Source organism: Equus asinus, chromosome 7 (genome assembly GCF_041296235.1).
Source record: "Equus asinus isolate D_3611 breed Donkey chromosome 7, EquAss-T2T_v2, whole genome shotgun sequence".
Taxonomy (NCBI): Eukaryota; Metazoa; Chordata; class Mammalia; order Perissodactyla; family Equidae; genus Equus; species Equus asinus.
Genome location: NC_091796.1, coordinates 13,275,252 through 13,347,340, shown reverse-complemented (window position 1 = coordinate 13,347,340; position 72,089 = coordinate 13,275,252). Strand labels below are relative to the sequence as shown.

The 72,089-nt window shown below is 37.8% G+C and overlaps 1 pseudogene; it reads left to right on the top strand.

Annotated features, from left to right (window-relative positions):
• The first annotated feature begins 25,961 nt into the window (after positions 1–25,961).
• LOC139045751 (tyrosine--tRNA ligase, mitochondrial pseudogene) lies at positions 25,962–58,081 on the top strand (annotated as a pseudogene).
• Positions 58,082–72,089: the final 14,008 nt, after the last annotated feature.

Genomic DNA, 72,089 nt, shown 5'->3' with positions numbered 1-72,089 from the left:
TTTCTCTCTCATTTATTTCTGCTACTGCCTAGGCTCTCATGAATGCAGGAATCAACATAAAGTTATCCCCAGAGAGGCAGAAATGTGTGTAAATAATACAAAGCCATGAATACCTGCCAGTGAACTCTCAAGAGGCGGATCTCAATTTGGCCATGTTCCAGGGTCTCCCTGGTGACTGTTTCTCTCCATCCTACAGCAGTGGCACGTGATGAGTGAAACAATTTAGACCACTAACTGTCTTAGCAAGTATCAAAATTATCAAATTAAAGCCTGCATCAATATTATTTTTCTTAAAAATTAATACTTATTATTACAACTACAAGGCACTGTAAGTCTATTGGAGTCCAACACTTTATAACACTCATAAAAACACAATCAGAAGTGGATTTTGTCATCTCCAGTGTACAGATGAGGGAACTCAAGCTCAGAGAAGTCAAATCACTTTGCCATCATACATTACTAGTTAGCGTTTTGATACCATTTCAAATCCAGATCTGCCTATTGTCACAACCTATACTCTTCCCACTTTACCCTACTGCCCATCAAACCAAATAAATCAAATCCAGGCATCAGGAGAGGAAGATAATCATTTAGACAGCCATCTAATAATACAAATACCTTTCATTTGCACTTTCCAGTGTCTCTTACGTATAATCTCACTTGATTCACTAATTCTATGAAAGCTAAGGCCAAGACTATAAGGAGGGAAAGTGCAGAAAGATAAAGTGGAAGGAAAGTGCCTGCTTTGCATGGAATCACTAAGGGAAAGAAAGGTCACATTGCCAGCTGGTGCTATGCTGTCTGTCATCAGGTTTTATAATATGGTGTAAACACTAGGGTCTGTGACACCGAACAAGGAGGGAATAGCTTATTACCTCCCAAAATAGCACGAATGCCAAGCAACTTTAACTGGCTAAGCCTCAGGAAATTTCTCCATTCTCCCAGAATATAAGGTCACATTAACTTATTTAGAAATCTAAGGCTTGAGTGTATCAAAAAGCCAAGCCTCTGTGCATTATTTTGAGATGGCTGAGGAAGAACTTGCTGTGTTCTTGAGTTTGATACTTCTAAAGAGTCCTAATATTAAATCAGTTGCTGAATTATGAAAAAATAAACACCACATTCTATTAAGTGAAAAGATGAACTATGTATGTATTAGGGAAAAACCTACTTGGCATCTTCCCCTGACTTTGAAATAAAGAGGCTGTCTTCCAGACAGAGGTTGCCTGTGAAGTGTCATTCCGTGGGGAAGACTTGGAATGAAATTCTAAATCCCCAAACAGAGATTTCATTAGAGTGGAAAACCTGACAGAATCTTAATCACAGAAGCTGGATGCTGCAAAGACGAGAATGAACCTAGCTCTAGAAGATTCTTTAACAATAAGTACAACAGAGGGAAGAAAACATTAATTAAGGATAATTTTATGTTCATTCATAGTGATTTTCTAAAATGATTATATTTTCCTTTTGTAAAATTAATGTTCATAGTTCTCCTTTGTATTTCTGAACAACTCTGAAGAAAGTTTCTGACTTGGGAAAACTTTTCTACTTAAAATAATAGCTGTTTTTCAGAAAAGAAAAAATCCCCCAGAATCAGATTTCACAGATTTTGTGATATTTTCTTCAAAAAAAGGCAGAAGAGGTGTTTATGCAGTATCTACTTCCTCACTTCTATTATCCCTTTGCCTCCTGTCTAAGCTGACTACAACTTATTTGGCAAAGCAATGTTTTTCAAACTCTGGGATCTTATGTTCAAATAAAGGTCTGTGTAGAGACTTGATATATAAAACAAGTGCAAGGTCAGTCGGACAGCTGAAGAGTGGAAGTTGGGAGTAGAGAACACAGCCCACTGCCAGTGGTTTCCTCCTCAGTAGACCTTGGGAGTCTCCAAGAAAACCATTTGAATAACACCCCCAACCATATTGTTCACTGGATTTGATTTATTTTGATTCCATTCCATTTCATTACCTGTAGTTAAATGCCTATTCATACTTCCAAACTCTTGCTACATATTAATCTTCAGCAATAACCATAACAATAAGCAATACATTATTTTTTCTGTTATAGGGTTACCTAGAAGTTGTAAAGGTTTTTTGGTAAAAAATATAATAACAATTTGTGTTATTATTATACACAAATACTGTAGTAAGATGATATATTTCAATACTGGATCAGCCAGAGTTCTCCACAGAAACAAAATCCATACGGGGTGTGTGTGTATGTGTGCGTGTGTATCAAGAGACATATTCTAAGGAATTGGCTCATGATTGTTGGGACTGGAAAGTCTGAAATCTATAGGGCAGGACTGCAGGCTGGAGGAGTTGAGGTTATAGTTTTGAGGCAGAATTTCTTCTTTTTCAGGAAATTTCACTTTTTGTCCTTAAAACATTCAAACAATTGGATGAGGTCCACCCATGTCATGGAGGGCAATTTTCTTTACTTAAAGCCAATTCATTGTAGATTTTAACCACATCTACAAAATACCTTCACAGCAACACCTAGATTAACGTTTGATGAAATAACTGGGTACTATAGCCTATTCAACTTGACACATAAAACTAACTATCACAAATGAAATGTAAAATAATTTCTACATGATATGTAATTTGAGAATAAAAATCATTAAAGAAAATATTAATAAAATAAATGCTGAATAAAGTTATCTAATAATTTAAAGAAAATAAAACATTTAATATTTTTAAGTTATCCCACTTAATTTGAAATTTTAAAACACCAAACAGATTATAATTGCCCCATCTGATAGGTGATCTTTAATGACAAATATTACAGATAAAGAAAATTTCCTTTCATTTAGGATCTTTTTGGTTGAATGTTAAGGTAAGTCCAAAAGCATCTTCTAATTGATGTTAAGGTACATTTGCCTCCGTACAAGCTCATTCCCTTTTTTAACAGTGAAAATATTTGTGTGCTTGTCCTGATTTGATTTTACTATTAAAATCAATATTGCTTTCACTAAGTTAGATTTTATATAAATTTATGCTTTCAGTTCAGAGTATAATACAACATTCACATTTTCTATTTCCTATTCTTCTGTTAAAGTATTTACAAAGAACAGTGGCTTTTAGTGAATAGTCGAATGTTCAAAAACTCCAAGAAACATCATTGGGAAATATTCAAATAAGGTAACATTTGGATCTTTCGGAAAGGTTAAGAACATATGTCAAATTTACAAATTTAAAGACTTTTGCTTCCAAAATGAGTTATTTCTTGAAACGTATGTCATAGGACTTATATGAATCTACACATTCATATTTACTTTATTTGCAAGAATGTCTCACTTTTTATGACAGGGCCACAAACACACACTTATAACACGACAACAGCTACCGACGATACTAATTGACTAGTCTGTGACCACTTCTCTTCTCTGCAGTTCCCAGATACGTCAACCTCAATCTTCAGCTTCTCATGTTGGTACTTCCTTCTCTTACTTTTGACACAAGTGAATGCTTTGAACCAGGAACACGCTGATTGCTAAGCTTTCATTCTCACAAGAAAATGAAAACATCTTTTTCTTTCACTTGATTTTTCAATTTTTTTAATCGTTAACTATATTTTTCTGTGAATTTTTGTTTTGAGGTCTCTTCTTTTTTTTAATTAAATCTTGAGTCAATTTTAAGATTTCCCACTCCTTTCCCTAGGGGATCCTAGAGTCCAAAGATACAAGAGAAGTGTACAGAGCACGAAGGCCATCATTCTTGATGTAATTTGTCTACTCTGATGTCAGTGAGATATCCCTTGTCCTTTCTGGCCCTGGATTGTCAGTTCATTCAGTATTTCTTGGAAGTGTTCTACATCCTGTCCATAAGCTCATGTACACTAAAGTTTAAATGAATGACTTAACAAAATATTTACTCCTAAAATGCTTAAATGTAAATAGGAGATAAACATTTGTCCAAATAAATAGGTAAACGCATTCCTTATAATAACGAAACAGTCCTAATTCCTCCCTCCTGTTCCTTGTATCATTGCTGTCATTCATTTCACTTCTACATAAGTTTATCTACATCGATAAATGTATATTTGTCTATATACACATAAGATATATACATAAGCATACATAATCAAATACATTGTTGCTATTATTATTTTGAACAAACTGTTATCTGTTAGATCAATTAAGAATAAGAAAAATAGAAAAAAATAAAAGAAGGTTGTCAAAAGGCACAAACTTCAAGTTATAAGTAAAATAAGTCCTGAGGATGTAATGTGCAGCATGGTGATTATAAAAAAAAGAATAAGAAGAATAAAAGTTTTTGTTTCACCTTCACTTGTTCCTTCTTTGATGCTCTTCCTTTCATCATGTAGATCCTACTTTCTGACCTACGTTATTTTCCTTCACTCTAAAGAACTTCTGTTAACATTTCATGCAATGCAAGCCTACTGGTAACAAATATTGGCTCCCAAAGGAGGGAATTTCCCAGATGAAATCTTAAACCAGCCCCTGTACACAGAGGGCAAGGAGAGACCCAAGAAAGAGGCAGATGTGTAGGTGGCAGGTGTAATAAGCAAGGGAACTTAGGTATGAGGCTTGTCTCGGGCAGATGCAAGATGAGTAGATCTGCACACCCACTCATCAGAATTTTAAAAATTTATGTAGAGGCCTAACAGGGTTCAGTCACATATACCGTCCAGACAGTCTCAACAACACAATTCTCTCTCAAGGCAGCATCCTTGAAATGGCTCCCACTGTGGGAATGGTGGGTGGAACATACATTCCCAGGACAGGGGAGGGAGTGAAGAGCCTCCAATTGCCCCCTGGGTCTAGCTAGAGGACCAATCAGTAGTCATGTCCTCTTAATAACCTCCGCTAACATTCCGCCCCTCATGACTGGCTTTTATAGTCTTACACACTCCCCTCTTTGGCAATGTGCACTGAGTGGTCAGCAAGGGATTTCACTAGCATGGAGGAGGCTCATCTGGGAGCTATCTGGCTGCGTGAGAGGCAGATATCGCAGCAACAACACAGGCATGTGCAAAAGAAAACACAAATAAAGGTGTGATTCCCAAAATAAGTAGCAATGTTTTCCACTGAGAGCCCCATGATCTGAACTAGTGATTTACTAAGTCCCCTAGGCTGGGGGTTGGATCACTCAAGGCATTCACTTGTGTCCTCATGTGCTCTAATAAAGATGATACATTAACAGTTTCATCAGGTATGAACACACAACACTCTGTTTGGATAACGTCACAGGTGCCTCCTTAGGAGGCAGTAATAATGTCCAAGGCCATTCTAGTCTGGAGGACAGCTTTTCTCATTAGAGGCATTTCAGTGTTCAGCAAAGACAGGATTTGCTGGCTATCACTTCAGGCTTGTTGGGTGAATTTAGTAAGGGCTTCCATGTGTGCAATAAATCCTCCAGGCCGATGGAGGGAACAAAGATGGTGGCCAAATGATTATAGGAGTAGAAAACAGAAAATGCCTGTCAGGCCTTGAGGAGAGGGAGCTTGGCAATTGAGGTTGCTCTGGAGTGGATTCTCCCCTGTGCCCAAGGGAAACTCAGGAAGCAGCAGCCCAACCACCCAGGTGGAAGCCACAGCCAAAGATTTGTGCCAGGTGTACATCACATTGATTTGATATTTATACACCTTATGAAATGATCACCATGATAAGTCTAGTTACCATACAAAGTTATTACAACATTATTGACTATATTCCTTGTGCTATACATTATATCCCCATGACTTATTTATTTTACAACTAGAAGTTTGTACCTCTTACCCTCCTTAACCCCCAACACCTCTCCCTTCTGGCAACCATAAGTTTCTTTTCTGTTCTGTTTCTAGTCACTATCCTTTAGTATGACGGAGTGACTGCACAGTTTCAGTGATATCCATCCCATATTCCTGGTACATTTGGGTTGGTTCTGTTTAGAGTGATTCTTCTGTTCCCAACATAGGGGTGCCTGGGTGCTCAAATGTCAATAACCCAGAGTGAGCCACATGAACTCATCCCAAATATGAGCGTAGCCACCAATGGATCTAATGGTGACATTTTTAGGACCCTTCTGGTCAGCAGTTTGATGGGCTGCCTGTGTAGTTTTATTGACAGGAAAAGAATACTCACGTCCAGTGTTATTGATAGTGTGTGCCATAGGCCAGGTTTCTGGGTCAGTATTGGTAATATAAGATGAACTGAGTACTTGTCCTAGCTTGTTCTTCCATACTGTATTTTTTTAGGGCCTTCCAATCCCCTCCCTGGAGTGGGGATACCCACCATGGAATCCTGAGGAGCTAGAGAGGGGCAGTTGCCCACATACCCAACAGTTGGATTGATTCCTCTGCTGGGCATACAAGTGGGCGGACTGTATAAAGGTATTACCATCAGGTGCCCATCCTGTGACCAGACACTACAGGAACAGGAGAAGTCTAAGGCCAAAAAGACAGATATTTACTATAGTAAATTGTACGGGAAATTCTTCCCCTTCTATAAGGATTATATTTGTAGATGTTAATGTGGCTGCAGCTTTAGGAATTTGAACTGGTTGTGCATACCATACATGTTGGCTGGGGGAGGCAGCACTGTAAGGAGTAAGAAGATGAACTGGGGGTGGGATATGCCATACCAGAAGCCCCATCTTCTCCCCTCTTTCAATGGTGCATGTCCTGTTCCAGGTAAGGTGCTTTTCCACAGGTCCAGCTTGCAACAGGACAAGGGATCCCAGTGGAGAGTGAGTAGGTCCCCCTCACCCAGGGGTGTGAAGTAACTCATTCATCCTGGCGGGATGTCCCGTTACAAATTCCAGGAGATAACACCTCTCCTAGGTGTGATGGGACTCGGTGTTCCCAGCAGCATAGCATGTTGATTCATGGTAAGAGACAAGGAAATGGCTGTCTCCCACGACATCCATACCTTCACATACCTTCATGGTGTTGGGTGTCTTGGCAGGGGTCCCCAGTCTGGCATATGGGACAACAGGCCCTAATGGTTGATCATTCAAATGTATGAAAGCCTGGGACAGTACTTTAGTCCACCTGGCCAAGGTGGTTTTACATATTAGTAATTTAATCTGCTACTTTAACATTCCATTTTTTTTTCTACCAATCCTGCTGCTTGTGAGTTATAGGGGAGATGGAACCTCCATTCAATGTCATGCTCTTTTGCCCAGACTTGCACATCATGATCTTTGAAATGTGACCCCCGATAACTCTTTTTGCCAAGGGTATCTATATATGGTACTCAGCTTCTCTAGTCCCCTAAGGGTGACAGCCTGGTTTGTGCAGTGACAGAGGAAAGCTCGGTTAGGCCAGACGCAGTGTCCACACAAACCAAGGCATATTTAGGATCCTCAATCAGAGGGAGACACCGATATAATCAATTTGCCAGTCTCTCATGGATTTGGAATGGGTGATGGTCATTCAGGTGGATGGCTCCAAACTCCTTTGGCAGCTGCCTTGGGTATTGTTTAGAACATGTAGCACATACTGTTTACTGCATTAACCAAGTCACTGTATTTCAAAGGAAATCAGGCATCCTTGGCAATATGCCATTGTACCCAGGTGCTATGGTGGCTGCTCTTCCTATGCGCCCAACCTGCTGAATCTATTGAAGGGTCAGTAGCTAGGGCTGACCTGGGCTAAAGCATCAGCTTCCTGCTTGCCAGGAGGTTTTTAGCGCCTTACGAGCTGATACATGGAAGGTAGTGAGAATGGCCTCAGACTCTTGCAGGCGAACCCAAATGTCTTTCCACATATCCTGAACCCACAAGGGCTTATTCATTATCATCTGCCCATCTGCTTCCCATTGTCCAAGCTATAGGGTTAACCCCTTTAGAACAACCCAACTGTCAGCTCAAAGGGTTAACGGCCAGGGCTTATGAGTGATCATCAGTCAAACCACTCTGAGTTCAGCCCACTGACTGCTGCAGTTTGTTCCTGTTTCCGTCCAGATGGTGTCAGTGTTGGGTTGAATAGTGACTGCAGTCCATGTAGGCAAGTTGCCCTGACAGACCCATCCGCATACCAGACAACAGCAGGAATTTCCCCTGCTCTCTCTCCACAGGCTGCAGGGGCCACCACAGGAATGAAGGTAGGGGCATTTAAAGGATCTAGTTACTCTGCAGGGCCTAGTAGGGCCCACATTTCTAGAAACAGTGGGCTGGTGGACGGGGTGCTCCTCTGCTGCATAGAGGCATGTCACTTAGTCAAAGTGGGAGTTTGAGACATGGCAGACGTTGTTGATGGAACATATTGTCAACCCACAACTTGACAGGAAGGGAATTCTTACCATGATATATAGATGCTGTTCCCTCATGAGAAGCTCTACCTGGAGGAGCACTGTGTACACTGCTAGGAGCTGTGGCTTTGTGGGGATATATTGGGTTTCTGCCCCCTTCCAGAGCTGGGACCAAAATCCTAGGAGTACTTGTCTCTGCGACCATGCCTGACCCATACCTTCCAGAGTCACAGACACATCTAACTCAAATGGTAGCCCTGTTTGGGAGATGACCAGAGCTTTAATTTGCTTCACTAGTATTTTTGCCTTCCCAAAGGCAGCTTGCTGCTCTGATCTCCAGCGCCACATGAGCCCTTTCTTTTACCAGGTGGGTATAAAGGATGGTGGCACTGTGCCAGGTGGGAAATAACAGTCCTCTAAAACCCAAAAATCCCCTACAAAGGCTTGTATCTCTGTCACGTTCTTAGGGGTTGGAGAGGCTTACACCTTATCAATCACATCTTCTGGAACAACACGTTTTACCCAACCAAACAACTCCCAAATACTTTACAGTGGTACCTGGGTCTTGAATTTTCTGTGGGTTCACCACCCATCCTCTCCCTCACAGATGTTCCAGCAAAGTTGCAGAGTCCTGCAGCAGAGTCAAGTCTTCACATGTCAACATTATATCCTCAGTGTCATGGGGCCATTTTACTGATGTGAAGGAGAACAGGAGCGAGTCTCGGGCTGCTATCCCATGACATGTGGTGGGGCTGTGCAGGTAGCATTGGGGAAGCACTTGAAAGGTGCATTAGTGTCCTTCTCACATGAAGGCAAATTGACCTTGTGACTCAGCTGCCAGGGGTATGCTGCAAAAACCATTTGCTAAGTCCAGTGCAGCGTGGCACACTCCTAGGACAGTGGCCAAGGTATCTAAGATGGTGGCAATGTTGGGCACAGCTGCATGGACGGGGGCATCAACTTGTTCAATTCTCAGTAGTCCATGGTCATCTGCCATGAGCCATCCGGCTTTTTTATTGGTCATACTGGGCTGTTGAAAGCACTATGGGCAGGGAGTACAACACCCACTCAGTGCAGTTCTTGGATAGTTTCTCCTATCTCCTTATGCCCCCTAAACAATTTACATGAATATAATATACTCTATGAGGAGGTGGCAGGCTTACCAGCTTCCAGTTGGCATTTCCTCTCAGCCTAGTTTTACTACTCTAACCTGGGTGCGAAACTCACCAATAGAGGTTTGCAGAGTTTGACCTTGTAGGATATCAATGCCAAACATGTTTTCTTGTATTGAAGAAATAAAAATCTCATATTCTCAGGGGGAGAATGCCCAATTTGCAGTGTCAAAAGGACCTTCCTGACTGTAACCATTTGCCCTCCATAACCATGGATGGCGCTGAAGGGGCAAGGAGACTTCTGAGGGTGACCATGTATAAGAGTACATTGGGCTCCAGTGTCAAGCAGAGCCATCACCTTTTGTTTATTTCTGAGGGACCAGTGGATAGTGAGCTCAATATGGGGCCTCTGATCACCCTCAGTGGCCCTCACCTGGAGGCAGTCTTGGCCTGCATCCTACACCCAGGGCATGGGAGGCACTCACCCCAAATAGGACTGTATCCCTGAGGCCTCAGCTGGAGCAAGTGGGGCATCAGGGATGGTAGTGGCTGGTGGGGCAGCTCTGAAGTGTTGTTTGGGTATTAAGGCCTTCCACAGGCAGACCAACATAGCATTGATTGCTGGTCTATCTTTTCAGGTGGAGTTCCAGCAGCAAGGAGGTCATTTGCTTCTGCTTCTGGGTTACTTTTACTGGACCCTTTACAGACAATTGGGATAACCTTTTTTTTTTTTTTTTATTGAAGTTATAAAAGTTAACATCCTTGTGAAACTACAGTTGTACATTATTATTAGTCATGTTGTAGGTACACCACTTCACCCCTAGTGGCCTCCCCCCAACTCCCTTTGCCCTGGCAACCACCGATCAGTTCTCTTTGTCCATATGTTAACTACCACCTATGAGTGGAGTCATATGGAGTTCGTCTTTCTCTGTCTGGCTTATGTCACTCAACATAATACCCTCAAGGTCTATCCATGTTGTTGTGAATGGGACGACTTTGTCCTTTTTTATGGCTGAGTAATATTCCATTGTATATATATATACCACGACTTCTTTATCCAGTCATCAGTTGCAGGGCACTTAGGTTGGTTCCATGACTTGGCTATTGTGAATAATGCTGTGATGAACATAGTGGTGCATGGAACTTCTGGAATTGCTGATTTCAGGTTCTTAGGATAGGTAGCCAGTAGTGGGATGGCTGGGTCATAAGGTATTTCTATTCTTAACTTTTTGAGGAATCTCCATACTGTTTTCCATAGTGGCTGCACCACAGTGTATGAGGGTTTCCTTTTCTCCACAGCCTCTCCAACATTTGTCACTCTTGGTTTTGGATATTTTTGCCATTCTAACAGGTGTAAGGTGATATCTTAGTGTAGTTTTGATTTGCATTTCCCTGATGATTAGTGATGATGAGCATCTTTTCATGTGTCTATTGGCCATCCGTATATCTTCTTTGGAGAAATGTCTGTTCATGTCCCCTGCCTTTTTTGTAATTGGGTTATTTGATTTTTTATTGTTGAGTTGTGTGAGTTCTTTGTATATTATGGAGATTAACCCTTTGTTGGATAAATAACTTGTGAATATTTTTTCCCACTTAGTGGGCTGTTTTTTTGTTTCGATCCTGTTTTCCCTTGCCTTGAAGAAGCTCTTTAGCCTGGTGAAGTCACATTTGTTTATTCTTTCTATTGTTTCCCTCATGTGAGGGGTTATGGTGTCCGAAAAGATTCTTTTGAAGCTGATGTCAAAGAGTGTGCTGCCGATATTCTCTTCTAGAAAACTTATTGTTTCAGGCCTAATCTTTAGGTCTTTGATCCATTTTGAGTTTATTTTAGTAAAAGGTGAAAAAGAATGGTTGATTTTCATTCTTTTACATGTGGCTGTCCAGTTTTCCCAGCACCATTTGTTGAAGAGACTTTCTTTCCTCCATTGTAGGCCCTCAGCTCCTTTGTCAAAGATTAGCTGTCCATACATGTGTGGTTTTATTTCTGGGCTTTCAATTCTGTTCCATTGATCTGTGCATCTGTTTTTGTACCAGTACCATGCTGTTTTGATTATTGTGGCTTTGTAGTATGTTTTGAAGTCAGGGACTGTGATGCCTCCAGCTTTGTTCTTCTTTCTCAGGATTGCTTTAGCAATTCGGGGTCTTTTGTTGCCCCATATGAATTTTTGGATTCTTTGTTCAATTTCTGTAAAGAATGACATTGGAATTCTGATTGGGATAGCGTTGAATCTGTAGATTGCTTTAGGTAGTATGGACATTTTAACTATGTTTATTCTTCCAATCCATGTGCATGGAATGTCTTTCCATCTCTTTATGTCATCATTGATTTCTTTCAAGAAGGTCTTGTAGTTTTCATTGTATAGATCTTTCACTTCCTTGGTTAAATTTATCCCAAGGTATTTTATTCCTTTTGTTGCGATCGTAAATGGGATTGAGTTCTTGAGATCTTTTTCTGTTAGTTCATTGTTAGCATATAGAAATGCTACTGATTTATGTATGTTGATTTTATACCCTGCAACTTTGCTGTAGTTGTTGATTGTTTCTAATAGTTTTTCTGTGGATTCTTTGGGGTTTTCTATATATAAGATCATGTCGTCTGCAAACAGCGAGAGTTTTACTTCTTCATTGCCTATTTGGATTCCTTTTATTTCTTTTTCCTGCCAAATAGCTCTGGCCAACACCTCCAGTACTATGTTGAGTAAGAGTGGTGAAAGTGGGCACCCTTGTCTTCTTCCTGTTCTGAGAGGGATGGGTTTCAGTTTTTGTCTGTTGAGTATGATGTTGGCTGTGGGTCTGTCATATATGGCCTTTATTATGTTGAGGTACTTTCCTTCTATACCTATTTTATTGAGGGTTTTTATCATAAATGGATGTTGGATCTTGTCAAATGCTTTCTCTGCATCTATTGAGATGATCATGTGGTTTTTGTTTCTCATATTGTTAACATAGTGAATCACGTTGATTGACTTGCAGATGTTGAACCATCCCTGTGTCCCTGGTATAAATCCCACTTGATCATGGTGTATAATCTTTTTGATATATTGTTGTATTCAGTTTGCCAAAATTTTGTTGAGGATTTTTGCATCTGTGTTCATCAGTGATATTGGCCTGTAGTTTTCCTTCTTTGTGTTGTCCTTGTCCGGTTTGGGGATCAGGGTGATGTTGGCTTCATAGAATGTATTAGGGAGTGCTCTATCTTCCTCTATTTTCTGGAACAGTTTGAGAAGGATAGGAATTAAATCTTCTTTGAATGTTTGGTAGAATTCTCCAGAGAAGCCATCTGGTCCTGGACTCTTATCTTTGGGGAGGTTTTTGATTACTGTTTCTATTTCTTTACTTGTGATTGGTCTATTCAGATTCTCTATTTCTTCCTGATTCGGTTTGGGTAGGTTGTATGAGTCTAGGAATTTATCCATTTCTTCTAGGTTGTTCAATTTGTTGGCTTATAGTTTTTCATAGTATTCTCTTATGATCCTTTGTATTTCTTCGGTATCTGTTGTGATTTCTCCTCTCTCATTTCTAATTTTATTTATTTGAGACTTCTCTCTCTTTTTTTTAGTGAGTCTGGCTAAGGGTTGGTCGATTTTGTTAAGTTTTTCGAAGAACCAACTCTTTGTTTCATTGATCCTTTCTACTGTCTTTTTTGTTTCAATACCATTTATTTCTGCTCTAATTCTTATTATTTCCCTCCTTCTACTGACTTTGGGCTTTGTTTGTTCTTCTTTTTCTAATTCCGTTAGGTGTTGTTTGAGGTTGTTTATGTAAGATTTTTCTTGCTTATTGAGGTGAGCCTGTATTGCAATGAATTTCCCTCTTAGGACTGCCTTTGCTGCGTCCCAAATAATTTGGTACGGTGTGTTTTCATTTTCATTTGTCTCCAGATAATATTTGATTTCTTCTTTAATTTCTTCAATAATCCATTGTTTGTTCAGTAGCATGTTGTTTAGTCTCCAAATTTTTGGCCCTTTCCCAGCTTTATTCTTGTAGTTGATTTCTAGTTTCATAGCATTGTGATCAGAAAAGATGCTTGATATTATTTCAACCCTCATGAACTTATTGATGCTTGCTTTGTTTCCCAAGATATGGTCTATCCTTGAGAATGTTCCATGCACGCTTGAGAAGAATGTGGAACCTGCTGTTTTTGGATGAAGTGTCCTATATATATCTCTTAGGTCCATCTGATCTAATTTTTCATTTAATTCTATAATTTCCTTGTTGATTTTCTGTCTGGATGATCTGTCCATTGGTGTTAATGGGGTGTTGAGGTCCCCTACCATTATTGTATTGCTGTTGATGTCTCCTTTTAGTTTTGTTAATAGTTTCTTTACGAATTTTGGTGCTCCTGTGTTAGGTGCATATATATTTATAACTGTTATGTCATCTTGGTGGAGCGTCCCTTTTATCATTATATACTGCCCCTCTTTGTCTTTCTTTATTTGTTTTGCTTTGAAGTCTACTTTGTCTGATATAAGTATGGGAACACCTGCTTTCCTTTGTTCATTATTGGCTTGGAGTATTGTCTTCCATCCCTTCACTCTGAGTCTGTGTTTGTCTTTGGGGCTGAGGTGTGTTTCCTGGAGGCAGCATATTGTTGGATCTTGTTCTTTGATCCATCTTCCCACTGTGTGCCTTTTGATTGGAGAGTTCAATCCATTCACGTTTAGTGTGATTATTGAAACATGGGGGCCTACTGTTGCAATTGTATCACTTGTTTTATGGTTCTTTTGCATTTTGTCCTGATGGAGAGCTGTTACTTTGTATTATTGTCCTTCTGCTTATCTCCTTTGTACCTTTTGGTTTTTTGAGCTTCCTCTCTGTTGCAAGTCTTTCCCGCAGTCTCTACCAGTTCCCTGGATTTGTCCCTTTCACCCAGATCAGCAGTAAATTGCCCAACATCATAAACGTTTTGTTCCAGGGCTGGGTTCAGCATGGATACCAGATTCCCATACCAAGTGCTGAGGGTGGACTGGAGTATCTTCCTTTTATTCCTGAAGTGAATGTGGCCTGATCAGGGCCTTCAAAGACAGGGGCATAGATGGCCTGTGCCACTTCCAACTCCCTAAGACTTTGTTGTACCTCCTGTATAGATTTCCAGAGTCTTATGTACCCAGGCAATCCCCCTCATGGGGTCAAGCATCCCTACAGGCTAGAATAATCCAGCCTACAAAGGAGTGAGTACTTTGGACCCCTTGAGCGCCATGCAAGCGCTGCCACAGTACAAGGTGTGTGGTGATGTTCATTTTCTCTGCCTCCTGCCTGGTCAGAGAAATGCCATGGACCCCACATCCCATAGCTGTGCTAACCCTGCCTGGATACTTTCTCTGCCCTTTTGCTGACTTGGCAGCTATAGCAATAAGTTCAGCAGGAATATATTCTCTCATTACGAATGATTTCCTGAATTGCTAGCCTCCCCACTGGCTGGGGTTTTGTTGCTGGGCTTTTGCTTTCCTTTGTATTAGGGGTCAGATGGTTCTGAGTGTTTCATTTGTTTCACTGTCAATCACCACAATACCCTCCTCTTCATTCTCCTCACTTTCCCAGGGGTTCCACGTCTTAACGTCTCAATCAGGCTTTGTCACAAGTGCTTGGACCTTAATTGGAGGCAGCTTGTGTTTTCCTAGCTTTACAAAACAGCACAATAAGGTCTCCAACTGATTATCCTGCTCTCTCACCTTGTCTGCCAGCCCCGAAGCCAGCAGAGTAGTGGACCAACCACACGTCCTGCTCTAACCTCAGCTCTTCTTCCAGCTTCCTAACCCAGCTTCAGTCTCTCCAATCTTGGGGCAGCAGTTTGCCCTGTGTCCTCCCCTCTCTGATGGATTTGAGAAGAGTTGTTGATTTCTCAGTCTATTCCTGTTTTACTTGTTGTCAGGACACAGTGGCAACTTCCAAGTGCCTTTTTTGTTAACTTTTTTCTCAACTCTTTTTTGTTAGAGTACTAGTTATCCATTGCTGTGTGACAAGGTGCCCCAAAACAACAAATAATTTTTCAGTTTTTGTGGGTGAGGAATTTGGGAGCAGCTTAACTGGCTGGTTATGTCTCAAGGTCTCTCACAAGGGCTGTGGCTAAAATGTGAGTCATGGCTGAAGCCATCTGAGTCTTGATTGGAGAAAAATCTACTTCCAAGCTTGCTCACCTGATTGCTCTAAGTCATGTTATAACCAGAGAAGATGGGAGCAGGATGCCATGACAGGTAATGATTCTGGGGAAAGGTGAATTCCAGGTGGACCAGGTTGGATAAGTAGCTGTATGCCTTGCTAGAAGGCTTGGTCATTGTCTTCTGGTGGAGAACACTTGGAGGTTTTTAAGCAGTGAAGTGACTTGATGCACTTAGTAAGAATTGTTCATATAGGGGCAATGTTAGTAGCTTAGTAGTGTGAGATCATAAAGTGTTCAATGGCACATGTGGCCAAAAGACCCCTTTATCAAGGGTTGTGTCAAGAGATACAGAAGGCTTAACAGAACTCACCTGTCCATCTGTCTGCAACCTTCAGGGAGCTCTGAGCCTCGGCAAGTTTTGTGACATCCTTTGGTCTGAATTAGCCTCTGAGCTAGCTTCAGAAACTAGAGAATGTGTCCCAGGGCTGGGCAATGTTATATACCACATGTCCAAGCACACCTGCCATTGCACTTGGTGGTTTGGGAAGTTTTGTGTAGCTCAGGCAGTAAGAGCAGCTAACACGCATCAGACACTTGCTAGTGCCTTGCCTGCTTTGAGTGCTTTACATGCATTAAGTTCTTAAGTCCTCATAGCAGCCCTTTGAATAAGTTACCATTATTACTCAGTTTTACAGAAACGATAACCGAGGCACAGAGTAGTTAAATGGGCCACGATAGCATAGACAAGAAATAGTAGAGCTGAGATTCAAGCCTGCCTAAGTAGTTGCGCTGGAGGCCTGATCTTAACCCTCGCATTATGCCACTTCCAGAGAAATTGCATAGATACCCAAGCTTGGAACTGTGCTTAGACAAAGTAAATCTCTCCTGTAGACTGTTCATGGGAAGTAAGCATAAACAATCTCATCCAGAAGTGTAGTTAAGCTACAACATGATGTATATTTTAATGTTTCTAAAGAGCATTTTTCCTTGAATTATATTGTTGCCAATAGGATGAGAAATGGATGATCAAAGTTGCATTTAAAGGCAGAACATCACTGGGTAAACATCTCTGTATTCTTTTCAACATGTTATGTAGCCTGTCTTGTTCTTTCCACTTTCAGAATCGCTGACCCCTCGAACGTCTTTAATTTCTGATTTTCGGTAAGATTATATGCCTCTTTCTCCTCAAATTAAAACCATATGATACCCATGGGATTACTCCATTACTCCTTGAGACATAATCTGTGTGTCATATTAAATCAATTATACTGCTACATGGCTTTAGCTTAAAAGAAGAATTGACCAATATAAGTGATAGACTGATGCTGACAATAAGGGGTTTTTTCCTGTTTTACATATATTCTAGACCAAGTGGCTATTAAATATTAATCTAAATGTGTTTTATTTTATTCTTCTCAAAATGGGAAATTGCGTGACTCACTTTACATACATATCGTCAACTCATTAATTTCTAAATTTACAGTTTTTATTGTGCTATTTCTGATCTATATCTTTTTCTATGTCACAGGCGCCTTAGGTGTTAATTTTGATAATTCTCAGCTTGTTGTATGAAGAACAAACTTTGACTTTAGCCTCATATAGCCTTTGCATCATAAAAATGAAAAACTAAATCTTTTTTACTTTTATTAAATTAGGTGTAAGAACCTTTTCAAGTATATTATCTTGTATTTATACTAGCTTTAATAAGTTTGGAAGACTAAGGGTATTACTTCTTGAGCAAAGTTGGAAAGAAGCGATTCTTTTCTAGAATATGTTATAAAGAGTGTTCTCCATAGCTGCCAGGTATGTCACAAACTACATTCTTGCACACTTTTTATTTTTAAATAAGAGAATGATATGAGTTGCCAATCCACTGTAATGCTATTACATTGCATTTTAAGCAAACTCTGCAAAATATAATTTGGAAAAACCCCTGAAGATCATCTAGGCACATATAATGAGCAGCCATGTGTTACTATTCCAGCATGCACCCCCCACGGAACTGTCTAAGTAAATGACACCTCTTGTGACACTAATAGACCTTACCATTAATGGTGAGTCCCGTAGCTGTAAGGCAAGGGTCCTGGGAGCACGTTACATAATATAGGAACTCCTCCTGCAACATCCCTGACCAGAACTCAGCCAAGATTTCTTCCCCACTCAGGGCCTCTGCTCTTGTGTTTCCCTCTGCTTAGAATAATTGTGACCTTAGACCTTTGCATGCCTGGAGTCTTACCTATCTTTAGGACTTTGCTCAGATATTACCTCCTCAGAGACCTTCCCTGATAAGTGAAAGAAGGAAAGAAACTTCAAGCAGCTCCAGTGACAATGGCATGCCATGCTGTGGCTTAGGCATTCCTTTGTTAGGCAGCTCTAATTGTTGAAACACCTACTATAGAGAAGGCCACTTGTGTTAATTTGCTAGGGCTGCCATAGTTAAATACCACAGACTGGGTGGCCTAAACAAAAGAAATTTATTTTCTCACAGTTCTGGAGGCTAGAAGCCTGAGATCAAGGTGTTGGCAGGTTTGGTTTCTCCTGAGGCCTCTCTGCCTGGCTTGCAGATGGCCGCCTTCTCGCTGTGTCCTCACACGGTTTTTCCTCTGTGCACACGCATCCCTGGTGTCTCTCTGTTGAGTCCAGATTTCCTCTCCTTATAAGGATGCCAGTGAGATTGGATAAGGGCTCACCCTAAAGACCTCATTTTTCACATAATCACCCCTTTAAAGGCCCTATCTCCAAATATAGTCACATTCTGAGGTAATGTGGGTTAAGGCTTCAACATATGAATTTTGAGGGGGCACAATTCAACTCATAACACCATTCTTTGCCCAAAGGATTCTTTTCTACTTTCTGGATTCCCACAGGTCAACACTTTCTTCTATCTCAACATTGTGTTTGCAGCATTATCTTGTGCCCCTCACTACATAATATTTAACTGAACTTGCTTGAAAATGCACGCAAATTTTTCTGTATCAGATGAGACAATGTGCCTCTCAGATGTCCTACTGTAGTAAGCAGGATGGACTGATAGCTTAGCTGTGGTACTCTGAATCCTGGGCTGCCTCTGCACCAAGGTGACACTTGCCTTGGCTGCTCCCAGCCAATGGGTGAGTACAGCAAGGATACTAAGGCAGGCTCTTTCCTGTGACGTACAGTCCACCTCTGGCTTTGGCTTGAGGACCCCATCAATCTCATCAGACTGTCTTCGAACTGCACTGCAATCTAAGACCTTCCTCTCTCTCCCTCTCCTTCGCAGGGTGAGAGCTGCACTTAGGCTAATGGCTTCCCATCCTCCTCTGTCTCTCTCCTCATCTTCCCTCACGGTTATTTTTCCCAATAACCTCTTGCACATCTAATCAGCCTGACATCTTCTTCTTGGAGGACTTGGACAAATTACTTCCAGGTGTGTGAATGATAGAGGTCTTCTCTCTTCTGAGAGAAAGACTTAAACTGAAAGGATGAATCTAAGAGTGGAATTCTAGCAGACAAGGGGGAATATGTATTATAGAGAAGCTAAATACCACTGAAATGATGTAAGCCATAACAAGTACAACACGAATTTAGTAGAAATGTATTTTAGATTTCTGAATAAACTACTAAGTATTTTAAAATAGAATTTATTTTCCAAAAAATTTTATTCTGAACACAAGGATATTTTACTCCTCTTTAAACTAAATATATTTTTTTCTACCAAAATTATCATCAACAACAACAAATTGACAGGTGTCCAGAGAGATAAGGCCACACATTCAGGATAAGACCTTCTCTTTCAGACCTCTGTCACTCTCTCAGAGGCACAAAGTGGGATCTATTCCCAACAGCTGCAGCCAAGCTTCCACTGTCTACTTTGAGACCAGCCAGAACTAATCTCATTAAGCTCATTACCTGTTTATGTCAGTCACCACAAGAAGTCCCTGGCTTCTAGGTTTTCCCTCTCTGCACACATTTTGATCAGTTTACCTCTCTGCATATCTTTTATTATGTCTCTTTCTGCCATCTTCTCTAACTCCTAAAACCTCTCCTGTGAGCCCTCTGGAATTTATGGTCCATCATAAATAAAACTCCCATGCTCGCTTCTCTAAAAATTACCTCCAATTCACTCTAAACGAAACTTAAATCTCCCTTAAGCCTGCTGCTGTCTCTGCAGGCACTCAGGAGGAAGGTATTTTCTCTCCTTCAGCCCTCATCCCTTTGGGCCTGAATTTGGGTAAATGTTCTCTTTGTTCCTCACAGCCAATTTCAGACTGTAATCTCTCTACGGTCCTAAAACTATAACATTGATTATAAGGCCAATTCCACTTTGGCCACATATCTCCCGTCACTCACTAAATCTGCTCCAACAACAATGGTCTCCTTAACTTTCCTCAAACTCACTGGAAAACTCTATTCTCAGGGTCACTTTTTATTCCCTCCCCCTTAACTTGCTCTCAAGTATTTGCCTAATTTGCCATGGTCTCTCATTCTATTTAAATTTTTTAAACAAAATTTTAAAGAAACCAATCCTGTCTACAATATTTAAAATTGCAACTACTGCCCCCTCCCCCACTACATTTCTTATAACCCATTGCTTAGTTTTTCTCTGTGGCACCTGTTTTTATCTGTATCCTTGAACAAGAATTTAAACTTCAAAGATACAGATTACATTCTTCACTGTTGTATAAGTAGAGTCTGCTATAGACTAGGTACTCAATAGACATTTATAATAAATACAATAATTTATTTTATTTATTGAATTTATTGAAATTATAACTTTTCTCCCCTCCAAAGAAGGAAAATTTAAAATTCTTTTAGAGAAAATAACATTGCTTTCTGCCTTATTCAACATCTTTTTATTGTTTTTTTCCTGTTATGTGCCTGATGCTTTGCTAATAATACTCATATGAATTAAGCCTGATTCCTTACCTTGAAGACTTCCCTTTCTAGCCATACAGACAGAACTATATACAGATTATCATAGTCATAGGGTTTAAATATTTATGCATAGTTAGGTTTTAATTTCCTCCAGCAACTGTGTGGAGGATAGAATTGAGAGGGACAAAATCAGAGACAAGGAAACCAGTTAGAAATGTAAATAATTAGCCAAGTCAGAGATGATGGTACCCTGTGTTAAACTTATTAGTAACGACAGAAAGGAGCGGACAGACAGAAAATACTTAAGAGGCAAATTGGGAAAAAATAATTTTGATTATATTTAAAAAGTGAGAAAAAACAAAAGATGTGATACAGAAAGAAATATTAGGAAAGAAGTTAACTGAGAGGGAAAGATGAGAAATTAACATTTTATCTGATTAATTTTGATGACTACGCAAGACGCTTTAGAAGAATATATCCAGAGATACTGGTCTAGGAGGGAAAAATAAATTTGGGAGTTCTCCACTCTACATGTCTGTGGTAGTTTAAACCACATTTATTCTCGTAGGAATAAATGAGCTGGCTCAAGATAAGAGATAAAGTCAGAATAATAGTCAAACAAAGAATAATACTATGAGAACAAGAGCTTGGAACACTAATGGAAAGGGGAATCATCTAATAGAGAGAATAAAATTTCAGAGAGCTCACTCCCAAAAGGACAGCACAGCACATAGTGTAATATAGTGTAAACCAAGAGATTAAGGAGTGTCAAGGATGACAAAGTAAGCAGGATTCTCAAAGGTAGCAGAGAAGCTCAGTAAACTCAGAAATGAAAATTGCCTTTGGATTTGAAATTAGGAGACTACCAATGACTTCCAAAGCAGTTTCAGAACCATGGAAAGAGGAGAAGCCAGCGTGAGGGCACTGGGGCACTGAGTGTAAAGTGAAGCTGTGAAGGATGTGGCAACAAAGAGTCTTCATAATTGCAGATGAAATTAGCAGCAATAAATGGAGCATTAGCCAGTGGGGAGTTGGGGTAGGAGAGATTTGAGTACATTTAGAGGCTAAAAGGAAGAAGTAGAAAGGAAAATTTTGAAGATGCAGTAGAAGGGGTAATTGACAGAGGGTGAAGTGCCCTGGAAGCAATGATGGGAGATGAGGTAAAGTGCTGAACTGAAAGAGCTAAGGAGACCAGAGGAGGAGTGGTGATCTTAGGTGTGAATGTAGATTGGCTTATAGGAAGGTCACTGGATACTTGATGTAAATTAACACTGACAGTCTCATTTTTTTCATTTAATAAGGCAGGTAAGTTTTCTGCCAACAATTGTAGGCAGAGAGTTTGTGTATTCAGTAAGCCTAAGACATCCCTGAAAGGTTGGAATATTCAGAGAAGGGAATGGAAGGGAATGATAGCCTAGAACAAGTCATCAGAACGAAACCACCAATTTCTTGGGAAACCAACCTGCGTGGTTGTGTAATATCCTTCAATAATCCTCCACCATCCACACCTACAAATGATAAGGAAGGCACTGGCATTGATTCCGAGTTCATTTTACTAGGAAAGTGCAGTAAGACGAAAATTACAAGGTAATTGACAGACCCGAGAGAAAAGTAGAATTGATGATTCCAGGTGTTCCATGTGCTCTAGGTGGGACTGGGAAGGAAGAGAGGCCAGCAGGAGTGGATAGACTAGGAAAGAGTGAAGGGATTGAGAATCTTTAGGCTTCTTGAAACTAAAGAGTAGAAACAGAGTACATTAGATCAGGGGAGAATTGGAAGGATGAGGCTATAAGTTCAGGCAGAGGGTTCTTGGAGTAGAATTTCTCAGGTAGATTTGCTCCAGATTATTTCACGTTCAAGGAATTGTCTGATAAGAAAAGCGGTAAACTTTGTGAGACTTAAGGATGTCCATGAATTTGAGGACAGGTAGGATTTGGGGATGAAAAGAGAATGTAGAAATATCCTGGTTTAATTTCTAGATAAGGAATCTGAGAGAGAAATAACCCGTTTGAGGTCAAACGGTTACTTAGGGGAAGAATCTCCATCAGAGCAAGATTCTTCTGAAAACTAGCATAGATTTTTTTATCTGATTGTTTTAATATTGTTTCTCGTTACCTAATATTGGGGGAGTATGTTGAGATCTTCTAACTTTTTCTTGCCAGGAATTTGAAATCACGTGGTAAGTGGTGGGATCTTTGTGAACAGAATGCTTACTTAGGAAAAGTAAGCAATGGTAAGAAATGAAAATTTGTTTCCTTTTGCTCATGAATTTATTCTATATTTCTCATTAATAAAAATTCTCTTTCTCTCTCTCTGTTTGTATACACACCTGATAGACAAGGGAAGTTGTAAGGCTGGTTAGAGATTTGAACGGAATTTGCAATTGTCTTTTATTACTTTCAAATACTAGTCAAAGAAGAAATCTGATAAGTGTATTATAAAAAAGGAAAACATCTTAAATTAGCATATTGAGTTGTATGAATTTTTGTAGTGTTGCTGCAAATATTTCCTCCACATCTCCTATGTTGTCTCAAAGATATTCTAGAATTCCAGAGCTGCTGTGCTGATGTGCTGATTATTTATCTCTTGTAAAAAGAAAAGTCTACTTTAGAGGCAGTGTTAACAAGCAATGCTGTGCACAAATTCGCACGCCTTATGAGCACTCTCACAACAGGTGCCTTGCCTCTGCTGCGAACACAGAAAAGGTGCCACAACTCACTGAGCTGACTCTCACAATGGGTTTTTGGTTAGCTTTAAAGAGATAAATAAAATTGCCTCCTTACCTCTTAAAGAAGGTAATTCATAAGCACATGACAAATGACTGTGACTAATGCTCTAAAATCAATTGTGGCATGAACTGAGTTCTGCACATTTGGACTCTCGGTAGGAAGAGAAATCTTCTTTTATAGTAATAGTATTAATAATATACTTTACTGAGTCAGGACTAAATTTTGGCTGATATAGTTAAACTCTAATCTGTTTGTTAGAAAACTATTATATATTAATTAGCAAGTAGCTTTATGCTCCGTGTTTGAAAACACAACAGATAATAAGCCTAAATCTTGGAAATAATTGTAATACTATATATTAAAATTTTAAAATCAATATATTTATTTATTAGGTATTTAAGGCCTATGAACTTATAAAAATGCTTGAGGTAGGTGCTGCCCAGCTTGATACGAGACAGAATTTGGGAAATGTATTCCAGGTGGAGGGAACACAGAGGCATGTAAGAGAAATCATGTTCGGGGAATAACAACTAATTTTGAATCAATGGAACACAGAATTGTGTGAATTGGGGACAGAGGCAAAGCTAAGACTAAGCTGGAGAGGTAGTCAGGGCTGGATCCCGAAGCAACAGTTAATTACATATAAAGCCAGAATAGAGCCCACCAAGGAGAATAGAAAACACAAATATCATTATGCACAAAAGTTGAATGAAAAATTATAATTCGTCAATAATATTCTCTTTAAATATCATGGAAACTATGATGGAAGTATTACCTTATATAACATAATTAGGTTATTGTCATTTTCCCACAAATGAAAATGCACATATTTATCTCAAGAGAGACGCTTCTTGAGATGAAATTGTGTGGTTTATTCTCAGTTCTTAAGCTATTTGATTATTTTTCAGTATTTTATACTATTAAACAATATCATCATTGAAGCGCTTTCCTATTTGTGTATATAAAAGCATACTCTCTAATCCGCTCTTCAATGCCTTCTTCAAGCCTGTGCTTCCAGCCGAATCTAATATTACTCCTGACCCTCAGTAAGTCAGTCTATTAACTGCTCCAATGACTTTTCTCTGGGTTACCAGGACTGCCCCTGCCACACACACACACACACACTTATCTTCACAGGGATGACCTTTTCTCTTTCTCTCCACTTGTCAAAACCTACTTAGGAAGAGCCCCAGGCAAATGTTACTCTTTACATGAAGCTCTAATTAACCAGGAAGAAATAGTCTTTCTTTTTGCTCCCACAGAAGTGTGTAACCCTTTATTCCAAGACTAGAATTGTTACCTTCGTTCTGAAATTATATATCCCACCCAAACCTCCTACACAAGACGTTAAGTTATTAAGAGAGGTCAGGCCCTAGCCACTCTTGCATCAGCGAACATCGTCTTCCTTGTTTGGTTGCCAGCTTCTGCATCCCCCTTTCTCAAAATATCTAGTATGGTTAATCTCCACTAGATATGCAATTCAGCCCCAGTGCCCAAGACTATTTCTGAACAAAACAACCCTTAGGCATAATGTAATTAAGGCATTATACCCATCCATACTGGCCACTGATACATTCTGTTTTAAACTAAAATACCATATAACACTGACATGGTTACTCAGTTGATCCTCTATTCCTTTAACCTTGACTATTCTGTTAGTCTTTATGGTCGTGAATATTATCTTCAAGTCCTTTAGTCTCCACCCAGGGCACTGATTGTTCAAGTTAGTAGCCAGTAAGTGTTCAATAAATGTCTGTTGGATGAATGAATGAGTGGAATATGTGCAGAAACCAGTGAATGAATGGCAAAGGCTCAGTAGAGACATGCATTGATTGCCATTGTCCTGAGAAGTACATTCAAAGTATACGTGATTTTTCAGGTATGAAATTTTTCCCACCGTGTGGTTTCCATCTGATCAGAGGGCTATGTTATTGGTAAGGAATGGATTTGCCAGGGTGAACCTGCCTCATCTATGTGATAAAGGAAGGAGGGGAGAGTCCTTCTGTGAAGAAACTATCTAGCATTCAATAATGTTACTAATTACAAGTATAAGCATTGCAATATAAGTTAAATTAAAAGCAGTAAGGGAGCCTCAAGATTATTTACAACTTATCCTTCATACAAAAGAGGCTCCTGAGAATGAAAAATGTCAAGTGACTTGCATAAGTTTCAAAGCAAATTGCAGTAGAATTGAGACAAAAGTCATGGTTTCCTAACTCACTATCCAGTACTCTTTCCATTATGAGCACATCTACTACATGGCATTAGTGATGAAGTAAGCTAATATGACTTAATTTTTAAACTTCCTGAATAGTGATTACATTTTTGGTGTGCTATTGCTGTACCACCAAATTACCAAGAACCTTTACAAAGATGTATTGTTTAAACCGTGATTTTATCAGACATCACTCTTTTCTGGGTACCAACAGCGCTTAATACAACGTTTTTACAATAAACCTTCTGATCTGCCCGACAGCTCTTAAGAAGCAGTAAATGTGAAGTAAAATTTCTCGTAAATATTCTCTCAGTTCCCAAGGCAACAACTTAAAAAAGGAAAACAATAGAAGGCCCAGGAGGAGCCTCTGAGAGGCCCATGTTTTGTGGCCCTGGTGGAACTTTGCACTCTCTGAAATCTCCGGAGGAAGGAAAGCCATTTGTGTTGTGCCGCTGGGGTGAAATGGTCCCCGAGAGTAAGTTAGAGCACTGCTTTGGATGTTGCTCTTTGCTCTTTCCAGCCCCGAGGAGACTTCTTAGCACACTGGAAGCAGTAACAGAGGGAATCAATTCAACTTTTGTGCTTGTGGGACAGATTCGGAGATAAGGACGCGTGTAAAAACATTTCTGTTTCACATCCCTCGAATTTATTATTATACTGAACCCTGATGTATTAGTTTGCTAGGGCTGTCAAAACAAGTACCGTAGACTGGGTGGCTTACATGACATATACTTACTTTTTCAGACAGGGGTACATGAACTGGCCTTGCTGGCAGCAAAAGATCAAGGGAATTTTGGACTTCAGAGTTCTCTGCCTCCTCTATGTCAACCCACAGCTATCCACTCCAAGGCTCAGGGAGGCATCCCTTCCCACCAGTGCCCGCACCTTCTCCAAGGAAGGGAGCCAAGGCAGTGACAAGCGTGCAGACTGCTGGGTAATTAACACACAATAGGCTGGATTTGATGGGTCTGTGGTCTTGGCCAAACGCTGGGCCTAAAAACACATCCCACTAATCCCAGGACTAGAAGAATGACCTTCTCCTCTCCACGAAAGTCACCCATTTTCCTACTTCAGGATGAGTGGCAGTTCTTCTCGAGAAAGAACTTGTTATACTTTGTTATATTCTCTATGCAGGAAAATCCATTTTCCTTCACAGAGTTGACACGATCCTGTGAGAATCCTTTATTGGGGAATAAGATTCAAGCACAGATGGCAGATCTAGGTGACCTGAGTGCTCCTGAACAAAATCATGAGGGAAGGTGACAGCGACCCGTGAAACAATGCTGGGCTGTGTGGGGAGAGTTCACCTCAGGCGCCCAGGTGGAAAAGTGTGTATAAAGGAAAATCCATCTTGTTATGAATTAATTTTTGAGAAGAAAATGTAATAAAATATACAGTGTCCATGCAATGGGACAAAACCATTCTGATTTTCAATCAGAGCTGCCCTAATCTGAACGTATTTCAAACTGCTTGAGTCAACCTGCCCGTGAATCCTGGGAGCACAGGGCAACGACAGGATTTGTGCCTGGATTGTTCTTGCAGTAGATTTGATCAAATGGCATTAATGTGATTTGAACTCTGAAATCCCAGCCAGAGCCTAAAAAGTCTTTTGCTCAATTCCCCTGCTACCTGAAACCACTGAGTTTAAAACGCCTCCAGTTCTAATCCATTAAAGTTAACAACTTTCAGAGCCATTAGCGATAACAACTTCCTCCGTCAGTTTCTCATAGTGACACCCCTGTGAAGAACTCATGCAAAAAGAGGATCAAGGGAAAATAAACAAATTCAAATCTTGTAACACACTGACCCCAGAGAAACGAGAACAAGCCCGGGAATGAGGCTTGCGCGCATGCGCATTGAGCTGAGAGGAGTAGCGCAGTCCCCATTAGAGGCTTGCCCAGCATGTCTTCTTTACTACAGGGTGGAATTCCGTGCCCTAGGGTGGCAAGCCAGGCTCTATAATGTGGACCTTTCTTCTCTCTGGTGCTAACAAACGACTGTAAGATGGACTGAGAACCAGTTGTGGGGGAGGCTACAGTCCTTTCCTGTAAACTCAATTCCTTCAGTGGGGCAATCTCACCTTGACCCCTCTAGTCACAGCCTCTCGTGTACAAGGATGCTCCATGGGGCCAGTGCTCCCACAGCTCCTCTTTCGGATGTTCTTTAGGGTGGGATGGGATGAGGGTGGGGCTGTCTCTTCCTGGAATTGGCTTGTTCCCAGGGCTTAGGTTTATTATTTTTATTTCTTTCCATCCTTCAGTGGGCAGGGGTCCACAGCTCCTGCCTGCAAATTTTTTTTCTCTTGTCATCTGCCACATCCACTGCTTTCCTATCCTTGACCAAATTGTGTGTCTTTCAACGAGAAACCAAAATCCACAGTTTTGTGAAACAGATAATCTTCCTTAGGTGCTCCTCCAAACCTCAAACATTCAACATCTTTTTCTTTATATTGTTTTATGTATCTTAGCAATTCAACGGAAAAATGACAGTCGTTTTTAAGGTAAAGGAGTATATATTTTAATTCTACTTTAGACAAAGTATAAAATTCTGAGCTGTGGAAGCAGAATAGCTCATTGCCTGAAGTCAGGCTGCCTGAGTTCAAATCCTGGAATATCTATGAGTTAATAGCTGTGTGACATTGAACAAATCACTGATGTCTCTGTGCCTCAGTGTCCCTGTCTCTGAAATGAGGATGGGACTAGTACCTATCTCACAGATAACAAGTGTAAAACACTTAGCCTGACAGAAACTAAAAACTTTGCTGCTTTTATTCTGACTTTTTAAGTTTTGGTTAATCCATATACTCTAAGCCAAATTGTATTCACGTTGATGAAGCAAAGGGAATGAAAGAATCCTTGCTCTCTCAGTGGGCTCCTAGACAGGCTGGAGATTTGTTAGTTACAGAAGCAGATCACCTAGTAATTATACTCGTGGCCTATCTGAGCTAGTCTTAGGGTCACTTTGGAACAGCAGAAGCCAGAGAAAAGGGAATAAAAGCAAAAAGAAGAGAGCTGAGCACCTGAGATTTAGGAGGGTCCCTCAGAAAGGAGGCTCTGATGTTTTTGAGTATCTGAACAGGAACAGGAGCAGAAGCAAATAAGGGAACCTGATCTGTAAAGTTTTATCGAATACAAAGCAGGGTACAGATAAGACGTGAGGAGCGGTGTTTCCCTGACAATTTAGATGAGCTTGCCTGCCAAAGCCAGGCCTCCCTGAGTTCTAACACAGCCGCGCTCCGGTACTGGCTCTTGGAACAGCACCTGTTGGGTCACTGGATATGTCAGTCTCAACTTCTTCCCTCCAGATAAGCACAAGGGCTATGTTGTTTTCACACTTCTAGAATACGAGTACTTGCATCAGTAATTTGTGTGTGTCTAGCATTCATTTTAACATTTTATTTTGAGATCATTTAGGCTTACTGGAGAGTTGCAATTTTTATATACCATTTATCCAGTTTCCCCTGGTGCTAGCATCTTACAGGACCACAGTGCAAGTACAGAAACCAGGAAATTAATAATGCACTACTATTAACTCATCTACGGGACTGATTTGAATTTTGCCAGTTTTCCCATGATCAGGATAGCAAACTCCAGAAACTTTCCCATTTGTTTGTTTGGCAGTAGGAACGGGGATAGAGAGTCCTCTGATTTTGTGGTTCTGTTTTGTCTTTCAGGACCCTAACTTTTCTTTTCACTACTCACACTTCTTTTTCTTTTGCTAAAGAAAATTCACCTAAGCTAATATCTGTACCTATCTTTCTCTATTTTGTGTGTGGTTCACCACGACAGCATGGCTGATGAGTGGTGTAGGTCTGCACCCAGGATCTGAACCTGCGAACCCAGGCCTCTGAAGCAGAACTCATGGAACCTTAATGACTCAGCATGGGTGGGCCCCCACTACTCAATTTTTAAAAAGGGACTTCTTCCTTTTTACCTGCCTTGTGTCTCACCCACATCCAAGTGTTCTGAATACAGCCCCTCAAACAATGTGTGCTTTAAATGCCTTCCCTTTGTATTTGATTTTTCTTGGTCACTTGGTTTTGTCTTGTCAGCCTTGGGGTGAACTGAGTATTTCTGGCAGGGTTTTAGATCATCCTGTAACCCTGTCGTGATGTTCCCTCTTCCCTCTTCCACACAGCTTTTCTCCATTTGCCTTTGTTCACAACAAAGCCTGGCAATGAGGTGGGGATGGGGTGTGAACAAGAGAAAGCAGAGGTGGGGTTGGGGTGTGAAAAAGAGAGAGCATGTACTGGGATTAAGGGTTTTCTTTTCCTGTTGAGTTATTTAAAGTCTGGGTATTCTCTGTCTTAAGTTATGCTGAGGGCCTGGTTTTTGTATATATAAATTCTTCCTTTCTTATTGGCGTGTCTTGTTTTCTAGTTACCCTGAAGTGCTCAGTAATTTTTTGAGGGGATCATAAAGACGCAGGTGGTAACTGGAAGATATCCTGAGGGGTCCTGTGGTCTATTCTCCTATCTTTGGGCAGTGTTTGCGCTGTAAGTGCTGTGAGATGTGAACTTAAGAACAGTCCTGGCTTTCCTTAAGTCCCTTTTCCTTCCTAAAAACAAGGCTTACATAGAATGCTACCACATTCTCAAAAATTCCGTACCATGTGGAACCCTATTAAACTGTTTCATCATGTAGATTTCCGTAATTTTAGCACTATATTCAAAAATGTGGGCAAACATAATAATTAATACGTTGTAGTTAAAAGTTAACTGCTAATGAAAACGCAAGGATTAACTTTGTTTTTATTAAATTGTAGGGAAGGAAAAAGAATTTTATTCATGTTCAGAACTGCAAATATGTAATAATTTTAATATATGAAATTTTGCTTTGAATTCTTCATTACTTACTAGCTAAACAAATTTTTATTTGAGTATTTCTTAACATAGAGGATACCTAGCATTATGGACTGAATGTTTTTATCTCCCCAAAATTCATATGTTGAACTCCTAACCACCAATGTGATGGTATTAGGAGAGGGAGCCTTTGGGGGGTGATTAGGCTATGAGGATGGAGCCTTCATGAATGGCATTACTGCCCTTACCAAAGAGACTCCAGAGAGCTCTCTTTCCACTTCTGCGATGGGAGGATACAGGGGAAAGAGGGCAGTGTGCAACCCAGAAGAAGGTCTCACCAGAACCCAAGTATGCTGGCACCGTCATCTCAGACTCCCAGCCTCAAGCAGTGTGAAAAATACATTTCTGTTGCTTATAAGCCACCCAGTCTATGCTAATTTGTTATAGCAGTTATAGCAGCCTGTACTGAACTGACTAAGACACCTAGCTTGTTACAAATAGTGATTGGAGTCAAAAGTCAAAGTCCAAGGTTTTTGTTCATGTACACCACATATCTATGATTTTTGTCAGATTATTTTTAATATTAGCCATAGTGACCAACAGAATTATGACCTCACCTTTTTTGCTGATAGTTCAAGTAATGTGTGACAGGAACACTTTTGTAAGTAGATTGCATACATTCCTTAACTGGGGATGACGTTGATCATTAGCTCAGTTGGTAGTACAGCGGATCTGCAATTTGGCACCATTGATTTTCAAATTGTCTATTGTACCATGAGGATGCTGAAAGCCTCAAGAACTTGGAGCCATACTGTACATGACTTTAGGGCCATAAACATGTCATGTTGATGATGATACAGTCTGTCAAGCATTCTGATGCTAGCAAACATCTTAAAATCGTCATTGCCAGCTATTAAACATGAAATACGATAAAAAGGATTGCAAGGTATTACATTAAGTCCATTATTAAATATCTTGATCTTAACTACTTTATAGGATTCTTTTTTGTTCCTAGCGCTACCAACTTGGTCTTTTCAAATAAAAGCTTCTCCCATGGATGTTATCCATATGACTTTTCTGCTAACTGTTTCCTTTTAAACCACTGGAAAGAGGTTCTCAATGAAACCCTACTCCTCTTTCAATTCATATCAGTGTTTAAAGAAGCGAATTTCTTTTAGCTCCTTAGACTGAAAATGGAATTACATCAATTGGTGGCCTATGAACCATTCCCTTATATATTTAGGGAGTTTTGATGTAAGAAGGAAATGAAGACTCAGAATTTCAAAAGTTCTCCGTGTGATTTAGCTTCTCTCCTCCAGATCCTTGATTTTCAGTGTCTTATACACTCACTTTTTTGGTGGTTTGCTTTAGTTTGCTCATCACTAGGCCCTCTTAGTCTTGCATTCACATTTTCTGTTTTACATTTTTGATCTCATGTCCTATTTCTTCTTTAACTTGTTTCTTGTTACGGGTTTGTCAGAATCCATATTCTTGTTTTGAGATGAAGTTTTAGCCAAGAGTTCTGTATGGTCAGAAAACTGTATCAAATCTGCATTAACTTATTATTTTTTGAGACAACTTCATTAATCAAACATGATGTGACATGCACTCTGATAGAAGCAGAGGATGCAGTCATAACCTTGGCTCTGAAGAAACTCAGTCTAGTGGAGTAAACAGAAATGTTAGAAAACAATATGGAGAGTGATATGATTGAGGTCTGGACTAGGTGATGTGTGGGTGAAGAGAAGGCACAGCAAAAAGAGGACCCTAAGTTAGCCGGGGTGGAGATAGGGGAGCGATCAGAAAGCTTTACAAAGGAAGTGGCTTTCGACCTGAGTCATGAAAAATTAGTAGGAGTTCAATATTAAGGTCCTTTCTGCCTGTCTACTAACTCTTTACTTTCGGCAAAGATTTCTGGTTTTAAAACATCGTTTTTTATCTTCTATGTCTTTCTCCTTCTACCACCCTATTTCACTTTTTCTCATCAGGACTCACCTTCTTGGAAAAATAGTTTATATCTGCTCTTTCTATTTTCTTAGAAACCAATCACTCATCCATCACAGCTCTCCAGATTGTGCTCCCACCACTGCACAAAAACTATCTGTCAATTCTCATAGATGACACCCTAATTGCCAAATTCAATAGCAACATTTCTTTCCTATCTTATTTGACCTTTCTGTATCATTTGGCACTTCCTTCTTGAAACTCTGTCATCTGTTCACTTTCTTGCTCTCACTTTCTATAATTTTCCCCATTTCTGGATGCTCATGTGAAAGTTTCCCTTAGGTAATTTCTGTTCCTCCTCACACTACTTACAGAATGCTACAGACTATAGAGCTTCGGGGTTCCCTTGATTAAACAATTAGATACTTTCCTTTAAAATAGCTAAGTATATGATACAGATGTATGGAGCTTGAGGACTGGACCTGCATTTCTATAGTCTAGACAGCCAGTCAGCAGAGGCTTCATTATTCTCACATCATTTGATACTTGTTTGTAACAGATCTACTCTAGGTAAGATTCTGGGATAAGGGAAATGTGTACATAACTAGTTAACAAATTATATGCCAATAAGAATTTGGGGTTATCTTTGCTTTTCTTCTTTTATCATTAATATACTTGGCTGCCTTATTGGTTTGACAAAAATGATTTTATTTTGGCTTATATTTCTTATTTTATCTTATATTAAGTCCATGGGCTTTATGTTTTTTTCCTATTTGCGTTATTTCCAGCAGCAGCTGTAAACTCAATTCCTATACGATCTTCAATTATGTATTGTTCACTCCTTCTATGTCGTTAAGAATGATGTTGAATTGGAACGGGATGATGATCCATTCTCATTATACCTCATTACACACTCCTCCCCAACTGTATGGCGAGCTGTTTATTCAGTTCCCATGACCAGCATCCTGTTACCTACATTTCATCAATAACCACCTTAACCAGGCTGTCATTATTTCCCAATTTCCCAAATTTCTTTTCTTCGTTTTTCTGTTTAAAAAATAGAGCCATTATATAACACATTATCAATGGCTCATTGATTTTTATGTCCCTCCCTATTTGTTAGCAGGCCTTTATTTTCTCTGCCCTTTTTTATTTCCTCTTTCAACATTTCAAAACTCTACTCACTACCTCCGTCTGTGTGTTTCCCTCTGTAGTCTTCCTCCCTGAAAGTTCCCTTTTTCAGATTTTGTTTTTCACTTTTTTAACAGACTTCGGTTTGTTCATAGATCTTATAAGATCCATGTTAAGACATTAAACTGTTGTAAGGTAAGGAAAATATGTTGTGCATGTTTTTTAAAGTGAGTGCTTTATAAATTATGCCTTCTTGAGGGGATAATGGGTGATAATCATAAACATCTTTCATGAAATTATTCCCGCTTGTTGTTCAGCCTTTGGCAGTTCTCATTTTCAGAAATATTAGCAAACTGCTGTGACATGAAAGGGGTTGGGAGAGCCGAGAATCTTCAGCTGTAAGAGCCACATTTTAAGAGCTTTGCTTTTCATCTTACTGTTGCAACATAGAATGTGGCCATTGACAATCACATAGCTACGTGCTGCAGAAAATGTTCTCCACAAACAAACTCCATCTGCTGAGTTTCGAATCTTATACAACTTTCATTTTGTATATTAAGCATTTTTTAACTACTAGTAACTTTCATTTTTTATGTGCTTAGGAATCTTTAAAGTAAAGGGCACTACTAAAAACACTAAATAAAGCAATGTCTACAAGGATTCCACAGAAGGATGTTGTAGAAATATCTGGATTCTCCAATAAGTAACTGCATGTCTCTTACTCTGTATAGAAAAAAATTAATTAAGCCTTTCTTACAATATGAAGATATGAAGGGAGGAACCAAATCTTACAGCTTTATAAAGATTATACTCAGAAATCTTGACTTTCAATTAGTGATAGCATTCTTACATTTGACTCGAATCTACTAAATCAGAGACACTTTTCAATTTCTCCTTTTTCCTATACTTCCAAGCATTACATAGGCCTCATTTATTGTAGGTACCATCCTTGCTTTTTCTGTATTAAAAAGCTGAAGATAACTGTGGGCAAATGTTATTAACTGCCTTTTTCTTTTCTTTGTGCCTTCTCTTTAGGGTTCTCAGTATGATTCCTTTTATTTTGTTACTCTTCAAGGGCATTTGAGAACTGCCCATCTTGTAGGCAGCCTCATTAAGGAAGGTTTTCCTAAAAAGGAAATGTGAATATATACGTAGAAATTTGGAAAATTAAGTCAAGTCCAGCCTTCATAAACTTACTCCCACACACTTTATCTCCACTACCTCCACTTTTGACTTTCATCTTTTTTTGTTTTTCCATTTGGAGAATACATTTCTTCTGGAACTATCTTTCAACTCCTTTATTCTTATCACTTTCAAAATCTATTGAGAGAGTAACTGATACTGGAATGTCTATCCTACAATTACAACTAGAAAATTGAATGAAATATGTTAAATAATTGTTTTCAGATACCGAACAACAGACAGAACAGAACCGTGACCCTCAGAGGAGGGAAACGAACAAAGTGAGTCCTCTGCCAGCTCTGGCTCTCGGTCTGAATCTACTATCTGGCAGGGAGGGGGAACTCAAGTGGATCACGGGAAAATTGCTGCCTTGAAGAGAAAGAGATCAGACACTGGGCAGGCTGAAGTAGCTGATGACTGTGGGGCACAGTGGCATAGAGAATGGAGCTCTGTATGTAGAGAAAGAGATCAACAAGTACTTATATGTATCATCTGGGGTCTTTGCTGAATACTAAGCTATACAGACACTGGTTCCAGAAGAATCTATTCAACTTGGCTCTATTCTAGAAGCAAACTAGTTCTAAGAAAACTGGCATTCAGCAGTTATCAGTAAACTCTAAGATAAATCATTCCTGGATCTCCAAAGGGCTTAGAGACATTCAAGTGCCAACAAAGCTAAGACAGAGAGAGCTTGTTAAACACTGGCGTTAAGTAGAGAGACCAGTAGGGTCACACTGTAGTGGGAGAGGTAAACAGGCCCTGGAAGAAAGACTACTGTAGACAAACTCTGGCAAAGTCTGAAATGAATAAGCCTATCAACAAATAAACTCAACTGCCTGATAAAAGACAATTCTGTTCTATCTTTGTAAAGTAATAATGCAAAGCTCAGACTCTTGATATTGTAATTATCACAATGTGCAACATTCTCGAAGAATTACTAGATATGTGAAGAAACAGTTAAATCTTGGCATAATTTAGAGGAAAATTATAAACAGAAATAGATTTGGAAATGACAAAGTGATGAAATTAGCAAAGATGAAACTTTAAAACAGCATAAACGATACGTGAACAATAAGTTTCTACTGAAGTAGAAACTATCCAAACTGAACTATCCACTGAGAGAGGCAAAGGCTGAAATATATAAACAGAAGCTCTGAGATGTGTGTGATAATACCAAGGGGGATAGAATTGGAGTCCCAGAATGTAGGGAGTACGGAGACAAAATTGAATAAATAAGGATCAAATTTTTCCAAATTCAGTGAAAAACTTAAACTTATAGATCTAAGATATCCAATAAACCACATGCAGAATGCCAATGTTACATCATATGAAGAGCATGTAGAATGGAATATATATTTGTGCAGCCATTCTTGGAAAATATCGTCTATGAACACAAAGTCAATGTGCTAAAGTCAACTGTATTTCTATATACCAGCAACAAAGATTTGGAAAATGGATGATTAAAAAATATATAACTTATAATAACATAAAAGTAATATGAAATGGTTAGATCTAAGTCAAAACTACATCTGCTAGTCCTAATAATAAAAACTACACAATGTTGTTGAGATAAATAAAACAGAACCTAAGTAATTATGGAAAGATATACTATATTCTTGGATTGAAAGTCTCAATGTTGTTAAGATGTTAGTTTCCTCCAAATAGATCAATTGACTCAAGGCAATTCCATTCAAAGTGCGAGCAAGATTTTGAAATTGTAATTAATTAGTAAACGTACTTTTTATTTACTTTTCCTGGAGGAAGAGAGTTAAAAATGACAAACCCTTTCTAAAATTTATACGGTAATGTAAAATATCTATAACAGTCAAAAATTGGTTACAGAAATAAAAGTCGTTGGCTACAAGAACTAATGGAGGAAAGGTCAGTATTAGTATATTAATATATTTAATTTACATTTCTAGAAGGCTGCAGAAAGAGTGGTAATAAAACTTTCTACATGCCCCTGGATGATTTTTTAGTTTTCTGCTATTGGAGAACATTTTCTAGTTCATAATTCCCTTTGTAATTTTTTTAAGTACAAACATCTGTAAAAAACATTTTATATGCAGACCTATACTATGTAAGTGGGAATATAAACACTTGATATTCTCAAATTCTTCACTTTACGTACTATAGATGGGGCTATATATAAAGCTACTTAGCTTATGCCTAACAGATACGAAATTAATATTTTTATTGTAATAAAAAATCAATTGCATCTAGGCAAATTCTTTTCTTACTTTCTATTAGAACTAAAATCTCACGACCAAATATTATTTACAAAGAATCAAGAGCTAAGCTATCACCACATTACAATTGGCTATTGTTCAAGAAGTATCTTCTGCTGACACTTTTGATTCAGATGAGAGACTAAGATTTGCAGTATTAGATGGTTGAGGGAAACAGAAACTTAAATATTCATCTACAAAAGTAATGAAATAATGCCCAGGAATTTTTCTAAAATGTTTCTTGTAAATAATGGAAACATGATGAAGAATAACACATAGACATTGCTTCACAGCCTCAAAACAAGTAGACTAGAAATATGAATCCCCTGACACCACCTGCCCACCTAAACTTTAACCAAGCAAAATTGTCTGATTTACGTTTGAATTTATGAAACAATTCTGGATTTCTGTGATTCTCTCCTCTATTTGACCTGTATGATTGGTTTTTTCTCCAGTCGCAGTAATTTCCTTTAGATTGGAAATAAAATGAATTAATCATTTGGGATGTACTGCTATAAAAATCTGTATTTATTTCAGGTTATTAAGAATAGAGAAAATATCATAGCTTCAAGTCTATATTTCTTTGAACTGATATCTAATAATTACGTAGTGTCTGACTTAGCTCAGAAATACTTTTTGCTATTATGATGTGCTATATTGTTTAATATGCTTAGACATATTTTAGAGTATTTTAAGCTTTAAAATTGTATTATTTTATTAAATGTTCAAAACTGGCCTTGTTTCTTAGATATTAGCTTTTGACTTTCCAGAGTTGTGGGTTTAATTGTAACTCTAATTGTTCATAATTATACATATTCCCATTGACTTTATTAAGAAATTTTATTAAATGTTTACTTATTACTGAAGAAGTGAAACTTATTTGAAAATTGTATTCTTTTAAGTTAGTGCTTTCAAAAATCATTCATTTGCATACTATAAATGACACTAGCAAATAGAGAGTGCATATAGAAACAATAACTTGTTTTCCCTTGAATATTTTGTGTTGTGATGGAATTGAATAAGAGCTCACCAAATTTCCCCCTATAGGGATCAAATAGTGTCTATTAGATGCTATTCTATATTTTGTGAAATTATTTTGCTAATGTGAAATTTACTAGCATTTTGTTTTAAAGGCTAAGAGAAACTATACTAGCTAGGAAGGAAATGTTATAGGCTGATTTTTAGAAGAAAGGGTACATGGATGATATCGGGGCACTTCCAGACTTTTGTTGGCGACGGGCTATTATGCATCTCCAAAGCATCAACGGCTCTATAAAGAGCTCCAATAGACAAGCACCCTTCACACGAAAACCTTATAAAGTATACATTACTTATTTCTTTGTTTCAGAAGAAATAACTTCAAATAAAGAGAAACAGTTTGTACAGCGTTGCATAAATAGTAAATGTCAGGAACAGGATTTGATCATGGACTTGTTTGACTTGTCAAACTGAGCACAAAACCCTAAGCTGTATTGTTTGGGGATATCAAATTGTACCCTCAGTTTTCCTTTCCCCTAACAGAGCTCAATAAAATTTTACCAGATTCAATTTGACCTAATAACCCTAAGAGGAGACAATACAGGCAATCACCAAATAACATTAACACAAAAAGATGATACATATTACAAATACTTGGTTTTTTTAAAATTCATCTAAAAAATATTTGCTAAAGACCTACTATGTACTAGATATTTAATATGAAAGATAATACATATTTTTAAAAGTATTTATAGTTAACATATGAATCGTACTTTAATTACCTATAATTTTCAAAAAATCAAAATTATGTAAAATATTTTAATGTCTTTTCTCTTCCCCTATCTTTTATAGCCACTCTCCACCCTGGAGGAAACCAGTTGTAAAAATTGGGGGTATATCCTTCCAACCTCTTTCTGTGGTTTTACTATCACATAAACAATATATGCATTCATTTACATTTATACTGGATTTTATATGCGTGGATACATGCATATTTAAATAAAGTTATGTTTTATTTTGTTTAGTTTTCCTAACTGGAAAAAACAAGTTGCCTGTTTTCCTACTTAAAATCTGACCTTGCAATATTTCCATGTGAGTACACAGAGGCTCTCATTATTTTTAACTTATTATTTTTACCATCTCCATTATATCCCCCTATATGTGAGTGTATCAGCATGTTACCATTTTTTCTCCGTTAGGTACAGTACTAAAATGCATGTGCTCATGATCTGGTTACTACAACTCTCACTCCACTGATTCCTGGGGTTCGATCATTGCAATTGGAAGGACACACAAACCCCTCTGGAAAAAGGGTCTCAAAGAAAACTAAAAATATCCCAAAAATAGAGTCTGAGTACTGCAGGTCCACACCAGGACAGCCAAGCTAGTTCTAAAAATGTTCAATGAAATGCAGCTAACAGTGAGTACTGCTTTTTCTGGTTTAAACTGACCCAGGAAACTTGACCTCAACCATGGTCTCAGGTAAGTTATTTTCTCCATCATGATTCCTCTATGTCTTACATGTGGTTTTAATGTTGTGCTTGCCATAGTATTTGCTCTTCTTTTCAGACAGTTCTTTTCTGTTCTTTCCCCTAAATGATTACATTGTTGAGTGTCAGCCCTAGGTCTTGTTTATCTTGGTTTTCCAAACACTTAGAAGAGTGTGAATAATGTGAATAGTAGTACTCAAAATTGGTTGTTGAATGAATATATATTACATACAACATGTCAGTAGTTTGATTTAGTTTTATGAAAGGGAATGTAGTACCACTTCAATGTCATGAAAACCATAATTCAGTTTATTCAAATTTGAGCTGTCTTATCATACATTTAGAAAGGTGGTAACAATCTGAATCTAATTTGTTCCTTTACTTTTTTGCAGGAATAAATATATGGCTATATTTTTGTGAAAGAAATTGTGTCTTGTAAATAGAAAGGATACATTTTGCAGTTTTCTGATATTAGTGGCTTTAGACATTTAGATACCTTTGATTTATTAAGAGCCTGACACCCAGCATTCAAACTTCAGCTCCACTCTTTCTAAGCTATAACGTTAGCTTCTCTGAGACTCAGTTTCTCCTCTTTAAAAGAAATATACGAGTGCTTGCCTAATATGAGCATTGTGTGGATTAAATGAGACATAGCCTGAGCTGTATGTCATGTACCGCAGTCTATGACAATTAGAGTACAACTTTACTACTAATAGTGCTATTAATTAATAACAGTATATAGAGTAATGGATAATAGTGATGTTAGTAAAAATAAGAATAATAACACTTATTGAGCATTTATTACTTGCCAGGAACTATTCTAAGCTCTTTGAATACATTAACTCCTTCTGTCTTCATTATAACACTTTAAGATGGGCACATATGTCCCGATTGTATAGCTGTCAGAACTAGGTCTCAGAGAAGTAAGTAAGTTGCTCAAGATAATGCAGTAAGTAGAGAAACCAGGCTTTAAATTCAGGCACCAGCTCTGGTGATAATGGAGATGATACAGAAATAACGATTGTCATCTCTGTGTGAGTACTTCTGACTGTTGTCCTGTAAGTTTACAGGCTATTCGGTTAGAACAAATCTAGTTTTGACAGACATGCTAAATGTCATAGTGAGTTCATACTTCTCAGAAGTTGTAAAGATACTCATCCTTGATTTGCTTCTGTTATTGCTAAATTTTTATCTTGCTGTGAGATTCAGCTGTCATAATGAAACACACTGATTTACTTGAGAAAACTTTCATAATGTGACATCTATCATGATTGTTATTTTTATGTAAATTAATTTTTTGAATATATAAGACTGTGTTAGTAGCTATAGCCCCATATTGAAGCAGTAAGATTTTCTTCCAACAAATTTCCATTTTTCCCTTGTCTTGGCCTTCATGTTTTTTATCAAGATATTCGTACAAATGAAAGCACTGAATTTCTAATTATAGTGTCATACATTTGGTTAATCATTGCTCACACTATTTAATGTAGTACCAGATTAGCTCCAAATTTTCAAAAATTAGGGAGAAAGAAACATGATTATATAATTAGTATTTTTCCTTTATATTTCTTGATCTGATGAAAAAATTGCCTTTCATAGATGGAGACATTGAGGAATAGTGTAAGAAATACATTCTTGTAGTCAATCTCAAGTTTTAGTTTTTTTAAAAAAAAGGAAATATAACCACTTAATTGTCTCCTTAAAATACTAAAAGTTAGATTAAGCTGATGATTGTATGAGAAAAGCTGGATAAATTGTCTTCCGCCCAGGCCCATAGTGCTGCTGAGAGTGTTTGTAGCCACAAGAATGAACAAAAAGTTGGTATTAATATGTTTATTTCCATTCTCTACTGGGAAATCCACCACTATCCTTGCAGATAGTTTTATGGAGGGATTACAGCATTTAGAGTGTTCTGTTGGGAAGTAAGCAAAGGGAGAGATGAGTGTCACTCTCATGTAATTAAATTCTATTTGGGAAGATAAAGTTTATACCCATGAGTGGCTTGGAAAACATTTAAAGCAACATATAATGCATGGATATATGATTGTAAAAAAAGTAGATTTTATAAGTGTGAGAAAGATTCAAATTAAAGATATGGTTTGAATTGCAGGAGAATATGAGAGGTAGACATTTGGAGACTGAGCTCTTCCAAATCATGCTTTGAAAGATTTGACATTATAATCAGAAGTTCAAAGAAAGATGATTTAAAATCCATTCTCCACAAATGTAAGACTCTACCACTTCTCTTGATATAAATATAAAAAAAATGCATTTACCTACTCCTTTACAGGAAAAAACAAAATTAAAGCCATTAAAGAGATTCCCAGAACTTTCTCTCAAAATACCTGCAAACTTAAGTGCATGCACAACGACTCCCATATTCTCCTTCAAGGAAGGACTTAATACTTAAGTGACTGGATGTGCTGTTGGCAGGCAGCGTCCAGCTGAAAATCCTTTCAGAGTCAGCCTCAGCTGCAGAGAGCCTCCTTGCAAGGTCTCACCTTTGCCAGGGCAGTGAAAATCCAGGGACTGGTCACAGTAGGACTGTTTGTATAGACCCGGGACAATCTGAAGGGTTGTTCTAGCTGCAGAGCTACCTATGGGGTCGGCCAAGGCTGCTATTAAACTTGTGTTACAGCTTTCCTTTTCTTCCTGTTCAGTAATGCTCCCTTCTTGTCTTTCCAAAGCTGTAGACCCTACAAGCACCCCTTAATAAACACCCTGCACACTGAACATTTCACACGGTCAGTCATGCCTTTTGAAACAGACTGTCCCTTGTCTTCAAAGTCAATACTTTGCCCTGATTTCCTTCACAGTCTCATCTTCCTTTATCTAACTCTTAAACCTTGTTCTATCTTAAGATTTTTCCTAGACCCTCATGTATGCGTGGTCTCGCTAGGCAGGAGTGAGTAAATCACATTCATTTTCATGGTTTCAGTTGCTATCCACATGCAAATAAGTCACAAAACTACATCTTCAAGCCAATGTTTTTCTCCTGAAATCAACATCCACAAATGGGACTCTTTACTGGCTTTATAATTGAATACCCCACGGAAATCTCCAACTCTCATGTATGTCCCCAACATTCAGTGGATCAGTAAGTCTTGTTGATTCTGCTTCAAAAACATTGCTGTATTCTAATGTCTTTCTTTTTTTGCAGGGGATGGGTGAGGAGGGATGAGGAGCCTCTTCTCTATTGCTGTAGTTCAGGCTATCATTCTATTATACTTCTGGTATTCTCCATTTTCATTCATCTCCACTCCTTCCCATTTATTTAGACCAAAGGTCAGTAAACTTTTTTCCTGTAAAGGGCCAGATAATAAATATTTCAGGTTTTGTGAGTCATACAGTCACTGTTGCAACTACTCACTTCTGTCATTGTAGCATGAAGGCAGTCATACAAAATGAAAACCAATGATCATGAATGTATCTCAATAAAACTTTATTAAAAAACCAAACAGGGTGTAGACCACATTTCGTCCGTTTGTCAATGCCTGAGCTAAATTACTATTCTTCCCAAACATTTTTCCTGACTTTTACTCTTTCTTCAGGTCTCAACTTAGATATTACTTCCCTCTGGTGATCTCTGTCTCTGTCCCCTCTTCGTATGTGCTCTCAATACCTTATTTTTCCTATCACATTTTATGTATTTAATTGCCTATCGCCCCATTAGCTTATAAACTCCAGAAGAAGAGCAATCAAAACTATCTTAATCATCTTTGTATCCCCAGGATTTGTGCAGTATTTGGTCCAAGGTAGGCACTAATAAGCATACTTGGGTGAATGAAAGCATACTCAGTATAGATTTTGGAATAAGTTAGATGTATTTAGTGGGGAACCAAAATGACTTAGTTAAAGGCAGACTAGGGTATGGGTATGGGTAACAATTTGAGGTGACATGTGATCATACTTTCCTAGAACATATGTAGAATAGGTAAATTATCTTGAAAATATTTGATTTTCCCAAAACTCAGAGACTTCTAAAGTTTGAAACAGCCTTAGGAATTATATACTCCCGCAGTGAACTGGATTCAAATTTTATTTTGTTTCCAGATGATTCAAATGTGCAATGCGCTTCCGTCAGTATAGCATATCTAATGAGTTTTCAGCGTAGGTTGGAGGGGGTTTGGTGAGTGTAAAGGAAATTGGTCCCTGGACCTGCCTGCCTGCCCAATTTAGACTCCATCTAATCATCCTTTCTCATGCATACTTTCTCACAGCCAAACACCTCATTTCAATTACTCTCACAGGCGATTTTTCTTCCTTGCCTCTGAATCTTTTCATCTGCTATTATTTCTGCCTGAAGCAACCCTCCCTCTGTTTTTCATTTGGCTTCTTCCTTCTTAGCCTTCAAGTTTCAAGGGCTTCCTCTGGTTTACTAATTATATATATACGGAACATCCCACTCCTACAAAACTCTTTCACTGCACCAGATTCATTTCTTTTTTAGAACTAATCTTAAGCTATTAACTATATACATATTTATTTACTAATTGAAAGGTAATGTGAGTTATGCTTGGTTTGAATCTCAATTCACCAGCTGCTGGAATTGGCAGTGCCAGAAATTCATGTGCCCCAGATTCTCCGTGAGAAGATAATGATAGTACTTATTATACATGTTTATTTGAGAATTGTATGAATTGAAGTCTTTTGAAATTTATTTTGAAAACTGCTCAATACAGGTTAGCTATGTAAAATAATAATGAATTAATTATTAGTATTAATTATATGATTAATGGTGATTGTACTATGATTAATAATTAATAACTATTAGCTGTTATTATTTATTTATTATAATCTCCCTCGCTAGACTATATCATCCATTAGATAGGGGCCAGATGTGATTTTTTAGTATACTCAGTGCCTATTACAGTGACGGGCAGTGCAGTGATAGCTGAATGAATGAGACAGTCCTGGCAGCCTTCTCTCCCCTGCCGGTGGTGAAATCCTGCAGCTAGCCAGTGTCCGGGGCTAGACCAGGAAGCACAGCCTCACAGAGGGATATGTCTTGCTCAAGTCACCTAGTCAGCAGGTACGAAGTAAGGAATCGAACTTGAGAAACTTAATTAATGCCCTGGGTTTGTTTTATTTCATCAATTGAGAAATATTTACAAGGGTTTGCCACACAAGACTTTCCATTTCTCTACCATTTTCCCTTGGCAAAGCAGCTATGTATAGAAAGTCTTCATTTCACCTATTAGTTCCACTCCAAAGTTTGTTCCCCTGTCCATGTTTATAAGTACAAAGTAGCATTAGCTGAGCTATTGTTAGTGGCCTCTAGCTGAGATTGGTTGTTACTAGTTTCCTCTGTTGTGCATGCTTGTATATCTATAAAATTTTACAGTAGAAAATTGTGTACCTGAAATTAAAAGTGAGGAAGAAACCAGTGACACCCCGCCTTGGAAAGTGGGAACTGCATAGTCCATATAAAACTAATAAAAGCATTTCTAGTACTAGAGAATGAATATTCCAAATTGCATAGCTTACATTTGAATGACAAATATAAGTTAAAAATATTCTACTGATGCTAAAACAGGTACTTAATTCCTGAGAAAACTGTTTTGAAAATATTGCATAGATACTAGAGAAAAAGCAGCTTATCTATTTTGGAAAATAAGGCTGTTACATTTACTTTCAAGTATCCTGATAAACAAACATTCAAGGTTACAACTTACAATGTATTTTTATGGTAACAATATTTCCCATTAAGCACAACAAAATAAATCTTTTTAAGGCTTTTTTGGATGTATTTTTCTCTGAGCTGTATTTAGCCTTGAACAAGGCATCCTGATGAAAAAATTTCCTAGAAACTGAGATTGAAAAACAAGAGCTTCTGAAATCCCATTTTATCTACAAAGAGACAGCAATGAAAAGGGGAGAAAAACTTATTACAACCAATGAAAAATTGTAACTCTTTTGCTAATAAAAATTCCTTTTATTGTATTAACACACTGTCAGAACACACAAACCTATTTCATATAGCAATCAATTCTAAAACAATTACATAGCTTTCGACACAGGCCTGGGAAGGAGCTTTGCGTTCCCCTGGATGAAAAATTCTCTGAAAATAATAAACTATCTTTTTGAAGGGAGGGGCCTGAGAATTGTTTTTCCTAAGGAAAAGTATTAAAAAATAAATATTTGATTTTTTGTTTTTTTAGCAAACTAGAAAGCACTGATACACATAAAATTCAATTCATCTTTAATATTTTGTATCCAGAGGTAATTGCTATGTATATTTGGGTATATTGCTGTTTGTCCTTTCTTTCTGCATGTGTGTTTTTTTAATCCCAAAGGGAATGCTACTAACTCTAATGGGATAGTATTTTGAGAAAGTTTGAGTGTTTTCCTTCCCTCCCTCACCCCAGAGCTAGGAGCCTGTTACCTTATGGAGAAACTCCTTTGTCAATATAGCACCTGAAAAGCAGAGTAGCAACAGCTGAAAGAGATGAGTAAAGCCCCTCATATTTCTCTCACTTCTACACATAATATGGAAGAACGTGTACAGACATTACCACGAGCATCTCTAGAGGAGCACAGAAGTGCCTGAGTTAAGCTTGCATTTCCACGTAACATAGGGACTGGAAATAGAAGCGCATATTCCTTAGGACCAGAGGCCCTGGTAGGAGGCAACAGCAGGGGATGCCAACTAAAACCAGAAGGAAGGAGAAGAAATGAGCTCCCTTTCAGAAGAGGCCGCTAGAGTGGGGGGACAGCACTCAGACCAGATGACCCCCCTAGGGTGACCAGATTCTTACACCCTAGATCAACCCTGGAGAGAAGAGGAGGTGAAGAAACTTGAAGAGACTGAATGTCAATCCCAAAGAGACTGAGATTTGAGTCAGGTAGGACTCAGTTTCCATGAATTGGAAAATTTAACTCTTTGGGCAACAGTGAAGAGAGGCGTTGTGAGATAATTTTAGTGCAATTATGGGTGAATAAACCTCACTGGAAGAATTTTGTGGCTGCATATTTTATCCTGCGACATATACATTCATTACTGTAACTTACTTTTTTCCCAAATAATATATTTTAAATAACTTTCCATAGCACTAAATATATATCTACTGAATAATTTAATACCTATATAATTTTTCATTGTATGAGTTAATTGTGATATAAATTCCTTATTTTTGGATATGTCTTGTCTCTTATTTCTTTATCTTATGTAGGTGTACACAAGTTAAATGTTTAATTCTGTAATTGCTAGATCACATGGTAGGTACATTTTGAGTTTTTTATATGGAAGGTCAAATATTCTTCTAAAAATATTGTACCAATACACATGACTGAGCAATATGTGTAAGGGATCTTTTCACCATATCTGGAGAGCAATGAATAGAAAAACATTGGGAAATTTGGTAAACATTTAATGTTATCTTAGTTATTTAAAGTTACATTCTTTCTTTTTTTCTCTTTTTCTGTGGGGAGGAAGATGGGCCCTGAGCTAATATCTGTTGACAATCTTCCTCTTTTTGCTTGAGGAAGATTGTTGCTGAGCTAACACCTGTGCCAGTCTTCCTCTATTTTGTATGTGGGACACCACCGCAGCATGGCTTGATGCATGGTGTGTAGGTCGGCATCCAGGATCCAAACCTGCGACCCCCAGGCTGCTGAAGCAGGGTGCATGAACTTAACCACCCCGCTATCTGGCTGGCCCCTAAAGTTACTTTCATTACAAGTGGATTTAAATGTTTTCTTCAAGTAATTGGCTATTTTTCATTGGATTATTTTTCAAATGATACATATTTATGTGATTGTTTTTATATAAAATATTATATTAATTCTGCCTATATTAAAATATTTTCAGTTGATTTATTACTTTAATTTTAATGAACCTTTTGGAATAACTTTAGATTCCCATAACATTAACTGAGAGAACACAGTGAACCTGTAAACCCTCTACCTAATTTTCTCTAACTTTAACATCTTACATAACCATGAAGCATTTAAAAAACTCAGAATTGCGCATTGGTACAATACTAACAACTAAACTATAGGCTTTATTAAGACTTCACCATTTTTCCCACTAATGTCCTTGTTCTGTTCCAGAATATAATCCTGGCTACCTCGTTCCATTTGTTATCGTGTCTTTTTAGTCCCCTTCAGTCTGTGATAGTTTGTCTTTTCTTCCTTTTCATAACTGAAACTTTTGAAGACTGCCGGTCAGGTGCTTTGTAGAATAGTCTTCGACTTGGGTTTGCCAGCTGTTTTCTTGTGATTCATTGGGATTATTGCAGATTTGGAGGAAGAGTATAATAAGATGAAGTATACTTCTATGATGGTTAGTTATATGTGGCAACTTGGTGAGGTTATATCACCCACTTTTTAGATCAAACACTAATGTGGGTGTTGCTGTGAAGGTATTTTGTAGATATGATTAACACATACAATCAATTGACCTTAAGTAAAGGAGATTATCCTCAAAAATGTGAGTGAGCATCATGCAATCAGTTGAAAGATTTAACAGCAAAAACTGAGATTTCCTGGAAAAGAAAGAATTCTGCTTTAAGGCTGCAGAATCAAATCCTTCCTGAGTTTCCAGCCTGCTGACCTGCCCTACAGATTTCAGGTTGCCAGTCCCAACAATCACAAGCCAATTCCTTAAAATAAACGTATATATCTCTATCTCTGTCTATCTGTCTGTCTATCTATCTATCTATCTATCTATCTATCTATCTATTTATCATCTATCAACCTACCCAGGTATCTATGATTGTTCCTGTTTCTCTGGGGAATCCTAACTGATAAATCTTCTCATTGCTTGATAGCAGGAGGCACATAATGTTGGTGTGACTTATCACTGGTATGTAAACCTTGATCACTTGGTATAGTTGGCGTCTGTCAGATTCTTCCTCCATAAAGTTCCTATTTTTCCCTTACTACTCCACATTTTGCAAATGAGTTGCTAATTCCAGTGTATACTCAAGCAGAGGGGCATTACGTCCTACCTCCTGGAAGAGGCATTGTCTACATGTATTCCTTGGAATCCTTTGGAAAGGAAGTCTTGTTCCTTCTTCCCCATTTATTTATTCATTGAACCATTTATTTATATTGATAGGGACCCATGTATAATTATTTTATAGTTTATATTGTAATACTGTATTATCATTTATTTTGCTGCTCAAAGTTTTTCAGCTGTGGCCATTGGGAGTTCTTTTAATTGGCTCCTTTTTATGCCACCAACTTTTCTTTTTTCTTTCCTTTTCTCTTCTTTCAACTTCCTTTCTGGCAGTACAAGATATCCCAAATCATCTTGTATTTTTCCAGCCCCAGGCCAGAGTCAGTCATTTTTCTAAAAGACCTTGGTTACACTTACTGAAGAATTGTATTTGGAAGCCAAGAGCTGAGTTCTGGGTGTGCTCATTGCTCCTGAGGTGTCATTGTTTGTAGGCCCTCTCAGAGGACAGAGCTAAGAAATATACGTGTGTACGCAAAACCACACATATGCGCATATCTAAACTCTCTCTGATGCTAATCTAGCACCACAGGGCTTATACTAGACCTCCTGTCCTGATTATTTTTAACTTTTTTATCTGAGAGTGAGAAACCTGGCCACCATTATCTGTAATTTATTTACTTATTTGTTTAATCCTAGAATACATGTAGTTTCCAAAATGCTAACCTATACTCTTGTGAGAATTCAATTTAATAGCTAGAGTACAATGTTTATATACAGTTCTTTTTGTCTGTAGCCTTAACAGTATTCAGTAAATCATTGTTTCCAAAGTTACTTAGGTCAGTTCCTTTTTTCCCCTACTCCCTTCATTGAAGTCATATCATACACTTGTAATACATTTAGATGTATATGTCACCATTGGAGCTGTTGATATTTTAAATTTTGCATCCAGTGAAGTTCCCTCTCTATGGGTTTTGATAAACACATAGATTCATGTACCCAACAATCCAGTTTCGTACCGAACAGTTCCATAACTTAAAAAATTCCTTCTCCACCAACCCATCCAATGACTTAGAAAAAGTTGTTAATTTGCAGTTTCTTCTATTAAGGGTGGAGACAACACTCTGTAATTCTGTACATCTTCACTTTGATTCTGGAAAGCTGGCCAATTGGTTGTTAATAAAGTTTTCAAGGCAACCCACTGGGAAAGTATGTTATCTTCAACAAATTGTGCTGAGTCAACTAGATATCATATATTTTCTTAAAGTAACTATTACTTCACACCATATACAAATATTAACTCGAAATGGGTTATAGATATAAATGTTTAATCAGAAACCATAAAGTGCTTAGAATAAAATCATTAAAAATTTGGAGTAGTTAATGTTTTCTTGGAACACAAATAATACAAACTATAATATATATCTATAGATCTATATAGATAGATAAAAATGCACATCTACATCTATAAATCTGACTTCATGAAAATGGAATCTTTTGCTTTTTGAAAGACATCGTTATGAAAATAAAAAGGTAAGCCGTAGATTTGGAGAAAATATTTATAAGACATATATCAGATAAAGAATGTGCATGCAGAATATATAATATATAAAGATCTCTCACAATTCAATAAGACCACAAATCATGATTTTAAAACATCAACAAAACCTCAGTCACTTCACAAAAGAAGATATGTAAATGACCAATAAACACATGAAAAAATGCACAATATTACTACCTGTGAGAGAAATTGCAAATTAAAATCTTAATGAGATAGCACTACAAACCAATTAGAGTTACTAAAATTAACTTTTAAAACCCCTACGATGCTTTTTGTTGCCAAGGGTGTGGACCAACTTGAACTCTCATGTACTACTGGTGGAATGTAAGTGGTAAGACTATATTGGAAAATACTTGGCAGTTTCTCACAAAGTTAAATATACATATACTATGACTCTTTGGTACTAATCCAAGAGAAACAAAAAAATGTGCACAAAGATGTGAACACCAAAGTTCATGCCACCTTTATTTCCAATTGTCCCAAACTGGAAACAAAGTGTTCATCATCAGATGAATACATAAACAAATTGCGGAATACCCATACTAAACAAGAAAAGGTGGCTGGGGTGAGTAGCCGGGGAGGAGGGGCGGTTGGGGGCAAACTATTGATAAATGCGGATGCAACTGAAAATGGTTAAGCTGATGGAAAAAGCCAGAAAAAAGAAAAAAAGATTATACTACATGATTCCACTTACAGATTATTCCTGAAAATGCAGACTCATCTGTAGGGACTGAAAGCCTATCAGTGTTGCCTGATTGTGTACTAGTGGAAGAAGTGATACAATGGAGTACAAAAAAGCTTTAGAGGGCGATAGAAACGTTTGCTCTGTTGACTGTGGTGATGGTATTATATAGAATATACATATATACTGATAAAACTCTACAAATTGTTTTGTACTTCAAATAGACTTTGTTAAAATTTTAAAAATGTACCAAGTAGGGTGGGAGGCGGCCATTGAGGGGTATGGTCGGGCCTGGAAGATCCCAACATTCCCTTCTTGCGCCATCAAGACAGTGGCACCCATGTTGCAGTGCTTTTCCTGGGCCGATGATTTGGTACCCCCGGTTGCCAGGAGTCTTGACCCAGAGACAGTGAGAGGCCCACTTGGGGCCTCAGGGGTTGCTGGCAGTGCAAAAGGCATGGGCTCTGTTCAAGGAGTTCTTGCCTGAGAGGGGTACAAAGAGAGCTCCCAGAGCTCTTCAACGGTGGCACTGCGGGCAGCGTTCCCAGACTTGCCATGGGGCATCTGCTGGAGCAGCTGGCCGGTTACTGGCACAGAGAGCGTGCGAAGCTACAAGTGCCCTGTGCCCCGGGCTCCAGGACCTAGAGCCTAATCGCCAGCAGCTCCTCACTGATGGGCAGACATGGGGTAGCTTCACCGGGCTGGACAACCCAGCCTGGTACCAGAAGCAGCAGCTGGTGGACTTCCTGGCTGCAGTGGGCAGCCACTTCTGCATTCCAGACATGGCTGAAGACTCCTAGAGACATGAGGGCCAAGTTCTAATATCAGGTGCTCCAGGCTTGTGACTTCCATCATCAGTTCCAGAGTATGGATGGTGGGTCCAGCTGGTGGACCTGATCAGCTGGGCAACATCATGTCCAGATACAAGTCAATCCACAAGTTGACTAGAGAAGACCATTTGGCATCCCTGTTGCTCTAATTACAAGCACAGCTGGAGCAGAACTGGGAAAGTCAGTGGCAGTGCTGTCTGGATAAACAGAGATGAGACATCTCCATTTGAATTGTACCATTTCTTTGTCAGGGAGCAAGATGATTTGGAAGAAAGGTACCCGAAGCTCCTCACTTTTCTGCCGCTTCCAGAGCTTGACCACGTAATGTGGCTGCATGTCAAAGAGCCACAAAAGCAGGGTCCTCGGAAACGACTGGCTGCAGAAGTAACAAAGCTTGTACATGGACAGGAAGGGCTGGCTTCTGCTAAAATGTGTAAACAAGCACTTTGTCATCGTTGTACAGACACACTGGAGGTCATGTCTGATCAAGAGATAAAAGAGTGTTTAAAGAAGCTTCATTTTCTGAATTAGTTCTTGACCCTGGAGCAAGCGGCTGAGATACATGCCACAAAGCAAATGCCATTCCAGATGGTCCCCGAAGGTATCAGGTGATAACACAGGGCAGAGTCAGTATAAGTCACAGACGAGTAACAAATCCTGAGAGTGTTTTAGTGGTTGGACAACATATTCTTAAGAATGGACTTTCAGTAGAGGAAGATGGGCATGGATGTTAGCTCAGGGCCCATCTTCCTCAGCAAAAAGAGGAGGATTGGCAGCAAATGTTAGCTCAGGGCTAATCGTCCTCAAAAAAAAAATAAAATAAAAAAGAGTGGACTTTCATTAATTAAAATAGGAAAAAGGAATTTCTACATTATAAAACGGCTTTACTAAGATAAAAAATTCTTCCGGTAGTTCAAACAAACTTATCTATCATTCATTCTCCATATAAACATACGAAAGATTGGCAGGAGAACTTGTAACTTTGCTTACGCAAATTAGAACAGAGAATGGATGTATTCTAAGCTTTACAGTGTGAGTAATTTCATTATTCATATAGGTTGATTAATAAATGTGTAATGATGGATATTTTATTTCCTGATCTGCAAACATTAAGGACTACCAAAGAAAACCATGATTTCCTGGCTTAATTTCTTTTAAAAGTTATACTTCATGAAAAAACTAAATGTGGTCTTTCCCATCCTAACTTTCTTGCTCTCCTTTTTGGAAATGAGAAGGAATGACAAAAAAGAGATAGGATAAGGAATCGTGGATACTTTTATTTCATGTATATATGTCACTGATCTCTCTATGTTAAAGTGTTGTTCTAAAACCAGCAGTACCTCAAGTGTCCACATTAGAAATGTGACATTTAGTATTGGAAACATAAATTTCTGACTTGTCATTGTTTTGGAAGCAAATATAATTCTCTTTAAAATGAAGAAAAGTATTAGATGAAGCCTTAGTTGGCATTAGAAATTACAGTAGAAATAGTTTCTTTTCAAAGAAAGTAACAAAAACAGTACTTGACTTTTCAGAAAGTTTCTAATTCAGTTTTCCAGTTCCTTGCCTGTATAGTATAGTGAAATTTATTCACGGCTTTACAAAAAAAGCACCAAGTGGAAATTACTGAACTACAAAATCCATCTGATGAAAGTAACAGCAACGTGGATGCAACAGGTTAAAGATCCAAGAACTTGAAGACAAATTGATAAAAGTTATTCAAACTAAAGAATATAAAGAAAACAAAAAAGACACAATCTCAGCTGTGGGACAGGATCAAGCTAACTAATGTATACGTATTGGAGTTTCAAAAGGAGAGGGGAAAAAAGAATTCAGGTATCAGAGGAAAACAACAAAAAAAAGTACCTGTTTCAGTTATTAAGTATTACAAACAGTTAACATTTTAGTGTGATTAGTGTTAGAAGTAATGTGTTGCTTTCCTGGAGTGCTTGACTGCCACATCTAACTCCTGTCTCAATATGCAGCTCTGGAATTTAACTACCCCCAATGGTTTTCTGACCTCCACTTTTCCCATAGACATCAGTAACTAGTCATTCCTTAATTTTCCAGTATTATGCTTTCATCATTGCACCTTTAACAATTTATTGTTTTATGTACCTATTTGTCTCTACCACTGTGAACCTGACTGAGGCAAGGACACTGTCTTATCTAAGTTTATTTATCTAGTATCTACTACTATGACCACACATGGTTACTCTTCAGTGATTACTCATCAAGTGAAAGAAAGAAGATTCAAAAAGATAAAACACAAAGAAGGAAAATACCCAGAACTCATTACTATAAAACCTAACTGGATATGGGAAACTACTCTGTGAGGGAGGAACCGGGCGAATTATTTTGCACATTTTATAAGTAATTCCTGTAGTCGCTTAAAATCGATTTTGGACACCATGGAAAACAATCCACATTTTGAGCTGATAGAGAGCAAGGCTTTGTGAATCAAGACAAATGAGTTGCTTAGCGTTTGTGTCTAAAACATGGTTTTCATTGGAGTTCATCTCCTTTTTCCTGTTTGATAAGAAGTTCAATTGGTTAGCAGGGGTCTTTCATCTATTCTGTTAACTTTAATCTATTTTGGGGTTAAACTGTTTCCTCTTCTCATTTTAAAATAATTTAGAAGCAATTGTCTCTAGAATGCAGTGGGATAGCTCGCTCACACTGCTTCCTTGTTGACCTGCACAGGATGTAGTAGTTCTCATCAGGGGGTCTCCACTGGGAGATGGAAGTCTCATGAATGTGAAATGATCTTCTGAGAGTTTGCTTTTTGGGGAGAGGGAGGGTTTAAATGCCCTTTCTTGTCTTTTAGGTAATTTCCATATCACATGCTTATAAAAGTTTCATTACAATGTGAGACCAGGATTTTCTGGTAAGATCCCATGGCTTTATTTTGAGCGTTGCCTCATGTGTCAGGTGAATCACTACCTCATGTTTCAAACATACATGAGTATCATGCATGACCTATACACTTAAAAAAAGAGGGGGCATACAATGGCCTGTTGGTAAGGATGCTAAATACCAGGTAGAGAGGACTACATGCCATTCATTGTCTTTCCAGTTGTGGGATGGCGTGATGCTCAGGAATCAGCAGGGTCTCAATGAAACAGTGGATAGTGTCATCAAATAATAATACTGGTGGGACAATCATTTTTAGAGAGTACTACTGTCTAACGTAGTGGCTGGAATCTTTAAAATCCTTTTAAATTCTAACAAAACGTATGCTTATAACACTTTTATTTTTCTTGGCATCTTCCTTGTGGCATATATGCTTACTCTCCAGAGTTTCCATGGAGATTTGGCACAATGGCTTATTTTTGCTTTGTTTCTCTACTTACCTTTTTCTTTTCAGTAGTTTTAGTTTTCCCAGTGAACAAATATATTAATGTTCTTCAAAAATATAATCCTGGATTTGGAGAGATTGTCTCCTTTCTTGCCATCATCTATTTGCCCAAATACATTGAATACATCAGTCACCTTACTTATTACATGGGCATTGCAGGGAGAAACATAATTTACTAGATATTAAATATTTTAAGGTATTTATTCACATTATCTTGCTTAGAATTGTAAAAACTAAAAGCAAGAATCATTTGTCTAACCCTCTAATTTTATGTATTGGGGAATTGAGAGGTAGAAATTTGACGTGCCTTGTGCTAGATCTTACATCCGTTTGCGGCAATCCCAGGAGTAGCTAATTCCCCCTTTCGGTCTCTCCTGCCGTCTCAGGGATCTTTGGTTTTTCCCTGTGGCCTTTTGGATTGGAGAAGACACTGTCTCTATTCCCCCCTTCACAGAATTCTTCACATGAGATAGATAGCCTCCTTGGCCATAGGCGAAGTCAGCCTTCTCTGCAGTTGTTGAGGAATTTGCTTTGGCAAACAGAGAATCACTGTGCGGCAGTTGCTGCTCGGAGCACACCTGGCTGCGCGTCTCTGCCCGGCATCTTCTCCCCACTCAGTTCTACTTAGAGCAGCGGTTTTTGATTTTTAGAGGACACTTAATTTTACAGTAACTTATTTTTCTCTTGGAAGGAAGTCCCTTTTTGGACTCCCTGTGCTTTAACAACATGTAGACACCTATTTTTACGTTCTCTTTTGTCAAGTTGTGACCGGAATCTAAAACATTACTTACTCTTTCCTATTGTAAGCCCATCACCGTGGGGAAGACAAATGCAATTGGAAGTTTGTACAAGTGTACACTAGCCAACAGGCAACTGTTTCAACCTTCAGCTGTGAGTTTCCAAACAACCTCACTGTGACATAGGCTATTTTGCTGTTGGACATTGTGCATTGTCATCATCATCACTGACACTGCAAAAGAAAAAGGCATTAAGTATAATGTAGCCCTAATAGAGTGCAAAATTTCTGCCTTGTGGGAGCTTGTATTTTAATGAATGCTATTATTTAACTGAAAACATATTATGTCACAAAGTCTTCCAACTTCGCTGTGAAATAGGTTGATGAAAATGTTATTTTTCATAACAAATTGAGGCAAACAAGCAGAGGGACTGAACAAGTTTCATTAGAATGCACAGTGATCTCATTCAGAGTTTAGTTCAGGGGTTCCTTTCATGTTTCCTTGCGGCAGAGATTAATAAAATGTTATTATTTCTTTAAATGAGATCAACAAATATAAAAATTTCTATTTTTTCATCATTTATTGCTCTAAGCCTGTCCATATTCATCATTACTTTCAACAGCACAGTGGTGTATACTCAGTAAAGCAATTTATATGTACATTTAGAGGAGTTTGAAGCAGGGTTGGGGTTTGAATATGTTGTGATATGTTTGATGACACTTTCTTAAAGAATGAATGGGTTCTCCGGTGCTGTCCTGCCAATCGCCTCTCTTCCAGTGAAAACCTCAAGGGAGCTACATAAAAAGAATAAGAGTGAGTGAGAATCAACATGTCACTTTATTGTCAGCTGGGTAGGTACCAAATTCTAGTGAGCAGCTAAGGCACATGCCTTAGATTGGAGGCCTGCATGGGCCACTATTTCCCTTAAGGTTTGAATCTCAGTTTTGAGAAAGTACAGTCCTCTGGTGGCCTGCATGATCTTGGAAAGTGAAGGACTTGCCAACATACTGGAGTGTTTGAATGGAGAAAAATATAGCCAAAAATATCTTTCTTAGGATAGTACGCTTGGGTCAGTTTCTTTCTCTGTTTCCTATGGACGGTGAGAGGAAAGAGAACGTGACTTCCTAAATGAAGGCATTCGTAAGGGTTTTCTCATCACAGAAAGGTAGACAGTAGGTGAGATCATATCTTGGAAGGAGGCCAGTAAATTCAAATGGCTTCTATACATGAGAATATATACCATCAAATTATATTCTACATTCTGAGAAATTAGATTGTTTCCCCTATTTTGTGAAAATGGAGGAAAGGAGTGGGCAGTGGCAGAAGCAGACGGAGAGATGTTTTTCTCGAGTAGAGAACTGCCCCTTTCCTCCTGCAGAAGCAAACTCTGATGCCAGATTAGAATGATAGTCAAAGGACATACTTTGCTATTCTTTCTTTAGAATCATGGTGGTTTAGTCAAGTCTTGTGTTTTGTACAGTGTACTTTGCTCATTGATGGGAGGTAGCTTCCGGAGATTTTTAAGTTGCATAAAGACTTGAATGTTTGTATTCTTAGTGAATTTTCCAAGAACTTCCAACAGTTTTCTTTTCAAATCTCTCTTTCGCGATTTGCTTTCATTTCTGTTAATTCTCTGTTACTTCCCTACATCACTACCAAACTCAAATATCCAGGAGAAGCCAAAATAGAAGACTTCAAGTCAATAATACTAACCCACATGAACTAGAACTCTCTTCTGCTGTACTAACAGAAGGGCCTCTCAGATATTTACACGTATATTCTTTTATCTCAGTTTACACACAAGACTAACAATCAAGATTATACAAGACCTCAGACTGTAGGCTGTTAGAAAGAACGAATTCAAAAGGAGAGACATGGAGGCTGCTCATTGAGATTAGCAAGGACCAGCTTAACAGCCAGAGGATAAACCTGTAAAAAGCAAATATGAGAATGTTAGAAAGCATAGTATCCAAGCCAGTTCCTATAGGAGTCAACTAACCTGAGGGGCAACTGATCTAGATTATCAGGAAGAGTTTGATACACTCAATATTCGAAAAATGTCTATAAAATATGAAATACAAATAAGTAATCATTTCATATTATCCTTGTTTTGCTACAAATAAGTAATCATATAATTTTATTTCTGTCATATAAATCATGCTTATATAGAACCATGTGCAACTATTAAAAATAAAAGTTATTAACATGTGTTTATTTCATGATGTAAGGTTTAGTTATTTGGAAGAAGTATGGGTAACTCTTTGTTCATCATCCTAAATATGTGAGAAGTTGTACATGAAGATAGAAAAGGGGACTTCAGAAGAAGAATCATAAAAATAAGGGCCTAAATTCTAACAAGCCTGTGTTCCAATCCTGACTTTGAAGCTTACCTCTAATGCATTTCAGTTTCTTCACCTAATATCATCATCGCAGGGATTTGATGCTTATTCCCATCATTTAGAGTTATTTTGATCATTAAATGATAATTAATAGAGGCTATTTAGACTACCCACTGAGTAATCTAGAATAGAGGAATAATAAAACATGAATGTAGCTTTTTCAAATTATATCTAACGCAATAATATTGGCCTTGCAAATTAAGCACTTAGAACAAGTTTCCTAAAAATAAATGTATTTATTAGAGTGTTGTGAATAAATACCAGATGTTGGAAAACTATTTGTTCTTCTAGTGCCCACAGCTCTTGGACCAATACCAGGCAGCATAATCTCTTGACCCCAGCACTGTCCTTGAAGATGGAAGTGGCTCGGGATAGATGCAAATTGGGTGATTCCTCTTGGAAAAATGGCTTAGAAAATACTTATTCCTCAAATTCAGTCATTGATCTCAGGGAAAGGTCAGGTTGAATCACAAAGCATCATCAAAGCAGACAGTGTGTGCATCAGGGCAGCTTCAGATCATGACCGCAATCCAGCTCTCTTCGTGTTTTCCACTTAGCATGTAGGCATAAGTGGGGCCAGCTTCACCCACAGTTGTTTCATCAGAAGTGATGCCTGGGTCATTGGAAACCAAAGGATTTTTCTCCATTCAACTACTTTAGTTTGCTTAATGCAGCAATATTAGAAACACGAGGAGTTAAAACCTTATAGCTATCATTTGCTTCTCACCAGTGAAAAGTTGTCAATGTTCACTTGTTTTGTTTTTTTAACTTGAGTTCTCGTCTTCCGTAAGCATTCTAACACTAGTTCTTGCTGTTTTTCTTGTATATTAAAGTGTGAAAATGACTGAAAATTTTCCAAATTTACCAAAGTTCAAATGCAAATATTAGATAATTTCTGTTTGGATATTTATTGTTTAATATAATCCTGGTTTCTTGCTGCATCACCAGGAAGCGCTGTAGAAATTACAACAGGTACAATTGGACCCATTATGCAATTTTGCTTTCGCCTTAAAGACCTAGTTTTTAAAAATAGAGTCATTGAATTCCGGTCACATATTAATGTATTGTCTTAAAGTCCTGGATATGTTTACAGAACGGTTAACACCCCCAAATAACTGCCAGTGTGTGTGTTTAACTTTCCATCAAACACTGTTGTCAAAGTGACAATTTCTCATCTGCAAAGTTAAGATATTCTATTATTAAACAAACACCTTTATCTCAATAGTGGGAAAACAAGAGCTGATAAATTCAATCATGCAGGATCCTGACTGTTGAATATTGAAGTCAAAAAGCTAATTAAGTCATCTAAGGGTACATGTGTGAAAGCAAGGGGAAAATAGGCTCCAGGATAAACACACTGCAAATTCCAAAAACATTCAGCTTCACAGAAGTGCCAAAGAGCACATTAAGATAAGTGCTGTTAAAATATTAAGTATACGTTTGTACTGGCATTGCACGGGGGATTGGAACCTTGTGCTTCTGAAATCTACAGGGATACCACAGTGAAGAGAATGAGAGAGTCTCAGTGTTATTCCTTTCACTATGAATTTTTGTAATGCATGTCATTCGAGAAAGTTTAGAATTAAAAAAGAAAGAAAGAAAAGACTGTCTCTACACTTCTACAATCCAGGGATATCTCTTGTTAACATTTTGGCAAACAGTTCTATTTCAGTGCTTTTTTGCAGTTATCATTTATATTTTAAAATCCGACATGTTTAGGAATATGTGAATACGTCATAATTTTTACTGTATATTATATTGCCTTTTACAAAAACTAATAAACGTTTTCTAAATTTCGATAACTTTATTTTCATTATATTTGGATATTTAATTTGTTTCCACTGATTTGCTATTAAAACCATGAGCGTCCCTGTGCACACATCTGTGTACACAACATTTCTAGAATTGGAATGAGTGGGTCAAAAATATCAATATTGACATTTTTTAGCACATACTAGACTTTTTCTCTGGATAGCTTACATATATTTATGTTTTTGCTAGACATAAATGCATTACCACGTACTAACCTTCACTGGGTATTATTAATATTTTTCCTAGATTGTTTTTTAAATCTTAGAGTTGCTTTCTAAATTAAGCAAATGTGCAAAACAAAATTCTGGCTTAAAATAATGTTGGGCATGTAGAACCTAGCCTTCTGGTTTCTGTATGGATTATCGTTCTACCCCCAGCAATGAATGCAGGACAAATTGTGGTCCTTCTGGATCTATGCCTACAGAGAGGACTGGCTATAAACAACATCTATCTAAGAATAAAAGGAGGGCCGCAAGAACTCACTCTCTTCCTTATGCATGGCATAGGAGAAACTGTTCATGGAAATACTTTGTTACATCATTAAATTGAGATAACTGATGAGGTCCTAAATGATTCTTGACTTTCTTGTATCATTTGGATCATAACGTTATATGATTAGAAAGAGTCAACATTTGGCCTAAAGTAATCACTACTTGTAGTAAAGAGAGTCTTCGATTTTCTGAATATTAAGATTTGTGTAATTGCTCATTAGTTCCAGGAGTTATTTTTGCTGATTGTTTTGAATTTTCTGCATAAACAATCACATCATCTGAAACAAAGTTAGTTTAATTTCTTTCTTCCCAATAAGTATACCTTTTCTTTTCTTTTCTTATCTTAATAGCTCACTCTTTCAGTACAATTTTTAAAAAGGAGTGGTTTCAGAGGACATCCTTGCTTTGTTCCTCATCTTAGTGAGAAAGCTTCTAGTTTCTCACCATTAAGTATGATGTTAGCTGTAGGTTCTCTGGATGTTCTTTATCAATTTGAGGAAGTTCTCCCTTATGTCTAGTTTACTGAGAGTTTTTATCATAAATGGGTATTGGATTTTGTGAAAGCTTTTTGTGCTTCTATTGATACGATCATGTGATTTTTTGTTTTTAGCCTGTTGATGTGATGAATTATATTAATTGATTTTCAGATATTGAATCAGTCTTTCATACCTGGGATAAATCCTAATCGATTGTGGTGTATAATTAATTGTGGTGTATATTCATTGCTGGATACAATTTGACAATATTTTGTTGAGAATTTTTGCATCTATGGTCATGGGAAGTATTGAGCTGTAGTTTTCTTTTGCTGTAATGTCTTTGTCTGATTTTGTATTAGAGTAATGCTGGCCTCATAGACTGAATTAGGAAGTATTCTCTCTGCTTCTATCTTCTGAAAGAGACTGTAGAGAATTGGTATAATTTCTTTCTTAAATGTTTGATAGAATTCATCAGTCAACCCATCTGAACTTGGTGCTTTCTGTTTTGGAAGATTATTGATTCTTATATCAATTTATTTGCTAGATATAGGCCAACTCAGATTGTCTATTTCTTATGTGAATTTTGACAGATTGTATCTTTCAAGGAATTGGTCCATTTCATCTAGGTTGTCAAATTTGTGGCCTTAGAGTTGTTCATAGTATTCCTTTATTATCCTTTTAATGTCCATAGAATCTGTAGTTATGTCCTCTTTCATTTCTGATATTAGTAGTTTGTGTCCTCTATCTTTTTTTTTTTATTCTGGCATGAGATGTAAATTTTATCCATGCGTTCAAAGAAACAATTTTTTGTCTCATTGATATTTTCTATTGAGTCTGTTTTTAGTTTTACTGATTTCTGTTGTAATTCTTATTTCTTTTCCTCTTCCTTCTTTCAATTTAATTATATTTCTTCTTTTTTTTTTTTGAGTTTCCTACATGGAAGCTTAGATTATTGATTTTAGATCTTTCTTCCTTTCTAATATATGCATTCAATGATATAAATTTCCCTCTAAACACTGATTTCACTATATCCCACAAATTTTGATAAGTTGTATTTTCATTTTCACTTAGTTCAAAATATTTAAAAATATCTCTTGAGATTTCTCCTTGTCTCATGTGTAATTAATAAGTACATTGTTTAGTCTCAAAGTATTTTTGGATTTTTCAACCACCTTTTTGTTATTTATTTCTCATTTATTCCTACTGGAAGCAGAGGTTTTATGATTTCTATTTTTTTTTAACTTCTTAAGATGTGTTTTCTGGTTCAGTATATGGTCTATCTTGGTGAATGTTCCAAAATATGTACACGAGTTGCTCTCACACCAGCATGTATGAAAGTGTTGTTCCATATCCTCACCAACTCTGGCTTTTATTTTAACTTATTCTGGTGTGTGCTTAAAGAAATATTACTGTGGCCTTAATTTGTACGTCTGTCTTAGGTTGAGTTTCTTCTTGAAAGGAGAGCTTAAGAAAAGAACTTATATGCAGGATGCAGTCCAAGGAAGCAGGAATGAAGGACCCTGGGGAATGATTGAAAAATGAAAACCTAGAATAAATATATGTTATTGAGGTCAGCACTGTGGCAACTAGGTCTGACCTGAAGAGTGTACAGAATGCCACTCACAATTGCCAGCCCAAGGACCAACTAGGAGGATAATTATTCATTGACTCTAGTCCTCCTTTGGTAAAGGGTTACCCCAGCCTTCTTGCACTTCCATACTTTGCCTGCAGGTTTTTACTGATTGGGAAATGTCTTTTTGTCCCACACTTATTTTAATTTTCTTCTTTGATTTAAGCATAGTACCTGGGGGTTGACAGTCTTCGGCCTAAAAATGAATGGAAGAGAATGATTAGAACTGGCTGGAGATTGACTAGTACTAATGTGTTGGTCATCAGTACCCTAGCAGCATAACTGGAGGAGCATAGGGGCCATTATACTCCCTTATAGTTACCAAGACACAGCTACTTTTTACAGGTAATACTTAAGAGATTTTTAAATTGAATAATACTTAAGAGATTTTTAAATTGAATAATACTCGATCTCCTATAGATATTTTAAAATAAATAACTCCTGTCTCCCATCTGGTATGTCTCCCCTACGTTCAAAACTATAATTTTGGGAGAATCTGAAATATGTTTTACATGTCTAATGTTAATAAATGAACAGAATGTAGAGGAATGGATAGATCTCATGATAGGCCTTAATAACAAAAACAATAGCAAACATTAATTGAGTGCCTACATGTTTAAATGGGCCACAGAATCTACATTGGATGATTATATTACTTTCCACAATAGCACTAGGAAGCAAGTACTATTAATTTATTCTCCTTTTACAAAATACTTTCTTTCTTTCAGAATTCTAGACTAACTGCACAGAGATGGGTATTAACTGTTTCAACAGTTCCACTGGCTGCTTCCTTGAGCTAACCTGACGTAGTTGCAGGGAATCAGAGGAAATTGTACTTTTGTTTGAGGATGGAAGAACAAAGATGTAAGCTCCTGTATGAGATATGAGCATGCCAACTCTGTTAGGACACCGGAAATGTTATAAGAGGTATGAAGCCTAAGAATGAAATGCCTTAGGGTAGACAAAGGATCTGGGTAAGTGTCTTAGTCAGTGCAGAAGAGAGACATCTGATAAATGAGGTAGAAAAGGAAAATTATTTCTCGCTAATGTGATATGTAACAGGTGGTACAATCCTGAGTTGAGAACCATAGGTCTTCTAATTATTTAAGCGTTTTCGTGTAAGTTGGTTTTCTCTGACTTCTCCTAAATTGATTCATCTTTAAAATGAAGATGGAAATACATATTGATTTAACTTAATGGGGGAAAACATAAAAATACATACATATAATTTAGTTATTTATAAAACAAAGCAATGTAGAACTAATGAAATGATGTTCAAATTGTTAATTAGAAGATGTTTCCTGATTTGGTATTCTGGAGCTATGGATAATTAACAATTGCTGACAAGCAGTTCATCTAAACAATACGATTCAATGACTGTTAATTGAATTATGTCTATGTGTTTGTTACTTCCTTTTGTTTGTCTGCATCAATTTAAGTTCACAATAATAGATACATTAAAACTGCTTACCACCTTATGGCTGCTGGTTAAAGGATTAATTAAGTCAGGTTGGATGCAGTTCAATTAATGCTTTTGATCTGGCTGCTGTTTGTTTGCTTGTAGACATTTTTGCCAGTGTTTGTAATGAAATTGGATACTGCCCATAGGTTTTAGGTATGGTGACGGCAGTCAGAATGCCTGGGGCCCACAGGTTGATTTCTGTCAATTAATGATTTCTCACTGAGGCATGCACTTAAGGCTATGGCAAAAAATTAGAGTGATGCAAAAACAGCGCCCCACCCCCACAAAAAATTTTATGCAGCTGTCAGCTTCCACAAACAGTATTGCTTATGTAACCTGCCTTTGTTTTGGAAATCTGAGAAGGAGCACAAAAGTTTGAGAGCCTGTCTTTGAGATCTGGAAATTCACGATGGTTTTTAATGGAATGGGAGGTGTTCTACACAGTTTTTATTAACTTTCCAAAATTCTGGAATCAGGTATTGGGGGGGGCAATTTATCAGCTTTTTATCATTTTTCAGGAATGGAAGAATTACTATATTAATTTTTTTCCCACTTGAAATATTGAGTCAGTATCTGTAGAGGAAAGAAAACCCAGTAATGACTTGGTTTTTTTATTTCTTTAAAATGAATCTTTGGGTAGGCACAATAAATTGTTTCACAGCATAATTCATTGGGGGCACTTGAGTTTCAGTTGAATTATATATTCATAGCTTTTTGTGTCAGCTATAGGCCATGAGTCTTAGGCCTTGACATGATGAGTCTACAGGGAGAAGGATGCAGTATGTGTTACAGATGCCCTTAAGAGAGTTCCCAGCTGTATACTCTGCTTTTAAAATGGATGCAAAATTAAACTTACCATAATGACTTCTGTTGGCGTCACTAAGAATTAGTCTTCAGCTGTACAGGTGCTAAAGGATAAAATGACTTATTTAAACACTCACAAGAGATTTCTGCAAAGATGGAGAATTGTGAAAATGAACATGAAAGTTTATGTCTACTTCATCTTTTTTAATCCTTAAAATGAATACATAAACTTCTGAGAAAGAAAAAGAAATCCTCACCTGAGGCCAGAATAAATGAGGGAGATGAATGCTTTTTTAAAGTTCTTGAACTCTAGAAGGAACTTTTAGAGTCTTCCAAACAAATTAGATACTATTTAGAGAAATCTAACTTAGGGAGAATCTTTACCCAAAAAGTAGGTTAGGTTTCGAGAAAGAGAACCCCTCCATGTTGTGCCTAAGGGTAAGATTGACAGATGTTTCTGCACAGACAGTATCTACAGGTACTACCTCAGAGGGCTCCCTCTATTGGAGGGCACACCACTGTATCAGGGTTGAAAACAGCATTGCTCCTGTCAAAATCTTGGTCCTGTCGTAGTAGGCACTCTTCTATAATAGGCACTCCAGCTAGACAGGTGATAGGAACAGTCCCGGAGAGCATTCTTCTGAGGGATTTCAGTGGAAGAAGGAATTGGGAAGCAAAAGCACTGTCAAGAGTTAAATTGATCTTGCCTTCAGAATCCTGGAAATTACTCTAATAATTGTGGAAACATCAGCTTACGAAGGGTAGAAGAGTGCAGCATTGAAGAACCCTACTCAATACAAATATTTGTACAGTTCCACAACTAAGGTGCCACACTGCTCTTAATTCATGTGAGATTATGAAGCCCCTATGGCACCCTGTCTTCTAACTGTGTAATTAACAGTTTCTCTATTTGTAAGCCCATGCAGCTTTTCTCCTGGGCTGCAAACGTTGTTGGGCTCAATTGCCAATACCAAATCCAGGAGGAACAGGCGCATATCTACAGCGAGGACTCAGAGCAGTCTTCCTGTGTGCTGATTCTCCAACGTTCTACAACACATGGAAGAAAACTAGAGCCGTATGCTGTGTGCTTATATTCAACTAAACAATAGGGTTGCTGGTCTCATCTTACAGAGGGTTCTGGCCAGGAATTCCTAACTTGAGCCCAAGCTGTGTGGCTGTGTATGTATCCCAGGCAGGCATATCTGGAACCTTTAAGAGGAGTTGATGGTGTTTGGGGCTCAGCAGAGAAGGCTGTCTTTGGGAGAAGCCACTCAGAGTGAACTTGCCCCAGTGTGGATTTACTTGCCCTCCCAAATATCTTTGACCCTAGATGCCACTTTAGTTTTAGCTAATTGCCCTGCTTCCTGGATGAGAGACCCCGAAATGCTTTGGGCCCTCCCAGGGTCATGACGTCTCTCCCATTGAGACCTCATCTCCTATCATGATCTGTGATTCAACCTTCCTGGAGGCAATGCCTGAGTTTTGGTGGGAACCACAGAAGTTCCTGATTCCAGATCCAGAGTGATAAGACACACAGAATGTCTGGATATCTCAGGTAAGTCCCAAAGTCTGAGAAATACTATCTGGAACAGGGTTCTCCCACTGGGGAAAATTTGACCAATGCAAGAAGTGATATAAAGAAACTAGAAGATAAAGGTTTTCACTTTTCCTCTCTACTTATGGATTGTTCTAAGACACAGCGGTTCCACATAGTCTCCCTAAGCTATCCTGGATAACTGAGAAAGCGGCTATATTTTCCTGAGATATTGTGGCCAGTTGGACTATGTACAACTTTGTCTTTATGCCTCATTTCTGTTCATACTCCCCAGGACCCCTCATTTTTGTTTTTCTCAATTGAACCCCTCCCTCAGTAAAACCTTATCACGTGTGTTTGGCCTCAGGCTCTGTTTTCTAGGAAATTAAGTCTAAAATAGAACTTTCCCAAAGAAAGAGACAATCAGATGGACAAGATTAACCAAGTAATTAGAGTTTAGTTTCAAAGGAAAAAGTACAATTATATGATGTCACCGATTTCTTCCCAATTTTGACTCTACTGCACACATACTTAGCATATAGGAGAGAAAGGATGTAATGGTGGGACAAAGGTATGGATTCAAAATGAACCAAAAAACTCTCATTCCTTTAAAAACTGTAGGATACTGGAGCACAGGCAACACTATTTTTGAACCCATGTGAACACCATAACTTCTAACTAAAGAGTTACACTAAAATAATTGGATTTGTAGTTAAGGACCTTTCCATGAAGCAAACTCCAAGCCCAGTTGGCTTCTCTGGGGATTCTGCCAAACACTTTTGGAAGTAGTAATACTTCTACGCCATTTCTCTTCTGAACAATTGAAAAGGGGGAATTTTTTGATCTTGAACAATGTCTGGTTCTAGATAATGTCCACATGACATTTACTTGAGTTGCGAATAGAAGACAGGGAGCAGCCCTTTGTACCCCTGAATCAGCCGAGCATTGAATGAAGGCTGTGCCTGGAGAGGAATCGTAGTCTCAGGCAGAGCAGATACCTTTGGGTTAGGGCAATTTCTGAAGAGGAACTCAGCGTTGGACACACACCACCCAACATTCCCAGTAGCTCAGTGAATGAGCATTATAGACCTGAAACTGGGTGTCTGTGGAGTATACCACAGTACCCGCTATAGATGTATTTTCCCCTATTAGCACATGACTTATGATTTAGATTGAAGATCCCAGAGGGATGAACTTACTTTAGCAGTTCTGGGTCTCTACCACATCACAGATTTGGCAGTGGTCGGTGAGCTTTGGCAGGACTTTTGAGCAGGAGGTAAGGCCCTATAGGAAGATGTGTTAACCGGTGAAATTGGCTGGGGTGATTTGTCTCTTTGGAAGCAACAGACCCTGGTGGAATATGGATGCCTGCAAGTAGATGATGGAATCAGTATGGATTCAGTATTGGCTACCCTATGACAACAGAAATGGATTTCCCTGGAGGAAGTCCAGAGAAAGAAGAAGCATACGGCAAATGCTACTCAGTAGGTAACATGCTTTATTTATCAGAATTCACGTTGCATCCTTAAATCACTTCTAGGTTTTGGTGTGTGTGTGTGTGTCTTAAAACCTTTAAGTGAGACTTACAGACACTTCCCTGGGCTCCCACCATGTGCCTCCACTCCAGAAGGTCCTGCTCCCATTTGTCCTTTTTGTTTTTGAACTTTGAAATGACCCACAGTGACTTGACCCTCACCCACATATTGCTAAGCTGGTTTCCACTGTCAACAGGGCTTAAACCAGGCCATATTTCCTTTTTGTGTATAGCCAATCCAAAGACCCAGAGCATCCCTTTTTACAAATTTATGCCTAAGACAGCAAGTAGCAGTTATTTGTGTTACTTAAACAGATCATTCTTGCTTGTTTCAAGAAGAAATTTAATTATACTCTAGATAGTGAACTTATAAATATTTTCTAATGAAGGTAATTCAAATTGAGAGAATAGGAGTTTTTGCTATAAAAGAGTATATGCTTTCTTGAAAAAAAAATCACATTCTGTAATAACAAGTCTCATGAGAAAAATAAGGTTGGGCCAGACTGCTCAAAATCTATGCAACTTTGTGTCCAGAATATTATGGAAAGCAATTATTGGTTCATCAACAGATAACTCGAAGAGTCTAGCCAGGCACCTCAGTACAGCTGAATGCTGCTTCAGGGGCTTTACAATGCTTTAAAAAATAGTATCCAAATGGTAGCTTCTGAGCTCTGAGCATGGGAGAAAGTGCCAGCCGCCAGAGGTGACAGCAAGGTGTGCTTCTGTGTGGACGGAGAGGCTCTGCAGCTGAAAACGCCCAGCTGAAAGCAGCCACACTAAGGGTTTTGTCTTTTCCTGCGGAAGGTTAAAATTCTCTGCAAAACTATTCTAGCTTCAAATTGCATGTGGCCCAACCCAACACTCAACTTAAACTGACAAAATCATCATGTTTCACAATCACATAAGAGCCAATTCGTGTAATGGAAACATGTTTTATCAGAACAGACTATAGCTCCAAATATAACATATTCAATTTATATTTCCTATGGGCTCAGTGGTAAGTATGAGCCTGAGTGACATTGGCCATGAGTTTACAAGCTTTATGAGGCAGATTCTGCCTGTGCCATATTCACTTATAGTCATGACACAGAACACCGTGTTTTGAACTTAAGCAGATGCTTAAAAATGTTTTGTTGGAGGATTGTTTTGATAGAAAATTCTTTTTATAGTTCAAACAAAAACTAGTAGCTCATATTTGCATGCTCACTAATTTTCTCATTTACATTAACCTAGTGAATTAGGGCAGGTTTATTATTTGATTCTTACGTATGTGAGTATCAGATCTGAGGGAATTCAATGCCTAAAACTAGCATGAAGCATTAAAGTGGGGAATAGAAACTCCCACATTATATCCCCCTTTATACCACGTTGCCTTTCATGGAGTAAATTCCAGGTCATTTATGGCTTATATGCAGTTAAGTAAAAGGGGATAGCATAACTATCAGGGAAAGAAATTATGGAAGATACACTCTACCTGAAGCATGAAAAGTGGATAAAGTGACTGAAGTTCAACCTGACGTGAAACTGAAAAGACTCAGGGTGGGGAAGTCGCTATAATTTAATGGTTTCCTTATTGTAACCTGAATTGTTCTTTAAATATCTGCTGCTCAAAATCGTCCTTTACTAATTGTCTTCTTTTTTTTTTTAAAGATTGGCACTTGAGCTAACATCTGTTGCCAATCTTCTTCTTTTTTTCCTTCTTCTTCTCAACGCACCCCAGTACCTAGTTGTATATTCTGGTTGTAGGTCCTTCTGGTTGTGCTATGTGGGACGCCGCCTCAGCATGGCCTGACGAGCTGTGCCATGTCCGCACCCAGGATCCCAACCTCCAAAACCCTGAGCCGCCAAAGCGGAACATGTGAACTTAACCACTCGGCCACGGGGCTGGCCCTGCCAGTTGTCTTCTTAATCATTGCTTATTTTAAATATCTGAGAAAGACTTTGGGAAACAACTCATTTATGAAAGGATTTATGTGCAGTAAAATCATCCTTAAACACGCACACACACACACCCCAACACCATGTATAATAGTATAAGGCCTTAACGTGTAACACAGTTAGAGTGTGAAACAATTCAATTACTTAAAATGCAGGGCGGTATTATTGTGACTTTAATTAAATGATTGAGGCTTGGCTGCACAGCTAGCTGGCCTACAGTTCTCAGGATCTGGGAGCCAATTGTCAATTACTTTAAATCTGAACTCATAGTGTTCATTATTGTGAGTGTTATCACAGGATTTTACTGCATTTATATATAATTTGGTCCTTAACACAATTTGTTATAGTGAATGTAGTTTAAATACCCATCTTTTTTATTAAACAATGTAAATTTAGATAAAGAATTAGAGTTGAATAGCTGTCTTTCCAATGTATAGGAAATATTTTTAATTCTTATTTATCTTTGTAGACACAGTACAAACATATTTATAAAAGATTTAGTTGCATATTCAGATGGGAAACATTCATATACAATTTACAGAAGAGCATTCATAGCTGACAACATAGTTGTAATTGATACGTCTTGTTAAATATTAAAGATTTAAGAGAGGATCATATGCTTGTGTAGGAGAGTAAACAAATTGTCAAACACGAAACACTTTTTGCAACAAAATAAAATAAAATTTCTTTCTTACAATCAAATATTTATAAGGACTATAATCACAGTTACCTCAATGATAGATATTTTCCTTTATTATATAAGTAAATTTAAAAACTCTGTGCTTTCTGAAAAATAATAACTGTTATAAAATTATAAATTTCTACTATCTATCCCTACTCCCAATACATATGGAGTGAATTTCTGTAGACTAGGATGAAGACAATAACATCAAATTTTATTAATTGTATAGATGGAATTTTCAGAAAAATTAATCTGCTTTTGATTTCAGCCTCATCAATTGTTATTACTGTTCCATTTAAAACTACTCATGTTTATGTATCGAAGTAGCATTAATATCAGTTCACATATATGTTATTTGTTACTGAATCTATTAGCTAATATTTGCGCTTGGAAGGAAAAATAATGAAGACAATTCTCAGCATACAAACTAAAAGCAAAATGGGTTAGGTTCTCAAAATGATCAAAACTGTAGCCTTCTTGTTCCCCCAAATCAATGTAATTAGAAAACAATTTTCAGAAGGACTTTACGTGAAATACTAATGTGGTAAAAAGTGTTGTCTTTAATACCAAAGGCAGAATTTCAAATTCATGAAATTAAAACATTTACATAAGAATCGAATTCTTAAGTTTTTAAAAATTGTAACTCATTTTAGTCTCTAACTCATTAATTTTCAAATTTCTCCCAGCTAGTCGTTTTGAAATTTATGGAAATAACTTTCCAAATTTAGGTTCCTTTATAAGGAGCTATCTAATTTATAAGAAATAGTCTAAAACCTATGATGAATATAACAGACTCTGGAAATAGGGCATATTTTGAGTGAATGATCCCAAGATCATTGTAAGAGACAGGAGCATAGAAAAACATTATCAGTTCAAGAAGCAGAGACTCTGAGCATAATTTAATTTCAAAGATTCTGAATCTGTTTTCTTGTCTGGAAAATTAAGAGAACAGTGGTACAATCATTAAAGGAGGAAAATCCAGGTTTTGAGAACTTTGAAAAAATGTGAATTTATCAAAATAATAATTTTCTAACGATTAATTCTTAGGTGAAAACACTGTATTCTCATGATTATTCTGATTCTTGCAGTCCAGGGTAAATTAAATATTGGAATGAAAATTATTTGTCTGCACATTTCAGAAATATGAAGAGATTCTAACTTTCACTTCTCTGCTTGCACTTTGTTATAATGTCTATATATTGACACCTCAGATATCACAGTGTCATTTAACTCCTGGAAGATAATAATATCGAAATTGTTGAGAACTCCAGGATTGTTGGGAAATATGAAGAACTGTTTAGCTAAATCATTTTGTTTTATGGTTGTTTTTGTTGTTTTTAAAATAGACAATAACTTAGTAAAATAGATAAAATTTAAATTTTATGATGGTTGATTTTCATCTTTAATAAACTTAATAACAAATGGTTCTGTCCAAATACAGCCAAGATAAAATATCTCTACTTAGAAGCATAGAAACATAATACTAAATTTTGGACACAGCTAATAGTCATATTTAATAACTTAAAAATAATCAAGAAAATGACATTAAAAATTCTTGTTCTTGGGGCCAGCCAGGTGGCACAGTGAGTAAGTGTGCATGTTCTGCTTCCAAGGCCCGGGGTTCACCAGTTCAGATCCCGGGTGTGGACATGGCACCACTTGGCAAGCCATGCTGTGGTAGGTGTCCCGCATATAAAGTAGAAGAAGATGGGCACAGATGTTAGCTGAGGGCCAGTCTTCCTCAACAAAAAGAAGAGGATTGGCAGCAAATGTTAGCTCAGGACTAATCTTCCTCAAAAACCAAAAAAAAAGCCTTGTTCTTTTTATCACTGTTTAAGTTGTGAGCATTTCCTTCTAAATGAAAAATACATCTACACTCAAAAATTCACAGTAATATCCATGTTTTCACACAAAACGCTAATGGATACTTCATGGTAATTTAATTATGTCTATTAATTTATTGATAAAGGCAAAATTGAATAGATTAGGTATACTGTTTATTTTTGATTAAAATTTCTTAAGAAATGATAAAAGAGTGATTACTAATACCCATAATCCTACCAAACTAAAATAATAACCCTGGATTCTTTAAGAGTAACATATTTATAAGCTATTGATACATAGTGGTTGAAGGTCACACTAGAGAGGAAATGTGAGCTAAAATTGTTAGTGAGTATTTGAAATGAAATAGTGACACTAGATCTATAGAGTTGCAGATACCAGCATCTGTCCAAATCCAGGTATACTGCTGGCCATTTTGTGTCCCAGAGCAGGGGATGCATGAGAAAATGGAAAGACC